This window comes from Eschscholzia californica, unplaced genomic scaffold (assembly GCF_041429995.1).
Source record: "Eschscholzia californica isolate CP2 unplaced genomic scaffold, dmEscCali1.0.p SCAF_5, whole genome shotgun sequence".
NCBI classification, from domain to species: domain Eukaryota; kingdom Viridiplantae; phylum Streptophyta; class Magnoliopsida; order Ranunculales; family Papaveraceae; genus Eschscholzia; species Eschscholzia californica.
Window position 1 is genome coordinate 4,464,747 of NW_028238472.1, and position 67,419 is coordinate 4,532,165.

Consider the following 67,419-nt stretch of genomic DNA (forward strand, 5'->3'; position numbering starts at 1 on the left):
AGAGCAAACGGATAGATGAAGGAGGTATAAATAAAAATAAGAAATTAGGGTTTGTTCATGCAGATTTAGAGAGAGAAAGAGAGAAAGAAGTTTGAATTAGGTTTCAATGTTCGGCAGAAGAGGGAAGTAAAAGAGAGAAGAAAATCATCAAGATCTCTTCTATATCTCTCCATTACTAGTGATTGTATAATACATGAAACGTTCGGACACGGCGATAACGACTAGGAGAGTTGTAAACGCGCCACTCGTAAGTATTAAAAGCGCCTCCTTCCCTCCCAAATTACCCCTCAGATTTGGCCTTGAGGGAGGCGTCTTTATCATTAATAGCGGGCGCTTTTAAAACTTAGATTTAGTTGTTAACTTTCTTTTTTTTGGAACTCGACTACAAACAACATAGAGTTCTAAAGTCCAACAAATTTAATAATTATGGATTTCACTTCCTCTGAAAATTGAACTTAGGATTTCAGATATTTTGGAGTTTATGTCAACACTATCAACCACTTAGACAACGAAGTGTTGACTGTTCTTGACTTTTTCTAACACCTCTGGTACTAAATTTTTTGTAATAACCATTCTTCCTTGATAAAAGATGTGTTTTTTTTTTTTGAATCCAAGGGATACATATCCATTAATAGTGATAAAATCACAATGATACAAGGATGATAATTGTTATTGCTCTCTTTCGGATACGTAATGCTATTTACATACTTGTAAATGCAAATGCCTCCTAAAGGGGGAGAAATTGGACTAGACACAGACACTATTGGGATCCTAAAGATCCGATAAAAGAGACCCTAAAGATCTGACAAAAGGATCCTAAAGATCCGACAAAAATAACTGAAAAAAACTAAAATAACCATCGCCGGTAAACCTTCAATGCCGCCGGAAAATCGCCTTTTTTCACCGACAAGACCGCCACCATCACCGGAACACCGCCGCCACCAAAGAAAACCAGTCGCCTCTTCATCAACATCGACGCCTCCACTTCTCCAACAACACATTCATATTGTCTTCAAATATGGACCAAAATATTCACAAACGAACCACCATAAACACACTAAACCCACCACCACCATTGTTGTTAAACACCACAAACCCCCGTTAACAGACTCTGTAAAAACCTAATTTCTTCCATGATAAAGATCATAATTGAATGAAATTACCTGACCAGGATGAAAGAAAACAATGTTTCTTAACCCAATAACTGATCCAGAGTATCCAAAGTTTTCACAAAATTGAACTAAAGTTCGTTCATGAGGAAATCTCCTGAAATCCTTTCTTGCTGTAATCTTCAAGAGAGGCAACTCAAGAATAAGTTGTTTTGTTAGAATTAGAAGGTAGATCTGATTGAGGAGAAGAGAATGAAGTGTGTTTGAAATTTAGGTTTAGGGTTGAAGAGGAAGAGAAATATAATTAAGGGAGATAGAGGGAGATATAGAGGAAACCCTCGCCAGATCCGGCGAGGGTTATACTTCACATAGACGTAGAGAGAGAATGAGAATCAAAATCAAGCGACGCCACCACCAAAACGGAAATCGCTCCGCCACAGAGAAGAGGGAAGATTTTTGGATGTTGCAGTTAGCAACTTTTGACTAGTAGTTACAAGTCTCCCCTGATAAAAGATGTGTTATGGGCTCACTTATTATACAATGAAGTTGTATATTTGTGGTGGTTGTAATGTCCAAGGTGTAAAAGGAGAGGAGAGGTAGACTGAAACAGAGTAAGAGGGGACTAGAGAAAGAACAAAAACATGGTGGTGTGGAGGACGGCCTGTGGTCAGAATAAAGGTGGTGGATGTCGTCGGAATGAACTTGGTCGTCAAAACAGTTGTGGTGGTGAAGATGACGGTTGTGGTGGTGAAGATGGAGAAGAGGAAGTAGGATCAAGCCATTCAATTTTCAGACAAAATAAAAATTCTTTTTTTTTTTTTTTTTTTTTGAGGGTAAAATAATACCATAACCATTCATTGTTATCAAATAGAAAGTATCATCAAAAGGAACAAAAGCCACAGGGGTGTAATAGCACTAGAGCTGAGTTACAGGGGTTAAAGCTAAAGAAGCTAATTCATGGGCCAGTACATTCGCACTTCTTCTACAGCATAAGAAGTGGACGTTGAAGTTTGACACGTATCCACGTAGCTCGTGCATGTGGGGAATCAAGCGCCACGGGACCGTCGGATCTGCATCTATGAGAAACTCCCACAAAACCCTACAATCCATCTCCAATATAAAGTCATCTAATCCCAATAGTTCAGCCGACTCCAGCCCTAATAAAAATTATTTATTGTTGTTTTTCCCCTCAAATATTCGTACTCTTGCAATTAAATTGATATTCCCTGTCTTTAACAAAAAAAAAAAATTGGTATCCCCTTAAGCGGGGCCCTTGTTTTTTCTTTCTCGTGTTAAGACTTTGTGGTTACTTGATTTTATGGATCGTGTTTTGATATCCATGGTAGTCCATTACAAGCAAGACGACAATCTTATTATCGATTGTTTTATTCTTTTTAGTTGTTATATTGTTTCGTTTATAAACAAATCAAAGTGACTACAAGGAGTGTCCACTTGAGATGGCATGGTCTGTATATAAACCGATTGCAATAATTTATACTATTAATTTGTCACGACAAGACACTGCAACCCAGCCCCTTGTTCTTCACAAACGTCTTGTGTTATTCAACCAAAATAATCCTTACTGCAAGCTATTTTGGTTGTTAAGAGGTAATTTGATATATTTGTTGATGAATATACTTTTTTTTTTAAGGAGGATGGCAATAGACTTGTGACTCAGGTGAATAATAAGTTGGCTGGTACTATAAAAGTTTTTTTTTTTTTGTTGAACTGGTACTATAAAAGTTCGAAAAATGAAGTAAAAGTGATAAGAAGTGAAAGGGATAAAGAGACTTCCCAACCAAAATGCAAAGCTCCCATTAATGGTATAATTAATGTAAGTGAGCAGTGACATCACATCTTTAAAATATTTTTCTTTTCTAAAATATCTTCAGTTGTTTGAGAATGGATTCATCTCGAATAGTGGTCGGACAAAATATCATTTGTCAAACTAAATTCGTTCATCCAACATTCTTGCACTTAGAGTGGGTGAGTGGGGTGAAGCTCGATAATTCAATCTTCTGATCTCTTAGTTGGATTTTCTTTTTCAGATCATCTGGTAAGAGACACGGATTGCGTGCCTATACTGAAGACCTCTCGCAATGAATTTGCTACATGATTGATGTAGTATCGTCATATCAATACAATCGCTCTTTATCTCAGACTTACACCATTTTTTTGAAGAAGCGATGTCACAGAACAAAAAGAACTAGTATTTGTCGTGATTTAAGACTCTGTAAATCGAAATCATGAGAACCACCAATCACGTAAATAAAATTTATCCTACACGTTTACTTTGTTTTTCTTTTCTTTTTTTTGAAAGACACGTCTACTTTGCTGTTGTTGGGAGAGAGTATTTGTTTTCAACTCACCCTCAAACTACACATTGTTATTCGGCGTAAAATAAGGATTAACAACATGATTACGCTATTATGAACGGTAAGTTAAGATCAACCGTCTCTCTCTCTCTCCTCTGTTCCTCAAACTAATCAATGAGATTCAGCTACTCTCTGATCTCAGTATCATCCCTCAAACGAAGGTTATTAATGGCTGCCACTCCACCTTCTCCATCACCCAATTCTCTCTCTAACCTAATGGAATCAAATTCACTCTTTAACAGAGGAGGATCTCAAAGACTTAGAATCTTAGCTCAACAACTTCGTCTCTATAAACCTCCTCCTTCTTCATTCGACGATGATGAAATTGAAGAACAAAGTGGTGGAAAATTCGTTTCTCAAGTGGGTTTTGCTCAATCTTCAACTCCAATTGTTGACCCAGAAAAATTCAAGAGTAAAAGAGCTGCTGTTCTTGTTTGTCTATTTGAAGATGATAGTGGGGATCTTAGGGTTATTCTAACAAAACGTTCTTCAACCCTCTCTACTCACTCAGGTCATTTTTATGAGATTTGGGTCATTCAATTTAAAGTCAATTAGGGTTTATTAACTCCCCTTTTTTTCATTTCTGGGATTTTGGGGGTGAATTGAATGAATTAGGTTTTTTTTTGCAGGTGAAGTATCATTGCCAGGAGGAAAAGCAGATGAAGGAGATGCAAATGATGCAGAGACAGCAACAAGAGAAGCTCAGGAAGAGATAGGGTTGGATCCTTCACTTGTTAATGTTGTCACTGTTCTTGAACCCTTCTTGTCTAAGGTATGAGACTAATTGAATTATGGGTATTTCTATTTATTTAGGTTAACTTCAAAATTTCAATGTTCATTTTTGTATGATGATGCATTTTGAAGAATTTTATATGAACAAGTTTCGAAAAAAAAATGAGTTTTGTGTTTTTAGCATAAAAGGCCCTCTTTTTCTATAGATTTTGAAGAATTTTAAGCTCAATTCAAGGGGGAAATGGGTTTTTGATTTCTTATTTACATCAAATATATAGTTTATTTTGATGCATAATCCATCTTTAGTTGTTTAACAAAAAAAACCATCTTTTGCTATTACAAGCTTTGAGGAAATTTCGGTTGGAGTCGAGAAAAAAATGAAAAAGGAATTAAATTTTTGGTTGGGTTGGGTTGATATAGAATTACTACTAGGTGCAATTTTGTAAGGTTTGTAATCGGTGATGTTATGAATTCATTTTGGAAGCTTGTTTATCTTGATGTTCTTCGGTATAGTTTATAATGGTTGATATTACAACTTTAATTCAAACGATGTTTGTTTGGGTGAGTAAAGTTTGTAAAAGTTTATATCAGAACATTAATTTGATAGCCCAACTTTGCCTTATGCTCTTAACCTTTTCGGTTGTGCCCCAAAGGAAATGAGCATATTTTTAGTTTTATAATGAGATCGAAATTAATGAATCAGCTAAGTCCTTTCGTATAGTTGTGTAACTCCCCGTATTTGCACAGATGTAAAATTTAAGAAGTCGGTCGTGCCCCAAATATGATTGTCTAGTTCCTATAGAACCTACCACTATAATATCCTTAGAGGGGGATAGGGCTAAGCGGAGCGAAAAGGGTTCTCCATGAGATGGAAATGAAAACTGTTAGTCCCACACGAGGTTTATGAATAAGTGATTGTCTGATAATGAGCAAGGAATGGTTGTCTTTCCGCTAAACAGGATCTATGGAGCTCATACTCATTAGATGCTTTAGAGAAAACGGTCGGTTAACATTTTATCATAGTCTAAAAATCCAAGAATAAAGTGTTCAAATCCAATTGCTAGCATGAAGCCATAAAAAAGAAAAGAGACTTCACCCTATCACGGAAGAGTTTCATGGATAACGCGTACACTCCTTAAATCTGCACAAATATAATAATTTTCTCCACACCTTCGATCTTTTAAAGTTGTTGACATATTGATCAAAAATACATTTTTAACGACTGGTTATACTTTTTGATTACAAATCCTCCATTATTTCAGTTGGTTGAAGCGTTCTCTGTTAGTTTATGTTTCTTGTTTTAGTGACTTGTAGAAGTTTTTCCTATGCAGCATCTCCTGAAAGTGGTTCCTGTCATCGCCATTCTACCCGATAAACAAGCATTTACGCCCGTACCCAATACTGCCGAGGTCGAAGCAATATTTGATGCTCCATTGGAGATGTTTCTCAAGGTTATATTCTCCACTTGACTCCCATTTTTCCATTTAGTTCTCGAACAAACTCTACTTTTTTGTTCAGATTTCTGACTAGTTTTTGTAACTTTAGGACGAAAACCGAAAGTCAGAAGAGAGAGAATGGATGGGAGACAAATATTTGATCCATTATTTCGATTACGAAGCAGAGAAGAAGAAATTTGTTATATGGGGTTTAACTGCAGGAATATTGATAAGAGCAGCATCAGTTGTGTACCAGAAATCACCTGCTTTTTTAGAACAGAAGCCTAATTTTAGGGTTCCTAAATTTGTTGAAAAAGGAACCACAATGTCATAAAATTCTTCATCTAAATTTTAACCTATAATTGTTTTCAGACATCTTATAAGTATCAAATATAATGAAAGATTTGCTTATTGGAGTTATAAATCACATTTTCGCAAATTAAGGCAATCCAATGAGATCACTTTCATAGAAATTCGCTCTCCGATTGGGTATTAATATCAATTCATCACAATCGAAAGTTCAAAATTACATGCTTTTGTTTCAACCCAGTAGCTAGTATACCCATCTGAAGATGGTCTCACTCCTTTACTTCCTCAACTAAATACTTCATAAAACTTTTCAGTAACAAGTAAACCAGAGTCCATCGATTCCAAAGGATCTTTTCGTAGACGATGTCTTAAACAATTCGGAATAACAGTAGCAATATCTTCTGGAACAACGTTATCTCTTCCTTTCAAAGCAGCTAAAGCTTTCGCTGCTCTATTCGTCACGATATCTCCTCTCAACCCATCAACATTCAACTCCGCACAAACTTTAGAAATTTTCACTCGAAGTTCACGATCAATTTGAACAGAAGAAAGAGAATTCCTAGCTGAAGTTATCTGTTTCTGAAGCTTTTCTTGTTCTTCGATATAAGAATTCCGAAACTCTTTTGGGTTTTGATCAAACCTTGCTCTTTCTTCAACAATCTTTACTCTAAGTTCTGCATCTCGAACTGTCCCAACTTGTGCATGCATTCCAAACCGATCGAGAAGTTGTGGTCGAAGTTCACCTTCTTCTGGATTTCCTGAACCGATAAGTATAAAACGAGCAGGATGAGAGATCGAAATTCCTTCTCGTTCGACTGTGTTCCAACCGGATGCAGCAGAATCTAATAAAACATCAACTAAGTGATCATCTAAAAGATTTACTTCATCTACATACAAAATTCCTCTATTAGCTTTAGCTAAAAGACCAGGTTCAAATGCTTTTACCCCTTCTGTCAAAGCTTTCTCGATATCAATAGTACCACAAACTCTATCTTCAGTAGCACCAAGAGGAAGATCAACCATGTTGATTTTAGTCGTTAATATCGAAAGTTCTTCGCCTTTTAAGATACTTTCTCTTACTTCAACACCCATTGATTCAGGATCTTCGGGGTCGGAATTAAATGGATCGCCAGATACTACCTTGATTTCGGGAAGTAAATCCACTAGAGACCTAACTGTTGTTGATTTACCAGTTCCTCGATCACCCATTATCATAACACCTCCTATCTTCGGATCAATGACATTGAGGAGAAGACACAGTTTCATCTCTTCTTGTCCTACTATTGCAGTAAATGGGTATACCGGTCTCTGACTTTCCTTGGCAAGCTTTTGAGCCTGAAAGATTCATAGTTTTGTCATCTTATCTGATAATCAATACCATATTTCTCACAATAACGATAAATATTATTTCTTCAAATTTAGCAGTTCTTATCGGTTAAATTGTTAAAGTGATTCTAAAACACAATAGCTCAAGAAGACAATATGTTAATTCAACAACCATTATCAAAACTTTAGCAATTCTAACTTATTAAAATTGTCAAAATCTCCAAAAAAAAAGACCAATTAGTGAATTAAGGGGGTCATTACCCAATTCATAAAAGGTACACTGAAATCATACTTATAGATCCATTTGATCGAATTCAAGTACCGTGTGATTTTAATCAGATCTAAGGTAGCTCGTGGCTTGGAGGAGTGCTTAGAGTCTGGGCTATAGGTGGCGATGCCAGTACTTTGGGGTGTACAACCCTTTTGAGATGGCCTCAGACTTACTGCAACAACAGTAAGCGGAGAGGACCTAGACAATTATACCCCTAGTTACTAGATCACCATTATCCTATGGCGGGACTATTCTCACACGTCCTCGCGTAGTCACGTGTGAGGTTGTTTGAGCCTAAAAAATATATTTTTTCTTTTCGGGTGCGTAGATCATGTATCACTTTCAACCCTAACACGTGTGACCCTAGTTCAGAAACCATGAACATAGAAGACCTAGACACCACATTCTTGATCAACAATTCATCAACAAAACTAAACAAGAAAAAGTAGTGATCAGAACCTTCTCATTAGGACTAATTTCAGTAGCAACATTTGTGGCTGAGAATTGGAACTTAGATTTTCCTCTTTGAACAGAATATCCAACCCCTTTAAATAACAATTTCCTACCATGGATTTGGGCTGTACACAAAATCAATCAACAATGTCAGTATTAACTCCAATAATTTAGAGACAGACTGTAGAAAAAAAACTCAAACAATGAGAAAAATGTACCTGAAATTGAGGAGAGAGAAGAATTTAGAGGAGAATGTTTGTGGGGAGAAGAGATTAGGGGTGAAGAGGAAGAGGGTAAAAGTAGTTGTGCCATGACTGATTCTACTTATTCAAATTGTTTCAGAAACTGAGATTGTATCTCTCAATTCTCAAGTTAAGAAAGTAGTTCAGACAACTTTGTCAAGATAAGATAAAAGACACGGATTGAAATAGATATTCAGAACCTAAATTAAACAAAAGGGGATGTAGCTCAAATGGTAGAGCGCTCGCTTTGCATGCGAGAGGTACAGGGTTCGATCCCCTGCATCTCCATTTTTTTCACCTACATTGAAAGAAGAAGATCCAAATTTTTCATAATTTTTTCCTTTTCAAAGATCAATACATTTTGCATGACTTTTTGCGAGGTTTAGAGCATCTCCAATCCCAGCCTGTCTTAGGCCGAAAAAACCTTTTCACCCAAAATTTTTGACCCCAGCCTCTCTTGAGGCCGTAAATTTGTTCATGTGGGAAATGTGTGTGTGGACTTTTAGTCGGTGTGCGAAAAACGTGTGTGATTTTATGTGATATATAAAACACGTGTTTGAACTATTTTCGAAATAATATTTTTTTTTCCAAAGTTGAATAATTGTTCGGGGACCGACATTTGGTGGGATGTATTTTAATTATTAATATTTAAGTTTTTCTATAATTTTAAAAAGAATTAAAACTAATTACAATTACAAATTTATTATTTACAATAAAATTAATAAAAAAAATAAATGGGAGAAGATCCTAGCCGTTGGATAAAGATCACCCCAACATGACCGTTGGGACTCCCAAATACTACTGCACTGTTAGGTGCGACTCCAGCCTCCGCCCCAGGCGACTGGGCCTGGAGCACCAGCCGGAGGCCATAAATTTGATTTATGGCCTCCGTCCGGCTGGGGCTGGAGTTGCTCTTACACCCTACGACAAAAATTGATTAAAATGATACAACCAACTCAAATTTTGTCACGAAAACAATATGAATACTACACGTGTTTTAACAGTCACAATTCGTGGTTCAATGATTTGTTTTTACACGTCTAAAGATTATGTCAACACTTGGTTGCCCAAGTGGAGTAATAGTGTTGACATATATTCCAAAATCCTAGAGATCACGTGATTATACGAACAAATTTGAGACGTGCTCCAAACTCGAATATTCACAACTATTACAATTTTTTTTTTTTGTTGTTGAAAACTTACACAACTATTACTTGACACACCCAAACATTTGGGTGTAATTAAGAGTATTTTTGGAATGGAAATATTTGAGACGGTAAAGAAAGATACTAGGGTTTCTTGATGCGGAAGTTAACGAGCGTTAGAGCAACTCCAATGTGGGGCTCGGGCTCCCAATTTTGGGAGCCCCTGAATTTTGGGAGCCCCGGGGCTTAGAGCAACTCCAACGTTGGGCTCCCAAGAGGGGCTCCCAAATCCAAAATATGCACATGTGTGGTGTATGTGTGTGAGGGTTGTGTTTTAAATTTTGGCTCTAATATATTAAATTTCAAATTTTTTAAAAAATTGGGGGGGATTTGAATTTCAAATTTTAAAATTTTGGGGGGAATTTGAATTTCAAATTTTAAAATTTTGGGGGGAATTTGAATTTCAAATTTTAAAATTTTGGGGGGAATTTGAATTTCGAATTTTTTTTACTTTTTGTTCACCTATAAATACAATCACTTATCCATTAAGTTTTCTACATCTTGTTTCTCTATTCTCTACATTTTCCTTCTACATTCTTTCCATCTTCTCTCTCCCTTCAATGGATGATAATTTTGAGTTAACAAATATGATCATTCAACAAGAGTTAGAAGATAGGGAAGAAGATGAATTTTTATTTGGATTGTATCTATCAGAGTTACAGGAAAGGGAAAGGGATCAACGACCACGTTCCCGTCATGTTGGTTCTGTTCCGGGTCATCGTACGATAAATCGTAACAGGAAAGATGGTCATGAACGACTGATGCGTGACTATTTTGTTGAGAATCCAATTTATGATGCTGCTACATTCCGAAATCGATATCGCATGAGTCGTGATTTATTTCTTCACATCCTCAATACGTTGGTTGCTCATAATCACTATTTTGCACAAGAGCCAGACGCCTTCGGCAAAATGGGTTTATCGCCACATCAAAAGATAACTGCGGCTATGAGAATGCTTGCTTATGCGACACCAGCAGATGCAATTGACGAATACCTTCGACTTGGAAAGACGACTACAATCGATTCACTACGACAATTTGTATCAACGATCGTCAATGTGTTTGGTCCTCGTTACTTAAGGTCTCCTAATGAATCTGATATTTGTAGGCTTTTAACACTTGGTGAAAAGCAAGGATTTCCTGGAATGCTCGGTAGTATAGATTGTATGCATTGGCGATGGAAAAATTGTCCGACCTCATGGCACGGACAGTATACTGGCCATTGCCATAATCCAACAGTCATACTAGAAGCTGTTGCATCGTCGGATCTTTGGATTTGGCATGCATTTTTTGGGTTGCCTGGATCATTGAATGACATCAATGTGTTGGAGCGTTCTCCGGTGTTCGATGCAATTGCCACAGGTAGGGCTCCAACTGTTAATTTTGAGATTAATGGTAAGCATTATGATACGGGATATTATCTCGCTGATGGGATATATCCACAATGGGGTTGTTTTGTTAAAAGCATACAAAATCCCTTAACTCCAAAAGAACAATATTTTACGAGACGTCAAGAATCGATAAGAAAAGATGTTGAACGAGCCTTTGGTGTATTGCAAGCTCGATTTGCTATCATCCGAGAACCGGCACGTCTTTGGGATGTAGAAACACTAGGTGATATCATGAAGACATGTATTATATTGCATAACATGATAATCGAAGATGAAGGACCTAATGCGACTAATGATTTTGATGGAAGTATTCCAGAAGAAGTGGTTGTTGGGGGAAATGAAGAAATGTTTAATCGTCTTGGTCGAGTGACAAGCAAAGATTTCCATACACGATTAAGGGCAGATCTTGTACAACACGTGTGGAATACTAAAGATCGCAACGACTAAACAGAACTATTTCCGTTATTATGTATTTCGATTATGTGTTTGTAGGGAGTTATTATGTATTTCGATTATGTGTTTGTAGGGAGTTATTATGTATTTCGATTATGTGTTTGTAGGGAGTTATTATGTATTTCGATTATTATGTATTTGGTTTTCAATCAATGAAGTACTAAAATTCATACATAGTCAAAACAACTAAAATTCATACATAATCAAAACAACTAAAATTCATACATAATTTGAACAACTAAAATTCATACATAATCAAAACAACTAAAATTCATACATAATCAAAACAACTAAAATTCATAAATTTTCCTTTTTCCAATTTGAGACCAATATCCTATGAATAGCAAGTTGTTCGGGATTCATTTTTGAAGTATCTTTCTCTGTCAATTTTAACCCCATTTCCATCCGTTGAACCCGGTTGTTATCTAGTTGCACGTCTAATTTTTTTTCTTCCACCTCTAATTCTTTTTGTTTCAAGACCATTTCTTTCTCAATTTTTTTTTCTTCCACCTCTAATTCTTTATGTTTGAAGTCCATTTGTTTCTCTTGAAGGAGGATATTTTCACTCAAAATTTGATCTCTACTATCTCGTTTCTCCATTTTTTCTTTCCAAAATTCAAGCACCGCGGAAATTTCACTACCTTTGGATTTATCTTTAGCCTCCTTGCTTGCTTTTCTTCCTTGTGGTCTTTGTTGGGTTATTGAGGGAGATCCTTCGTCTTGGTCTAAAGAATTTTTTCTTTTGTGTGACGAAGATTGAGATAAGTTTAATGACCATTTGGGATGGTCTTTCAAAATTGTATAACAATGTTCGAACCTAAACTCTTTTTTGTTGCCGTTTTGTTTAAACATTGCCTTTGCGGATTTTATCTACAAAAATAAAATTTTAAAATTTCAAATATGTGTCAAAAATAAATCATAATGTTGTCAAAATGTAAAATAAGAGTAATTACCCGATCATTATCATTTTCTCCGCTTTTTGGGTTCCTTTCCAACAATGACAAATACCCACAAAACTTCGCGCATTGCTTGTTAATTTCGCCCCAACGACATTTAAGACCTTTCGGTACGCGATTTTGATTTGTACGTTCGTTGAAGTGTTCGGCAATTTTGTTCCAAAAATGACCCGCTCTTTGATCATTACCAATAATCGCATCGGTGGCAATATGTAAATAAGCATTAACGAGCAAAATATCATCATCATTAGTATAACGTTTATTAGAAACCGACGACATTGGCGTTTCATTACAATCAAAACTTTCTTCGACCCTTTCTTCGACCCCATCATACGATAAATTAACTTCATCGGTAACATTGAAATCGGAGTTTAACATTTCCATATAACCGAAATTATGCAAATTGGCATTTGGATCCATTGAAAAAAAAAATTGATAGAAAGAGTGAGATGGAGAGGATGGATGACAAAGAAATTGAGAGAGAAATTGAGAGAGAGAATGATAATAGAAATTGAGAGAGAGAATGATATGAAATAGAAGTATGGGGTGGATCCCCTTTAAATAGGGGATCCACCCCATACTACCGTTGGGAGCTCCCAACTAGCCGTTGGGAGCTCCCAACGGTACAAAATCAGGGGCTGGGAGCCCCCAGCCCGGGCTCCCATTTGGGAGCCAGGGAGCTTGGGCTCCCAGCCCCCCCGGGAGCCCAGCCCCGGGGCTCCCGGGTTGGAGAACGTGGGCTGGGGGCTGGGGCTCCCAAATTTGAATTTGGGAGCCCAGCCCCCCCACGTTGGAGATGCTCTTAGAAATAGAAATTTAGCTTTATCTACGAGGGTATTTTAGTAATCACAAGAAAAATTCTCCTTCCAAATTTTCATTATAAAAACTAGACCTTCGCTCTCAAACCCTATTCTTCTAAGTTTTTCGCCTCTCATTTCTTCAGCTCGCTAGGGTTTTACTGAGGCGTTCTCTCTTCTCTCCAAGGTGAAATCCTCTTCTACGTTTATCGATTCTTCTGATATTGATTATGATTTTTACATGCCTTTTGATTCTAATCTTCGAACTTCAAATCACTATGTTTTAGACTTGTTTTGATTATGATATGAGATGAATCTTGCTTGCGTTTTTCGTAGTAGTAGATGATATCCTCTTAGATTTTTCCGTGTTTTTTTCAAATCTGAATATGCTTTAGATCTATAGTTTCTGATTGCGGAAATTCACATCTAGTTTCTAGATCTATTGTTTGTTTATATTGAAGCTAACAATTCGATCTTCGTCTGATCTTAAGTGTTCGTTTCTTCATGAATCTGAGTTATTGTTCAGAGTAAGTTGAATATTTTTTTCACATTCATGTTTATAGATGTTATATATCTGCTTAGATCTGTTCTAGTTCTTTCTAGATAAGAATGATCGTGATTTACTTTTAATTATGCACTATTTCTGTTAGATTGACGCATGTTTTTCTTTTGATTCTATTTAGATCAATTATTAGTTCATCTAGAAATGATAATCAAAATTACAGCTATCAAATTCTACTCTGATCTGTGTTTTTGGTATAAATTACTGTGATGCTTAGTATGATTGTTTCTGTTCGTCGATTATCTTGTAATTGACTTTAATTCGATCATGATTCTGATGTTAGTATTGTATTGTCACAGCTATTCATCATGGGTAAAGAAAAGATTCATATCAGTATTGTTGTCATTGGACATGTCGACTCTGGTAAGTCGACCACCACTGGTCACTTGATCTACAAGTTGGGTGGTATTGACAAGCGTGTTATCGAAAGATTCGAGAAGGAAGCTGCTGAGATGAACAAGAGGTCATTCAAGTATGCATGGGTTCTTGACAAGCTTAAGGCTGAACGTGAGCGTGGTATTACTATTGATATTGCCTTGTGGAAGTTTGAGACCACCAAATACTACTGCACTGTTATTGATGCTCCTGGTCATCGTGATTTCATCAAGAACATGATTACTGGAACCTCTCAGGCTGATTGTGCCGTCCTCATCATTGACTCCACTACTGGAGGTTTTGAAGCTGGTATCTCAAAGGATGGACAGACCCGTGAGCATGCTCTTCTTGCTTTCACCCTTGGTGTCAAGCAGATGATTTGCTGTTGTAACAAGGTAATATCTATGATCGGAAATTCAAAATTATATTATTGTTTACTCTATCTGTTTGTATGGGTTTGTTGATATTGAGATGTTTGCTTGTTTTGTAGATGGATGCCACCACTCCCAAGTACTCAAAGGCAAGGTACGAGGAAATCGTTAAGGAAGTGTCTTCTTACTTGAAGAAGGTTGGATACAACCCAGACAAGATTGCTTTTGTTCCCATCTCTGGGTTCGAAGGTGACAACATGATTGAAAGGTCAACCAACCTCGACTGGTACAAGGGACCAACCCTTCTTGAGGCTCTTGACCAAATCAATGAGCCCAAGAGGCCCTCAGACAAGCCACTCCGTCTACCACTTCAGGATGTCTACAAGATTGGTGGTATTGGAACTGTGCCAGTCGGACGTGTTGAAACTGGAGTCATCAAGCCTGGTATGGTTGTCACTTTTGGACCAACTGGTTTGACCACTGAAGTTAAGTCTGTGGAGATGCACCATGAAGCACTCCAAGAAGCTCTTCCAGGTGACAATGTCGGATTCAATGTTAAGAATGTTGCTGTCAAGGATCTCAAGCGTGGTTTCGTTGCTTCCAACTCAAAGGATGACCCTGCTCGTGAAGCTGCCAACTTCACCTCCCAGGTCATCATCATGAACCACCCAGGTCAAATCGGTAACGGTTATGCACCAGTTCTCGATTGCCACACTTCTCACATTGCTGTTAAGTTTGGTGAGATCCTTACCAAGATTGACAGACGTTCTGGAAAGGAGCTCGAGAAAGAACCCAAGTTCTTGAAGAACGGTGATGCTGGTATGGTTAAGATGCTTCCAACCAAACCCATGGTTGTCGAGACCTTTGCTGAATACCCACCTCTTGGACGTTTTGCTGTTCGTGACATGCGTCAAACTGTTGCTGTTGGTGTTATCAAGAGTGTGGAGAAGAAGGATCCATCTGGTGCTAAGGTGACCAAGTCTGCTGCCAAGAAGAAGTGAATCGTGCTGGTTCGTGATGCTTCGTTCAGAGTTCGTTCGTATTTCTACTACTATAATAAGGATTGGGTACTTTTTAGTCGTGTCGTGAAAAGTTTATGTTTTGTCTGCTGTGGTAGCAGTCCATTGCCGTCTCCGTCATTAAGCAGCCGTTCTCAGAATTGGGTGCTTGATAGGCGGTGGCACTGGCTATTACCAATGGGTTTAGGTTATGTCTTTTAATTTTCGAAGTTGGATTTTGAGGTCTCAAGTTTAATGTGTTTGAACAGTAACCTGCTATTCAGTAGTTTTTAGGTATTTTGTGATACTGAATATGCAGGTGGTATTGTCTTTCAATTTAAAACTTGTTTTTAGTATCTTGCTCTCTTATTCTCTCCTTTGCTCCTTTATCTTTTTAATTTTGTTTCTGTTTAGATGCGGTTATTATGCTCTGATATGATGGCATATAGTTTTGGGAGAATCAGTGAATATTCTTTATCAAATTGGTTGATCTTAATATTACATCAGTAGGTTTTTGACTATGGCTTCCTCCAGAGGATGATGAAATCCCAAAATTTTTACCACCTTTTTGTTTGATTTTGAAATTTGAACTCATATCAAGTTTATTTTTGAATTGGTTTTCTTGTAATGGAGGCGAGACATATTATCCAATGGTCGAAGACATTTTGAATTGGTTTTCTACTTTCCAGTTTATTTATCAAAAAAAAAAAAGTTTATTTAGGAAACAAAAAAGTTCATTGGTTACAAAATTTTGGTGTAGGAAAAACTAAAAAACTTCTTCCTCACAACCCTTTCTTCGACCCAAAAAAAAATCAGACCCTTTCTCATGCCGTCAACCGGTGACCTCAATCTCTACCTTTCTTCCATTCCTCGTGACCTCAACCTCTACCTTTGTCTATATTTCCATTCTTCTCCCTTCGTCTAGAAACTAGACAAAGCAATTTCGTATTAACAATTATTTTTTGTTTCCCTACATCAAAAAAATTCCCACTGTTTTCCGAAACATCAACCTATACTTCTTTGTCTGGTTTAAAATGGCACGACTCATTTGGGTCCAAACGAGTAGGATTTTTCATAGTTCAACACACAAAAAAAAAAAAATTAGCATTTTTCATAGTTCAACAGAAAAAAAAAGTAGCATTTTTCATGCTGGCCCAGTGGGAGACGACTCTCACCTATCATTCTAAACTTACAAACTAATGTGGTATTTCTCTGTCCAGTTCCAAGTTTCGACTCTCAAATACATTTAGGAATCTTGCTTGGTTTATTAAAATATTAAGTCTTTTCACCACTTCCCTTTCACTTGGACCTTCGTCTCCAAACCTCTTTAAGTTGAATACCTAGGTTATATAGAAACTGTCTCCTATGCTTGATGAAATTATTTGTTATATAAGTGCAATTTTTTTAACATTGCATTTTTTTTTGTTGAACTTTCTAACATTACATTGAGTGCATCAATAGCCTGGATACCATCATTGGAATGAGATATGCACCTAATTGTTGTGGACCGAGGTAAAATTTATTTAGTTCCTCTTGATTATGGGAGATAAATTCCAAGAATAACTACTCTTACCAGTAAAATTTATTTAGTCCCTCTTCATTATGGGAGATAAATTCCAAGAATAACTACTCTTACCAGTAAAATTTATTTAGTTCCTCTTGATTATAGGAGATAAATTCCAAGAATAAACTACTCTTACCAGGACGGCAGGACTCGAACTCATAACCCTCGAGTCAGAAGTCAATTCTTTGTTGTATGAATGGTTTGTTTCCCGCTTAAAATATACATTCAATTATTTTCTCTTCATTTTTTTGGGAAATTGACTATGATGTGATAGTCATTACAATGACATTGATACATCAAAGATATGATAAACACGATACTGCCAAATTAAACAAGAACATGCCTAAAACCCAATTAAACTATGGTCTAAAGTCCAATTACATTACTTATACCATAATAATCTCATATTCAATAACTCAAAGACTCCACCTCCTCTGAGATCGACACTGGAACTCCAATGACGTTTTGGAGTATATGTGAACACTTTAAAACCACTTTAAACCACATTTTCTTCGTTATTAGAACATCTTAAAAATAACAATCCATATACTATGTCTCAACATAATTACAACCGAAACTCAACCAATGTGTATAGCTAGACAACATCTAGAGAAAGAAAATTAAACACATTCTGTCTCTAAATCTTGTCCGACTCGAAAAATTCGCGCCGACCCGGCACCATTTTTCCCCCAAGGTTAAAGAAAAAATTTCTCATGTCAATTGTCATGTGTAGTGAGTGTCATTTGAGATTCTCTTTTATTGGTGTTTAAAGAATAGAAAGCATCTCATAGATCTCAATAAATATCCACACTAACCTGATCAAAACATTTCTCATCATCTTCTCCAATCTCTCTCTCTCTCTCTCTCTCTCTCTCTCTCTCTCTCTCTAGAAGCTGAAGAAAATGAGGACTACTACAATGTTGAGATCCGTCGAATCAGCTCTAAGGAGAGCTTCTTCATCTTCATCTCGCCGATCTTTCTCCTCCGACTCAACCTCACTGAGGAAAGTCGCCGTCCTTGGTGCTGCCGGAGGAATTGGTCAGCCACTTGCCCTCCTTATGAAGCTCAACCCTCTTGTCTCTAGTCTCTCTCTCTACGATATTGCTGGTACTCCTGGTGTTGCTGCTGATGTTAGCCATATCAATACCAGATCTGAGGTAATCATTCATCTTCTCCTCTTTCTCTCTCTCTAGGGTTTTTTCTTTCTTTCTTTGATTAGTTAGGGTTTGAGTTTCTGTCTATGGTAATTTGTAGGTTGCTGGGTATATGGGAGAAGATCAATTAGGTAAAGCTTTAGAAGGATGTGATCTTGTTATAATTCCAGCTGGTGTTCCAAGAAAACCTGGTATGACTCGTGATGATCTCTTCAACATTAACGCTGGTATCGTCAAGTCTCTCTGTACTGCCATTGCCAAGTATTGCCCTAATGTATGTATCATTCTTCCCTAAAAATGTCATCTTTTTCCTTAAATTTGATTAGGGTTTTTGAAATACTTTGTTTTCTTACTGTTTTTGTTTCAATTTTGGGGTGATTTTTTAGGCTTTAGTTAACATGATAAGCAACCCTGTGAATTCAACTGTTCCAATTGCTGCTGAGATTTTTAAGAAAGCTGGGACTTATGATGAGAAGAAACTCTTTGGTGTAACTATGCTTGATGTAGTTAGGGCTAAGACTTTCTATGCCGGAAAGGCCAAGGTTCCGGTGGCCGGTATGATTATTTTCTAACTTGGGTTGTCTTTTTTTTTTTTTGCCTTTTTGGATGAATTTCCTAATGGCTTAATTGAATTTTTTTTCTAGATGTTGATATTCCTGTTGTTGGTGGTCATGCGGGAATTACGATTCTTCCTCTCTTTTCTCAGGTACTTTTGTTTCTCCAATTAGATCATCATAATGTTTGATTTGGGACTTATTTCAGATTTTAAGTTTTTTTTTCTTTTTATCATTTTGTTATGGTTATTTAGGCAACCCCAAAGGGCTGCAATTTGTCTGACGAAGAGATCGTAGCTCTTACCAAGAGAACACAAGATGGAGGTACAGAAGTTGTGGAAGCCAAGGCTGGAAAGGGATCCGCTACTTTATCCATGGCGTAAGTCTCTTGTTTCCTATCTAAGTAGTTTTCATTTTAGCGTTGCCTAGTTGTTCTTTTCCAATTTGTTATTGAATGTTCACTTATGAGCGTGAATATTCTCGATCACTGGTGAACAAAAGGATACCCAAGTTCGAATACATGACTTCAGTAGTTATAATATTTTTTTTTATTGAAAAAAGTAGTTATAATGTGTGTATGTTCTTGTCTGAATTTGCACACTCGTATTAGCAAAGTAACCCACCGCCCTAGGTTAATGTGTTTTGAGTATAATATAAGAATGGTTGGTCGTGGAGTGATGGTAGAAGTATGGAACGACGATGTTATTTTTCTCTAGATATTCTTGCTTCAGGTGTTGCACAGTTTCACATGTTGCGGCTGCTTGCTTATAGTAGTCGAAATTGATGTTTGATACTGACTTTCAAATACTTCTCTGGATACAGACATAACTCCAATATTCCCATATTTGTTTTGTTCTTTCTTTCTGCCTATTTTTCGGGTTGGGTAAATGGAGATTTGAATCTGATTCTCGTTTTTTTTCCATAGCTATGCTGGAGCAGTTTTTGCCGATGCTTGCTTGAAGGGTCTTAATGGAGCTCCAGATATTGTCGAATGTGCTTTCGTGCAGTCAAACATCACTGACCTACCATTCTTTGCTTCTAAGGTAATTGAACTCAACTTCATCTATGAAATTTCATACCTGTACTCTGATATTTGATCTTTACTCCTCTTGGATCCTTGCCATGTTAGGTTAACAAGAAGCAAATGAACTCTTCTCTATATGCCAACTTTTTTCATAACATGTGAACTGTTAACCGTGAACGTACTTTTTTCATAAATTGATGTTATCTTAGTCTCAGTGTACAGCGGATTTCACTATGTTACAGTGAATTTTTTGTATGATCTGGTTGACATTTAATAAACAAAGGTGAAAATATGTTAGCTAAACGACTCAGACAAATGTCTACATATGCAGGTAAGGCTCGGAAAGAATGGAGTGGAGGAAGTACTCGGATTGGGCCAACTTAACGACTATGAGAAGCAAGGCTTGGAGAGTCTCAAACCAGAACTCCTATCCTCTATCGAAAAAGGAATCAAGTTTGCTAACCAGTAGGTGAAAGGACAATATAGGTCGTCCTCCTGTGAGTCAGGCTTCAACGTCGAAACGATTGTTAAGAAAATCTAAGTTTTGGTTTCACATTTTTAAACTTATTTCTGTTAGATGCAGACAGATTCTTAGCTTTTAAATTGTGGAATTACACAATAAATTTCTGCCTGCTTGTTGTGAAATGCGTATCGTAATAAATGTTTTTTTTTCTTCACATTCATATTATCATGTGTTTTAAATGCCTTTGCTCTGTTCTTTCTATATGATCCAACTGCCTGTCAAAGTGAGGTAAGTTAGACCTAATGGTGGTTTATTAATTTTCTTTATTTTTCAACGGATGGGCATTTTGAACATGGGCATAAACAAGAAACAGACCCACTGAATAGTATGGGACCAGGTTTACACACAAGCAAAGGAGGTTTAGGCATTAGAAACCTGAAAGCTATAAGTCAAGCTCTTCTGATGAATGGCTCTGGAGATTCGGAGCCGAATTAAACCAGCTTTGAAGGATCGAAACCCAAAAGCCGACTTTGGAGGACCGGAACACAAAAGGCGACTTTGAAGGACTGGAACACAAAAGTACAGTCTCCAGGAACATGGTAGATGCACTAAAACCTCGAAAAATCCTTACAGAAGCTCATTTAGGATGACGGGTACGGATGCTCAATTTGGGACGGGGGGCCATGAACCATTATGAAGTCTGTTCTGCCTAGGGGCCACTTTTTATTTTGGTTCATGAGGTCTTTGTATCTTTTCTCTTTTCTTAATTCAATCAAATTTTTCAAGACAGAAAAGAAGATAGTGGCTTTGAATACCTGCAGTATCTGCTTCTCCGTTCGCCAGTCAAGAACTAAAACAAATAAAGTGGAGTAACCATATTTTTAGAACTGAAATTTGTATAACTTTCATGTAAGGTTCACTATCACTCTACTCATCGAAGAATTTCATACAGAGAATTGTTAGTGAAATATATTGAAGTATGAAACTGTTGTCGGTTTTTTGTGATTTACATATTGAAGCAAAAATACAGTTAGGCTCACGTAGTGACAAATGTTGGTCACTTGCACAGATCTGAGACTCAAGAATGGGTAGCCACACTTGTCGATATTGAAATCCATATCGCTGCAGTCAGACAACTTCGAACTTTATGACATCTACACAGTGAATCAAAAAGAAGATTGTATTCATGTGATTAGTAGTAATTGAGAGAAACAAAGAGGTTCGTAGGTATTTTCCTTCCAAAAAGAAGATTGTATTCATGTGATTAGTAGTAATTGAGAGAAACAAAGAGGTTCGTAGGTACAATATCGTGCCATTAGACAATATGGTTACTAATGTCGAAATATATTTACGAGTTCGATGAATGTGAATAGGATACTTTTTCTAGTGATCAGAAAAATGGAGTGAGATAGATTTGAAGATACCTCGAAAAGAATTGAACCCGAAATGGGATCTGAGAAACTAGACAAATATTGGTTGCTTCTACAATTGATAACATTGACAGCAATTAATCGTCAGTAATCAAATCTCCAAGAGCTTGAATTAGAGACTTAGGGTTGAAAACTATTCCCACTTTGGGGTCATGTATGGAGTCAACAGTTACCTGCACAAATAGGATTACCCAAGTTGTCATTGTAAAGAAAAGACTACACTTAAGCATCTATTTCAGATAACAAAGCACTGAGAGACCTAAGTGATTGAAGAAGAGGTTATATGCCCATTTTTCATGGGGCATACTCTAACATCTTGGCAATTACTTGCAGTCACTTCAACTACTTGAACATGAGATTTTTATGTACATCTTACGTATAGTTGCTCAAAATCGTGGTAAAATAGTCTAGATTAATGGCATTATTGTATAATACGATTAATACGAGACCAAAAATAAAAATGTAGTAAAGATAAAGAACATAATAACTATCATAACATGTGTATGGACATCCCTATACTGGGATTCTTTACGTCCTTGTAGGCTTGTAGCCGATATCTCGTTGTGATGTGGGATACTGTTATTATGTAGGACAATACTATGAAGAAAAGTATACAATACCACGTGAAAGATTTTTTGGGCAGCCAAACATTCAATATCTACAGGAATCTGACCACCCTTTGGTACCAACAAAGCATTGATGTACTGATTTGGCTGCACAAGAGAGACACATCCTTAGGTTGACATCCTTCCCATGTTTTCATATGATAAAATGAACATGGAATTGATAAAATCTAGTTCATCAGTGGAAGATTTATCATATAAAATATCTGCACGTGAATTTGTTTCTTGAGGGCACAAGCCTTGAAAACATCAATGTCAGAAGGAAATAACACAACAAAGCGACAACTGTACCAAGATATGTAGAAAAAAAAATATGCGCACCCATAATCACTTTTCTATGTTTTATTTCATTTCGGAGAGCTACAGCGATAGATACTGTTATGGGGTTGTTGTCTACTTGTTCCACGAAATATGTTCCGAAGTTCAACATAGGTACCTAAAAATGTAATGAAACTACCAATATTCCAAAGTTTTACGTGTCAAAAAAGTTTCTCAAATGCTAGACACTTTTGAACGACAAGACAAACCAGATTGCTAGGAAAAAGAAATATGTGGAGAATGAGTATGGGAAAAACTCAAGCCTCTAAGGTGGCGCTGTTATTTTTAGTATCTGAATCTAATATTCTATTTGCATGAACTCAATCTTAGAAAGTTAAAATAACTTATAAACTCATCGGAATTGTATATCAAGTCAGAGGCTCAAAGCTTCATCTCAAACTCGGCTCAATTAATCAGCTTTAAACTCATTTGAGAAGTCCAACTCGATGAAGATGTGAAGGTATTCAAACGATTTAGATTCAATCCGAGATGGTTCAAACAAGTAAGAATCAGATTAAGATACCAAGGTCTCCAAGAAGTAACATTGTCACTTGCCTGATTCTGCAAACAATTATTACGATCTCCATAAGTTCGATTTAGAGCATTTGTTATTGCAGTAACAAAGCCAGAGGCAGACAACCCACTAGTTTCTCGATCATGCGAACCATTCAACAGAAGCACCTACATTTAGAAAATTCATGTAAACAAACAAATTTGTCAATTAAAGGAAAGCTCGAACATCTTCTACCCAGGTTTAATTGCTTTGACATCATTGGGTAATTCCCTACACATGTGAGCTTACATACAGAAATCTATGCTGACTTCAGTTACCAACAAACATAACATTACACAGATAACACGACGAATTATCACCATGTCAATGGAAAAGAATACCACAACGGCAAAGAAGAATAGAAACCTTAGGGCAGCACCTTGACGAAATTATCTCCCCAATACCAAGCAACACCTAGAAATTTCCAACACAAACAGCGATGAGATACCACAATTTCTGTTTTCTCCCTCCAAAAGTTAAACATCCTAGGAGCAACAATGTTCTCTCCTTCAGGAATAAAACAAAAATATATATTGAAGAGACCACTCTGTGTTAGGCCAGCATCTAGTAGTCCAAAACGGTTGGGTTAATCTTCCCTAGTTTTCCTTTTTTAGTAAAACACATCAAGGTAGCCACACTCGAAGATGTCTCATCTAATATAATAAGTTCATGAAAAGAGGTACTTTAGAAACAATTTTTTCAGAGTGGCATCGTTCCGTTGTTCGCTAAGTAGAGGAACTGTTCAAAGATAAGGTTTCTTGCAGAATTAATTTCACAAGGATGTAACTGTGACAGTAGTCCTCTAGCAGGTTTGGAGACGGTGCAAAAGCTCTTCAGTAGCTCCAAAATGCTTAAAAGAAAAAATTACAATTATACATGGTGGTCATTGCACATTACCAGTGAAGGACAAACGGAAGTAAAGAGGGAGCCCATAGCATAAACAATGCAATCCACTTTGCTTAACTGCTCCAGGACAGTAGGGTTAACTGTCGGGAAGACCTACTCAACGGAAGTAGAAAAAAAAAATCAGCAGTTTCAAGTTATTAGAATCAAAAGCTCATTCCTGCCAATTGGTTTTGAGTTTAATGTCCAGAAAGGGTAGTTTCGTAACCAAGAGTACCCGGAGAATAGTCCGACATAGACAAAAGTATACTCCCATAAATGGTAACAAAATATATAATATCCAGGTCCTTTGGACTCATTGACACCAATTGATTTTGAGTCGGATCTCGGATGTCCACAAACTTAATACAAATGAGGGAATAAAATGCACATAAATACGACAAAATAGCAAATTTCAGAAGAGTATTTGAGACAAAGAAACATAACAAGTCTTCACCTCATGATATAAGTTTCTGCCTTCACTTGACATGTAGAATATCCTCTTTATTCCTGCTGGCAATGCTGGAACTGAGGAGAATTTCTACTCAGAAGAATGCAAGAGCAAAATAAGCAAGTGTGGAACTAAAATGCCTTGGGAATCAAGATAAACTTACACCCACATCTCAATTTAAAGAGCTAGATCATTTGAACTATAAGACTTCTATGAAAAGTTGAGGTGTGTTCCTCAAACGATATAAAACTTGTGTCAGAGGTCTGACAATCTGTTTTGAACAATTTGATCGAATTAGGAAAAGGAATAAAATGCAATATCCTAAAAAAGGCAGACATTGCATGACAGACTAAGTCTAAATGTGTAAAACTATGCTCACTCTAACATAGAAGAAACTAATAAGATCAATAGAAAGATATAAGATTTCTGTATGGACTAACAACATAGAAAGAAAATCACTGAAAATGTGTATCAATCCAAACTAGTATGTAATGGCCAACCAAAACAGAACTAGGAAATCGCAAGAGATGGAACCTCCCTCCCATATAAGGATGTAGAGGCTTCGAGTTTTTTGCTTCAACATTTGTTAAGTGTACAACAAGATAAATCTTTAATCGTTTCTAAAACTCTGTAGTCTGATATTTTAATAGGGACTGATCACAATATATAAATACAAAATGTGTGCCATAAATCTTTCAGTTAATTATTCTCCGGTGGCCAGTCATTATATTTCGAAGAGGTCCCTTTGTTGATGGAATAGTTAAGTTTGGTAGATGAATATTACAATTGAGAAAAACTACCACCTAGAAAACAAGTGAAATGCAAATTCTTTATTCAAAGAGTACCTTATCTATAGGTTGCATTCCTGGAGTAGGATGAGATATTTCATTCTGACCGCGTATTGTAGTTCCATCCTGAACATAAATTATACATGACGAAAAGAAAGTTGAAAGCAATTGCCTATAAGTGCAAGATCAACATAACTGCCAAGCGTGTACCACATTTATTTTAAGAAGCGCATAGAATTCCCTAATGGCATTAGACAAACTACAAAACGAATTAATTGTTTGGGTGCATCTGTGCAAGTACAATTGGGTTTAAATAATTGTCCGGAGTTATAATCAGAGGACTATATCAGCACCGATGTTAAACTGATTGCAAGTTAATGTGAACTATCTTAAGGTGAGAAGAATATATTGCTTATTCCAGTAAGACTTCCAAAAGAAGGATAGTTCCTGCTAAAGGTTTTTCCGATTACTCAATAAAATTCATGTTGTCAATTGAAACCTCACACCAAATAGGGTCAGGGTCTCAGGGACAACACACAGTGACTAATACCCCTTTCTCATACAGATCGAAAATTAACAAGGACGACCATACCCATAGTTCACACCCCAATGTTAGCCTGTCGTTTGTGGATATCACAGGGAGAACAAGACTCTGTGGGGGAATATCTGAAACACGTGAAAATAAAAATATTGCAGCATCTAAAGACTGGAAGAATATTCGAGCACCTGCAAAGAAAAAATTTCCAATGCTGGAAGCATAACCAAACTAGTCAGTTCCATAACGGATAGTCCCGAGGTGAACTGACATGAAAATCAAGTATATAGTCAAAATTCTTTTACCAAAATTATTTGCGCATCCAAGAACCTAGAAGCTTACAATAGTTGAATGTCAATGAGAAGAAAACTGATATAATGAAGCGGTAAAAGAGTTCATAAAAATATCAATTCTAATGATATGATGTAGCTCTACTAGATTCATATTGAAATTAGACATGGGAAACCATGGCAGTGAAGTTTTAGTTGATTCAGATGGACCTAGAGCTGATGTTAAGAAAGTAATTTTAAAACAACAGCAACTGATTCCCAAAGCCTCACAAAACAGACCCACTTTATCACTCCCAAACGTTAGAAATCATCAACATCACAAGAACCTAAACAACCTATTATAATTCAAATTACAAGGACATGAGCTCATTCCTGAATCTGTATTTCCTAATCCCTAGATGATTTTAAGAACCTATTACTGTGAAGAAATACCAACCTGAATAAAATCATAATAAGATGTTACAAGAAATTATCTGACTAATGGTTAAATTATCTTGTAGCCTTGGTATACGACACAAAATGATTGTCTCGGTATTATCCACCCTGGGATAAAAGAATACCTTCCATTGCTGAAAGAAAATGGTTTGGAGTCACTTGCTCGACGGAGGATCTGCATAATGTAACAACTACTAACTATCATAAAGATACCACTGGAACCTAAATAAGGGCATAATATCAAATTAGAACAGATACGAAGACATGTTAACTATAAGAACTTAAAACAGAGTAGTTAGTCAAAGTGGCATTTTAAGATAAGCTAGGAATCCATAAACACTTAATTCATAAATATCCTTAAAATATGCAATCCATATAATATATTCAAGTAAAATAAAAACATATAGGTTCTATAAGATGAAAACAAACTGGAGTTACTCGCTCTATTTGATCGGGGTATTTTTGGTTCACGCGCCATTAGAAAACAAGGAAAAACATGTTCACTACCTAAGAATAAAGGAAATCAGATTCACCAATAAGGTAATAAAACTGAAATATCAAGAGTCGTATTTTCAGATTACCTGATTTTGGAAATAAACCAGAAATGCTCTGATTGTTTCACGATATGGTATTGATACACCTTCCCACAAAGAGTGCTCACCTTCAACAATATCATACCTGTCAAAATCCAACTCATCAATTTAACTCCACGCACCCACCATCATAGGACCTAGCAAATCATAACAAAAAGCTTAAAAATAAGAAGGTAACTCACATAAATTTTAAAACCACTAGAGGAAATCAGTACTTAAATTAATAGCTTTTAATTGTTTGCATACTACATGACTGACAAGATCTACTTGTACTTTCAATACACTAACCACATATTAGTAAATAGTACGAGGAGAAAGTGGGCAAACTCGACTTCTTTTGTAAGAGTCATTGACTTCAATAGAGATACCATTTATATTATATTTTACTTGCCTTTTGCTAGAAGAACCCTTCAGAAGAAATTTAATTTTATGGCCTGACCTAAAGAATTATTTCTTTCGTTTCTCTTTTAGTAGTCAAATAGAGATGTTACTAGATAGTGAATCCTCTTTGCAGAATTCACCAATCCTTAGCCTATAAAGCAAAGTCCATATCAGAATACAGAACCACATTGAGTTCAAGTTTTGCATGCTGAAGTGCAACAAATGTAATATAGCACTCCGCATGTGAAGTATCCTGACTCCACAGGTTTGCATGAAATTTAAGAGGGAAAGAAGTTAACACGGCATAAATTGAATGAAATATATATGAGTGAATATTTCTTTATACATCTTCCCCCTGAATAACTTTAATAAGAGTGTGAACAAACCAATCATGGGTAAAGTTCGGAGTTCCTGGTAAAAGAGTGAGACTGTGAACAACTACGTTGAAAACATGCCGTAAGCGGGAAAGATAAAGAAGCATACATAAGGTAAAGCAATTACAATAACGGGAAAGTGCATCATGTTGAAACTAATGAATCAAAATCCTATTTAGGTTTAAACTATTCAACATTTCCTTCCAAAAGAAACTATTCCTTGTTTTAGGTAATTATGATCAGTTGTAAACAGATATCCTTCTGGTAAAGAAATTCCAATCTTCCACAATTCAAGATGTAAGATATAACCAAATAAAAGGAACGTAGTTGATATTTAGCATGGCTAGGGTCATATTACCGGAAACTGGTCCCTTCTTGCCTACTGCACAATAGATTTCTTGGGTCGTATTTTGGCTTTTGGGGTACTTCAGCGACCAAGAACCCCATATTTTGGAGTTCCAGAACTTCCAGCCTAATTTACCCAATCTTTTGCAAAAATATGTAACAATTAACTACTTCACTACATACCTAGAAGATTTTTTTTAGTAAACTAGTTTGAATGGTCAAGATTTTAAGTTTATGGAGATGAATTAACTTAAGTGTAAGTTTATCTATGGTATAAACATATGGCATAATGAACGTGGAAGCCTACAGAAAAATGTTATGGTGGTACCATACAACGACGAATGTTCCAAATAACATCCACAACGAGGACTAAGTACCCAAGAATTAGTGAAAAATACAAAATGGTGGAGTTGTCGTAGAACTGCAATAGTTTGACCAATCCTTTATTAGAGCACCTAGAGGTCCTGACATTTTTTATACTACTAGTTCACCCAGTGGCACATTTACGAAAAAGTAGTCAACCAGACCAAGCAAAATAAACTACATGCACTTAAGCTAAATTAGTTAATACCATTCTGATTTTGCTTGTGTTCCATCAAGGGATAACCGGTGGCCAAGCAGTGTCCGAACAGCAAGACCTTCAGAAGTGCTCGCTTCTGACAATCTCAAACATCTTGATCTAATATCACCAACAGCTGGGCCACCTATAATATGTATGTTAAATCCTTTTGTTTTTTATCTCAACAAGAATTTATAATCTCTCAGGTCCTTTCTCTTTCTTCCTTCCACTTTCCCAACAACACGTCGGAATAACTAATTTAACTTACCAAGTACACGAACAATTTCGGCTGTACTTCCTCCATCATCAGAAACTGGGAGAACATGAGCAACACGAATTGTTAAATTTTTCATCTCCTCAACGACCCCGTTAAATGCAGTTCCTCCTGACAACATGAGAAAACTTATTAAACGCTTTCAACAATGTCATGTAACCATCAACATCAGCCACGAACAAACTTCAACTGGGACTGGCGTAAATCAAATGTATAATAAACAGGTAGAGAAAACACAAGAGTTAAACTATACTAAAAGTCCGGAACAAAAGATTTTGCAACTGAAGTTTGAGCAAGAAAAAAAATTCAGGAACAGGTGCCAGATTCGTGAAAGAACGAGCAACATTTCCAGTGCACTACTTCATTAATATCAAAAAACGGGATAACTTGTCTACAAGAACCTAACATAAAGCTTGTTCACGTTGTGTGGAACTACACTCAATAGAATTTTGATAGCAAACATAAAATGGTGTATAATTTTCTCCACCACTAAGCCACTGAAAGCACAATGCGTCCAGAGAAAGTTGATCCAAATTAGCACTAGGATCATTGCTAACTTAAGCACTAGAAGTAGTCAAGGCTGATCGATCATTTTTGCTTATCAAGTCTAATTAAGTGAAGATATCATCCAATAACCACATATCCTAACATCTCGTATGAAAAACCCTAGTTTGAGATTCAGTTTCACTAATTGATAGTATAAAGAAGGAGAATAACTAATCACAATCTATGATTGCGAACACAACAAAATTCTAATTGCAGAAATTATAATAGTTAGTTAGAATTCAAATTACAATCTATATGATTTCAAATAACAAATGAAAGAATTATCAGAAAAAAAACGATTGAGACAAATCAAAACCTGAGAAAACGAGCAAAGAAGGATCCTGAAGATGAGGATGATGTTTTGTTAGGGTTGAGGAGGATTCTTGAGTTGGTTCCATGGCCATTAATGAAATGGAACGAAGTGGTGATGATCTGAAAGAAGTTGAAGAAAACCTAAAAGGGATCTGATTCGAAGGAAGAATTGAGAAGAAGAGCGGGAAAGACATATGAATAACCGCGGGACCCGAATTTATAGAACCCATTTTTTCCTTCTTTCTTTCGTCTCTGATTATTCTATCTATGGGTCAACTGCCATATCTAGTTTTAAGACTAGCAAAGTTATGTGCGGTCTAGATTTTTCTTATACAGCTAATGTGAAAGAATTTGCGGTTTTGAATAAAATATAAAAATTAAAACAAGGCCACTGTTGATGATCGACGATAACTGTCATCGTCAATGTCCGTTACGTATTTTGTTTTTCCAGGTTTCTCTCTCACACTCTAAAACTTTGAGCTCTTTGTTCTCTAATTCGACAACAAAAATCAAACAAGAGAAAAACTACTAACCAAGGATTTAGGTTGGGGAACAAGGAATGCATTAAAAAATAAAACACAAGCCACGGTTGATCTATTTTATTTCCCCCAAGTTATATCTCCCTTTATTCGCAAGGATCGACAACAAACTGTCATCGTTGGTGTCTGTTAACTATTTTTTTTTTCTTTTCCAGATCTCCCTCTGTCTTCTCTGTCACACTCTAAAACTTTGACCTCTTAATTCTATAATTCAACAACAAAAATCAAACAAGAAAAAAGCGATTACCCAAGGATCTAGGGTGGGAACAAAGAATGGATTAAAAAAAAATAAAGCCTCACCACCACAGTCAATCTATTTTGTTTCCCCGAAGCTATATCTCTTCTTACTGGCAAGGATCGACGACAAACTGTCATTGTCGATGTCCATTAATAAATATTTTTTTTCTAGATCTCTCTCTATCTTCTGTCTCACACTCTAACACTTTGACCTCTCTCTTCTCCAATTCGGCAGCAAAAAACAAATAAGAGGAAAGCTATCACCCAAGGATCTAGGTTGGGAACAAGGAATGCATTAAAATCGTATTAGAAGTTGTATTCGATTCTTTTTTCTCAGGGAAACCATTAGGGAAACCATTAACACATAGTGATGGGTGGGTTTCTGATTCTTCTTCGGGTGGAATCAATTTGTACCAATCAAAAAATAATAGAACAAAGTAAAGATCTTCATTTCAGAATTGTGTGTTCCATTTAACCAAAATATGTTTTGTTTGGGAAACGTATTTTTAGAGTTGACTTTGAGTTTTACTCAATACATTGACGAAATAATCTGTATTTTGATTTTAAATCGTATAGATGTTAAAAAATTGTTGATGAAAACATGTGGTCAAGGAATATGTTACATTAACTTTTGAGGCAATTTTTAAGTAAAAGGTTTTACAAGTGCCAACAACCCTTGGTTGGAGTGTTAAGAGGTCTAGTCTTCCACCCTAGAGGTCAAGGGTTCGAGGCACGCTGACAATTTAAAAAAAAAAAGATTTTACAAGTAGTTTATGTGGGCTTTAGGTCATTTAATTCGCCGGGCTTTAAGTCAATAGTAATTCGACAGTTATTGTGCTTGTCACATCGTATCGATGCCTTTGTAATGACCATGGTAGTCAAAATTAAAAAAAAAAACAAAAATAACAACATGCACCAGCCGGGAATCGAACCCGGGTCTGTACCGTGGCAGGGTACTATTCTACCACTAGACCACTGGTGCGGCGATGATGGAATTCTCTGATACAGCTAACTAAACTTAAGACTAGATTATGATATAGATAGGTGTTGGTCTCCACTGTTGAAACGAAAACCACCCAAAACTCCAAAATTTCTTGTTCTTGGTAACCCATAAACGTCTGAAATTTCACTTTCATGTGTTTGATTTTTGATTGACTAACAGCAATTCAACCAGAATGCAATATTTGTAAGTTCTTTCACTAGCTTGAAACCCTTTATTCTTTTCTTCCACCATTAATTGATTTTTTTTTTCCTTCATACTTGCAATTTCATTTCATTTCTAGATGTGGGTTGAATTTGGATTTTATATTTATCCAGTGGTAATGAATTTCTCATACTGTCATTATTCTTAAAGAAGGAAAAACAATGAGAAAACTTTAGCATTTAAACAACAAAACAGAACTAAAAAATCTCCAGAAGTTTGTCAAGGGAGTTTTTTTTTTATTAAACTTCTTATGTTTTGCTATTTGGGACATTTTTTTCTTCTTATTTTACCTCACCTAGTAATAGAAAGTTTAGTAAGATTTCTAGCCATTTTCCTTGTTTTTAAAGGACATGGGTTTTGATTTTCTTCATAATATAGGTTAAGAATTCGGTATCCAAATTGTGATGATGTGTTAGTAAATTCAGAATTGCCAGTTTCGCTGCAAAATCTTTCACGAAAAATACCCAAATTCTCTAAGTGAATGGGTTCTGTGTTTTTTGATGATAACACATTAACAATGTGCTTAATAGTGTACACAATTTTTTTTTTCTTTTAAAAGTAATTACAGGCCAGTTGTGGCTTTTCTTTGTTTTTATATTGAAATTGAGTATCTTCTTTAAGGGTTCTATTTGCTCCATGTATCTTATGGTTTTAGTTTTAGTCTTTAGACTTCCGCAAGCGCTACATTATACCAGTTAATGGGGTTTTTGATATGGTTTGGATGATGGATCTAATTCTCTAGATGGACACCAACTTCTATAACAATGTCTTTTTTTTTTTGGGTTTTATTGGTTTTATTGTGTTTACTGTCACATTTAGGCAATTAATCTTGGTCGTTACCTTTGTACCATATGCAGATAAATTTGTACTCAAGGTTATTCAACCGGAAACGGTCTGAAGCAGGATCTCACCTATATATAGATTGATTGGATTCATTGGAACTTGTTGTTTCAGCTCCATGTAATGGTGAACCGTTCTTCTAGTTCGGTGAACCTCATATCTAATCCTTATCTAGTTATACACTGTTACTAACTCCAACTTTAATACCATGAACCCTTAAGTACTAGTTTCGGATAATGCTATACTTGGGTGCAAGGAGTAGATTGTGGAGCACCCCTGCTGATGTTCTTCGTTTATTGATTGAAACTGTAAATGTTGAAACAAATTTGGTGGTTCAAGAACACATGTTAGCATGCTTTTCTTTTGTCCACGTACTACATGTAGACCGATGCTTCATAATTATTTTCTAATTGTAACTCAATTGATAGGGATTTTTTCTGGTCAATTTTAACCCGTTGCCCATTTTTTTTTTTCAGGATATAGTAAGCAATAAACTGGGAGGACTACGCACTTTCTTATAAAGGCGTGGCAGCGATAGGCAATGCTCGTTATTCCAGTTAGAAGGTTTCTAATCTTGGGTTTCAATACGGCATGCTTGAGATTTGGGATTTGGCGTGTTACAAAATGTAAGTTATTGAAATCTCTAAACTATATATAAGCTGAATTGCGGTGAAAATTTTAGAGGCTGGTGTTCTTGGGTTCTCTCATAGAAGAGATCCACGGATACTTCTACTCTTGGGCAGAGTAGACTAGTGTGCTAAAACGTCTCCTATGTGGAGTCTACATTGTCCTAGGAAGCCTTAATAGGATCACTATAAAGTTTTTTTTTTCTTTGGGTTTGCAGTGCCGTAAACTGCACCTTGCTGCCCCTTTTGCTTTGGAAGTGTACCCAGCTTCAGTACAACTTTTTTTTTTATCTGTCAAATTGTTCAAAAAATCCCTACTAAACTTTTGCACTATCATCTCTCCCACAAATAGTTAAATCGGGTTTAGGGTTTTGGGTTTGTCTTGGGGAATTCCTCGAAACGTAATAGAATGCTTAGAATAGTGAGAAGTTCTCAATATTCCAGAGACAGGATGCGAGACTCGGAAGAATACTTCGGTTGCAATCATGTGTTGCATATGGAAGAAAGGTGACATCAGGATTTTCAAGGAAAGACCATCGTCTGAGGAAGAGATATCCGATTCCATTAAAGGATTGTATACCATTGAAGTAGAATGCATACGTGAGCTAGAATGAAAACGTACATAGATTTCTTATGTAACTGGGAGGCCTTAGTGCATAAGTCGTGACATGTTACATTTCGTTCTAGGCGAATGCAAGCTGTTGCTTAGGTCTTGTATTTGAGGGCAGTCTTTGGACCTAGTCCTGGTAAACTTTTTGTTATTTATTCAAAGTTTCCAAAAAAAAAAAAAAAGATTAGTTGAAATGAAAGAGTTCTTTCCTTTTTTTTCTGATAAATATTCCGGCCCTGAACGAAAATGTAGTACTGCTAATATGCTCATGTAAATAAACGTGAAGTCCATAACATATATATATCTATTTATTATTTATATACTGTAATAAAGCACGTTAATTGCATTGATTCCTAAGTAAGTTCATATGCATGTCCTCGTGGTTCATTATTTCTTATATAAAGTTGGATACTTAGGTAATACTAACATATATTCAATGTTCTTTCAGGAGATTATCGGTTTTAAATTTGCCTCTTAATATGGTTCCCCAAACCATTCTGAGGCCAATATTCACTTATACGGTCGATCAACCATCTATGCAATTCAATTCATGTCTATCTTTTATGAAAGACGTACGTAATTCATATACCATACCTAGTTCCATCTTGAGAGTTCACTCCACCGGAACATTGCAATTTAGCACGGATGCCCGAGATCCATCTCAGGATGGGGAACATCTAAGGCAGCAAGCAAGTAAAGTCGTACTTCGAGATAAGAGTTCCTGCAAGGCATTTCAATTCGGCACAGATTATGAATCTTTAGATCCCTTTGATTACGAGGACGAGAGAGAAAGTGAAAGACGGAGGAAAATAGGGGTAGCGAACAAAGGGAAAACACCATGGAACAAAGGGAAGAAACACAGTGCAGGTAAAGATCATCTAGAATTTATTTACTGGACGCGAAGTCTGTTCTTATATTTAACTATTTATTTACCATCTTTCATTTGCAGAGACCCGTGAGAAGATCAGGAGGAGAACTATAGAGGCTCTGAGTGATCCCAAGGTGAAGTCATGTGAGCATCCGTAAATTTTGTACAATGTCATGGTATCTGTTTAAAACCTTAGATAAGAAAACTTCTTAGAAGTACACTCATATATTTGATCTTTGCTCGATTAATGTTATGAAATATGTCCTTTTCTGAATTTGTTCCATTTTCAGGTCAGACAGAAGATGGCTGAATGTCACCGCGCTCATAGGTGCCCTTCCTCTATAATAGCGAAATAAATTTCTGGATGATTTATCTACTTTCTTCTTCACTTAAGCGTTAGGTGGTGCTTGTTTTTTTCCAACTGTTTGCATCTCACTCACCTGAGTCTGACTTGTTTTGGTTAGATGCAAGTTTGTCACTTTAGCTTGTTTTAGACAATGGGCTCTTATTTGGGACTTCTTTTATGTCAGACTCAAATGAACCCAAAATCAGCCTGAGTCAGCCATTCAGACGAGTTACTTGCATGAGTAAGATGTAAACAAACATTCTGAAATCAAACTCGAGTCAATTAATATCTCGAGTCACATTTCATATACGAAATTGAAAAATCAAACACCATCTTAGTGAGATCAAATTGTTGAAAGTCTTCCTCGTCACATGTTCTTACTAAATAAGGTGTTACTCACTGAACCTATGCCTCAAATGTTCTAATCCTGTAGTTCTCAGAGAGTCAGAGTTGAATATGAATAACGAGATTTAAATTTTAACTAAACCCATTTCTTGCAGTGAGGAGAACAAGGCGAAAATAAGCTTTGCCCAGAAAAGGGTTTGGAGAAAGCGCTTGAAATTGGTAAGGTTGAGGGAGAACTTTTACATGCAATGGATGGAAAGCATTGCTGAGGCAGCTAGGCGAGGTGGGTGTGACCAACAAGAACTAGACTGGGATAGTCATGAAAAGATCAAAGGAGAGATGCTTTCTCGACGACTTCAGTTGGCTGAAGACAAGATAAGGGCAAAAGAAATTGCAAAATTAAGGAAAGCTAGAATAGCAAAAGAAAAAGAAGAAAAGATTGCAAGGATTGCCCAAAGGAGAAAAGAGAAGGAAGAGAAAGTAAAAGCTCGAGGCGAAGTGAAGAGGAAAACACGGAGAAAGTCAACCGAAGAGAAAGAACGATTGGCTATTTCAAAGGGTTTAAAACTCAAGGAAAACTTAACAAGGGTAAGTTAACTATAAAATCTCGCATAACTTGTTACATTGATCGCCCACATGATTGTTGTACGTAACCAACTCGTAGGTTTTAAATAGCAATTGTCTCAAATAGGATAAACATGCAATGTGTCGGGGTCTAGCTTTTCGACGAGTCCTATCACCGAGAGTAGAATGCCCTTGACCATTTGTAATATAGGTGAACAAAACACCACATAGGTAACTCATACATGACTGTCTCATGTCACTATTACTGAATGCTAGGGTATTATGGCATATACGCTTGATTATGATATTGTTTTAATTTAGTGATGTTCGTTCTATGTTGCTCATAGATTCGCAGAAAGAAGCTCTTAGATAGTCAAGTTGCTGCACATGGGGCGTTGACAACTTGCACTCAACCAGCTATTGAGAAACTAGATTTAGAGATTATAGAAAGAGAAAAACAACGAAAAGAAATCTCACTTGCAGATCAAATTCGAGCTGTCAAGAAGCTCAGAGAGGAATTCAGTAGCAAGGAACCTCGGACGACTCTATCCTCGAATTTCCTTATTGAAGAAATAACAGGACAGTCTTGCTCTACCCGCAGCATCAATACAAAGGTAAGCTTGCTTACAAACTCCATTGAAGGTGCTGTTTTTTTCTTATTGACTCAATCTGACTCGTCTTAATGGACTTAAAACCAGCCCAAATCAGTTGTTCAGATGAGTCAGATATCACGAGTCCGACAAAAACAAGCATTCTGAAATCCAACTTGACTCAATTCAGATCTCGAGTCAGATTCAGATCTGATTTAGTAAAAAAAAAAAGAAACACTACCAGTATCTTGTCCTTGGATTGGCTTGTTCAAGTTTTGATGCTAGTAATTCTTTTATGAGGTTAGATTTCGAAACCCGATGCATGCTGGTTGGAATCCGAGGAAAGTCAGGACGAAATGCAGAAACCTTCAGGTGAGTCGGCTTATTCATCTGGGATCAGCGTAAGGCAGCAATAACAACATTTTTGTACATGCAAATTCAAAGAGAACATGAAAAAACACTTTTTTTTTTTTCGAGTTTCTTTTGTATTTTCCGTTGACAACATGAGTAGAAAATTTAGTTCTTTTATTTCAGTTTTAATCTCATAATATAGATTCAAGGTTTCACTAAATGAATGCATTTGGGTAAGAAAAACTAACTGCAATTTGTGGTTACCCATTGAAGCCACGTAGACATGTAGTTAACCTGGTACCCGTGACTGTGCTCTCATATCTCTTGCTCTCTCTATATATCTCTCCGATAAATGGACACTTGAGAGCTTGATCTAAATTGACCTGAGACAGATTTCAGAATGTTTGTTTTTTTCCGAGTTGTGATATCTGACTCGTTTGGGTATGATTTTGGATCAATTTGAGTCAGACGATTCAGTCGAGTCAGACGTGTCAGCTTAGTCGAATTCAGACAATAAAAACATGGGTTAATCAGTTCTAACCAACGAAGAACCCCTGTTTCATGACTTTGGGTTGACGACGCCCAAAGAATATCACAACCTTAGGAGCAAATAGCCTCAAGAATGTAAATAAGTAGCATATAATTTTTGAAACTTTAAGATCATAAACCTTCTTCTCTTCAAAAAAAAAAAGAACAGATCACAAGCCTTGTTTCTCTTTCTAAACGGTAGGATGAGATCGATTTCTGAGTGAAAAACTGATGTGTTGACCTCTACCACCACTACTAAATACGTTTGAAATCGGTGTGCAGATCAACTCTATGGTCCAATTGTAGCGACTATAGTTATCCAAGGGAACGAGGGGCACTAATAAAATGAAATGGTCCAATTGTAGCTACTATAGTTAAAGGGGTGTGGGGCGATCGGGCGCTTAGGCCACAAACACAGGTCGGCAAAAAAATTGCCAAAAATTCTACTACCCATATTAAAGTATATAGTCCACCATCTCTTGGTGAAGTAGTTGGACGCTTAGGCCACAAAAAGAGGCCGGCAATAAAATTGCAGAAAATCCTACTACCCATATTTAAGTATATAGTCTTACTCATCAAAAAAAAAAGTTTATAGTCCCCCTCTTGGTGAAGTAGTTGGAACTCATTTCGAAACCCACAAGTTACAATTTCTCATTAGAGGTAGAAATCCATTATAATAAAACTTGTGTTATTAAAAATATAAATAATGAGTAATGTTTGTAAGAAGAGGCTACTATACTTGAGATCTAATTGAAATCCGGGTTTTCATATTCGAGTCATCTCTTTTTGTACCTCTTTCTTCCTCTCTCTTTTGATGAACTTTTTCACTCTGGATGGACGGTTGATTCCTATTTAGACATGAAGTAAGTCTACTTTTGTATCCACTTCATATGTTTTTCAACAATACCATCTGTAGGATGATTCGTATGACCATTGGTGTCTATGATTGTATATACAATAATTTTACGAAAATAATGAACATGTTACATCTTTAAGATAATAATGAACATGTTATATCTTTATGACGTATCAAAGTTAAACGACATATGATTGTCTATTGTACTCATACAATGGTGTTGATTGAAGAAAACAAAAATCAACCATGTAACTTAGTCTCGTCCACCACTTTTTGGTTTAGTGGTAGGACATCCTTCTTAAGTCCATGACGTCTTGGAATCGAGTCTCGATGGAAACAGTTTATCACCAAAATTTATCTCGTGTAATTTAGACACTAAATAAAATAGATGTCGGGTTTTAGGCTCTTTGTTGTCGAACTTTAAACCTTTTTGTTGGTTTAACTTAGACAGTTATCGTACTTATCACATCTTAATGATATATCAATGTCTCATAACGAGATTGTAGTCGATTTCTCAACAAAAAAAATAGCGTAGATTGTCCACACGTGGAAGAAGGTAAGAGCTGAAAAACGACCGTTGCGATATTAGGAGAGAATTCACAACCTCACCCGTTGCTATTACTCAAATTTTAGTTTCGTCGACATTTACAATTCCTTAAACCCTAGATTTCCCATCTCTCTCATCTACTCTGGATTGACGACGACGACGATATGGTTCACCTGAAATTCTTCACTCCGTCAACAGCAACAGTTTTTCGTTACTGATCCGACACCGCTCTGTAAGGATTCTCTAATCTCTCTTTCTCACTTACTCTCTCTTCTCTCTTACTCTCTCTTCTCTCTCTCAAAAACACACTCACTCCCTCTCTCTCTCTCAACCCAATGATTTAGGAATTATCATGTTAGGGATACAGTTTATGAGTTATGAATTAGTTATTTAGTATTTGAAGTTAGGGTTTCGATGTTATTTTATCAGAGACCATCGAATTGGTTGTTCACAGACTGTATTCCAGGAGTTCTGCTGACCACATAACTAGGGTTTCGGTTAGAGAAAGGATTACTAGTTCATGTTTTAGAGTATAAACATTTTTCTTGTTTAATCTGTTTCTCTTATTAGAATCATAATTTACAAAATTTTGCAAGATAGTGATCAAGTTTCCCCCCTTCTTTCTCATCATTCAGATTAAATAAAAAATCAAAATTTTTTTCTGTTTTGAAAATACAAAAAACAAACTCGAGTTAATGTGAACTGGGAACTGCATTTTCCTTTACTACTACTACTACTCTACCAATTACCAGAGAAATGAAATTTAATGTAGAAATTGTACTTCCATTACCAACTTGGGCTATGTTTATCTTTCAAAATAATAGTCTGCCCGACTCGCTGGCAGATGTGTCCGACCACGTTAGCCGACTGTTACTATGTTGTATTTCCATGGTTTATAATGAGTTTTTTTTTTTGCACCCTCATTTGCCCCCTAACTTTTCCGCAGTCCTCCTTATTTTATAATTCGCATAACTGTGCCAATTAGTTATAAAAATAAGAGAATAACTTGTTTGATCTCATTTCCCTTTTCTGCAGAGAAAAAACGAACCATTCCTCTTCCATTGTTTCTCCAGGAAACAGAAGCACTTCAAAAGCATAATAAAGCCGTTCCCTCCATTTTCCTTTGTTTTCTCTAACCGAAAACTTCAGAAGCCTGCATTGTGTGTTTTGAATCTCACGAGGTGAGAGGTAAGCATACTAAATAGTTTTGTGTTACATGTTCTTTTAACTACTTATTACTGATATAAAGTACGGTTATGATTTAGACACATCAGAACCATGTTATGATATGAACGTTATTACGAGGTCACGACCGTTGATTCTAATGAAATGATACAATGTGTGGGATACTTGATCCATTTCATCCAGTAATGGTTAAATATATTAGGGTACTTTTATACTGATTCATATTTAGTCTCCTTTATATTAATGCATATTTAGGGTATGTGTGTTTCTAATTTGTATTTACGGTACTTTTTAGGTTGATATATTGTATTTTCTTTTTTACAGAAATGCAATCAGGTAATGTGGAACTCAATGTTTTGGAGACGATGGCTGAGGATGACAAACAAGAAGATGTTGACTCAAACCTACAAGTACCTAGAGTTGGGTTGGAGTTTGGTACCGTCGACGAATTGTATGAATATTGTCTTGCTTATGCTAGAAGAACGGGATACCCAGTTAGGAAGAAATCACAGAAAAAAAGATACGGAGTTTTAACATATGTTTCAGTATGTTGTGCAAGAGGTGGCAAAAATAAGCCGAAAGAAAGCAAACCTGTTCTGCCACAACTTAGTAGTAAGAGTGGTTGCAATGCCAAAGTTAGTGCGAAGCTCAACGGGAGTGGGAAATGGGAAATTACTATTGTCAATCTTGAGCACAATCATATCCTTAGTCCTGGAAGAGTCCGTCATTATAGATGTAATCGAAAGATTAATGCACGTGTGGCCAGACAACTTGATACTTGTGGACATGAGAACACCCCGTCCGAAGAAAGAGGTTGTAGAGGAATGAGGGTGCTACGTCTTTCCGAAGGAGACAAAGCGGCGATTCAACAATACTTTTTGACTATGCAAATCAAAACCAATGGTTTTGTCTATAGCATGGATTTCGACGATGAATGTCGCTTACGTAATATTTTCTGGGCAGATAGAAGGTGTAGAGAGGCCTACAAAGAATTTGGAGATGTTGTGACATTTGACACCACTTACCTAACAAAAAATTACGATCTGCCTTTTGTCCCATTTGTTGGCATTAACCATCATGGACAGTCTATTCTCTTTGGTTGTGGTTTATTGTTTAATGAAGACATGGAGGCGTTCATTTGGTTGTTTAGGACATGGCTTTCTTGTATGGATGATAGGTATCCAACTGGCATTATAACGGACCAAGACACAACTATGCAAAAAGCTATTGAGGTCGTATTTCCTAATACAAAACACCGATGGTGTCTTTGGAATGTAATGAAAAAGGTAACTGAAAAACTTCGTAAGCACAATCAATTCGACTTGATAAGTTCTACTCTTCAAGGTATTGTTTATGACACGCTTAGTCCGGAAGAGTTTGAGTATAAGTGGGGACATATGATAAATGAATATAGCTTAGAGGAGGATAACTGGTTGGATAATCTATACAAAGAGAGAAAACGATGGGCACCAGCTTTTGTGAAAACATACTTTTCGGCCGGAATGTCTAGTACTCAACGTGGTGAAGGTAACAAAGCTTTTTTGGATGGATATGTCAACTCAAGAACGACATTGAAGGGTTTTGTTGAACAATACTGTGTTGCTTTAAGGGATAAAGTTGAAAAAGAGGCAAAAGAAGATTTTAGGTCATATAATTTGGACATGGAATGTGTGAGTCCATTCGAAATAGAAAAGCAAATGAGGAACATATACACACTTTATAAATTTAGGGAATTTCAAAAGGAACTTATTGGAAAGATGGTTTGTGACTATGTAGATGTTAGGGAGCTTGGTCCCGTGTTCGAATACAACATTTCAGAGTGCAAGGAATTTGGTGATGTTGTTTGTAGGGTGTTATTTGATCCGATTGAGTGTGAAGTTAAATGCAGTTGTTTTCTGTTTGAATTTAAGGGGATTTTGTGCCGACATGCATTAATGGCATTGTGTAGAAATAAAGTTAAGGTCATACCGGATAAATACATCCTCAGGAGATGGAGGAAGGATGTCAGAAGATCTCATACGAAGATTGGTGTGAACACTAATACAACACCTGAGCAAAAACGATATGATGACTTGTATCTTACATTCACAGAACTAGCTGATCTAGCTGTTGAGGATGAGAAATGCACAGCTCATTTACAAGATTGGATGGAAAAGTATAAGTTAAACGTCGATTCTCAGGATAAAATGGGTAGTTGTTTAAGGACAAGCAAGTCGAAGGGCGAGATGTGCTAGTACCTCGAGTTTTCAATTGATGGATGAATGGATGGAGTCATGGCCCATGGGAAACATTAGTATTGGATGGTTTGTATGGCTTCTGGACTTAGTTTGTAACTATCTTTTCAATTTTTCTTTTTGAATGGTTCTTAAGACCGACATATTACTTCTGCTTGTTTCACGAAATGCCCTGAATCTATTTTGAATGGCCTGAAATCATAATGGCTTACTTTGAATGGTTTATCTGATTTTGGACAGCAGATATGGCATCGTCGTCCCTGGATCCTTATAACCAAAATAGTTGAAAAAACAACTTCGTTAGAGGGTTTGTTTGTTCGCCAAAAAATATTTGGATGTGAAAATCATTCTTTCTTATAGGAAATATAACGTTTATTCTATTATTTGGCACACCACAAAACACACATTTCTAAATCACACGGTTCACTGTATAGGGTTGAAGTTCCTATCTCAATTCTCAGCGCACTTCTTCTCTGTAACAATCCACCAGATTCAAGTAATGTGCTTCATAGTTTCTATGCTATACTTCGTTTGCATGACTTGTATTCATAAAAAATGTTATATATGCTCTTAGGATTATTACGATATATGCATGAGAATCAAACTCATAAGATTATGTTAGTACATATAGCAATACCCTAACCATTATGATTCAACAGTTCGCTTCACTAATAATTACTTTCTGTATCATTTCATGAACTTAATGTTTACATTTCTTTCTCTATGTTTCTAAAAGATCTGAAGAGAAGGTTTTGTTTATCTGTTTCAGAGTAGAAAAAATCTCTGATTTACAGGTTTCATTGCAATTACCAACTTTAAAGTTCAGGGTAAGGTAAGACCGATTCATCTGTACAGGTTCCATTGCAATTACAAACTCGAGAGTTCAGGGTTAGGTAAGACCGATTCATCTGTACATTGACTAACTAGTAAGTAAGAACAGATTACTGAGCCAAAGCCTGAAAACCAGGTTCAGTTATAATGGCTACAATCAACCTTTACCCATAAAATTTTCCCTTTACTTTAACTTAGTCTTTTGGCTTTTGGTTCATTCTACATATCTGTTTGCCTCATATGATAGTTCTTTCAATTTCTAAAAGATGTCTATTTTACACTCTGAATACATTGATCATGTCTAGGTGGTCATGTCACTTGCTGCCACTTTATTGAGGGGTTTGAATCAAGTCAGAGATAAATAACATCAAATAATGCTTTCAGTAAAGGTCGAATTTTTGAATCATTATTTACTTTCATGTTTGTTTAACCTTTTGTGAAACATTTTGTGAATTACGGAAAAATAGTGCTAGCTTCTATTTTGTGAAACGTTTTGTTAATTACGCTAAAATAGATGTTACTTATGTGGGGGAAAGCTTTTATAAACAGGTTTATAAATTATAGATGCAATAACATAATGTAATGCTCTTTAGTATTTGTACGTGATGCCTTGTATACATAGTAAGCAATTCATGAATTATGTTAATATCACATTCAAATTCATTTAAAAATTTTTGGTTAAACAATTCCCATCTAGTGTTCATCTGGATTCTGGATGGACAGTGAACAGTTTTCAACTGTCTCGGACTCTCAGTTAGAAACATTCCATTGAGGTTGATTTATCGAAGTTCGGCAATTGATTGAAATGTGAATCCTGATATGGTTTTCCACAACACTGACGTTGTATCATGCTTATGTTACACGGGAAAAATGCCTAGTGGGTGTTTTCTATTGTCTCAGACTCTCAGTTTCAGTGCCCATTCTACAAGGTAAGACAGTAAAACATTTGGGAGGTAGGATGAGGCTTTAAGTATGTTTAATATATAGTTTGTTATATATTTTCTGCATTATTTTCTTAGCTGAACATTTAGGTCTGCGATTGTAGTTGACATTGATTTAAACCCATCCCAAATTTTCTTACGGGATGGACACTGAAACTGTACTCGAGATTTCTGTCATATATCTGCTTTAGACTGAAGGAGCTTGTATAGTGTCGGAATGCGTAAACATGAACAGAGACTTATACGGCATAAGCACTTAACCATCTGAATCAGATAGATAAGAGGCTGTTTTGTTGTTCAACTAGTTAGGTCCAGAGCATTAACATGATGACATTGTCTGTTCTATCTTACCCTGATTCTTATGAAGTCGAATTTTCTATTGCTAGTTACTTATCATCTATTACTTGATTTATAAATCACACATTTAATGGTTAAATGCTATAGTATTTGGAGATTAGGGTTTAGACGCATATCACTCTTTGCCGAATGCAAGTGTTTATGGTCTTGTGATTTTCTTTATTTCACAAAAGAAGTTTCAGACAACTGCGACAACTGATAGATTTCCTTACTGGAGCTATCTTTTCTGAAGCTCATCTCTGTCCAGGTGCCACAGGTAGGCCTAATCAGGGTCTAAATGATCTTGATCCTTCAGTCTAAGTATCTCTTACTGCATTCAACTTGGGCAGGAAAATAGGTTGGAGTTTATGATCTTGATCCTTTAGTCTATATATTATGTCGTTCACTTAAGGGTGGAGAAAAAGCTTGATATTGGTCGGACATGGCTGCCCGAATTTGAAAAGGCCTGTGTAGGACTGCACCCGAAGACAGAGATGGCTTGTTCCAGGGCTTGGGTGGGAAACCCTATTAGGCACTTTTTCCATGCCTGAGCCCATCATCTTCACCCGATGGGTGTCTCTACATACTTGCCTGTTTGGGTGCCCATTGTACTCCTCGTGGGAGCCCCAAAGAGTCGCTCACCTTCATTCACGCGGAGAGACTTCCGGCTGATATAGAATCAATAACTCTTAACCCTACTCCTATATAGTATTCTAGTGTTTCTCTCTTTAAAGTTCTCTGTTTCCCCTCTGTTCGTTCTCGTTTTCCCACTCCATTTCTAGGGCAGTTGAGTTGTTGGAGAGAGTTTTTCACTCTCAACACTCAATTTCTCGATCTAATGAAATGATCTATTTAACCATTCAAATGATGAAAATGATAAGTTACAGTGCCCAAACACATAGAAAACAATGATTCTTGTTAGATTCTAGGTTTAACATTCAGATTTCCACCCCTACATCTACTTGCTTCCAAGAAAAGTCTCTACATATTTCAGTGGGGATGATCAATATTTTTTAATTTCTATACAGATTTAAGCTTTTTCCCTTAGTAAGTTATCAGTTGATATGGTTAGAGGGCTGCAACATGTATAGGTCAAGAGGTCCCAGAGTGGACACAGGGGGAACTGTGAGACTGTATTGGTCGACTACATCGTCAATAGCAACTGTGGACATTGTTAAAATTTTTCTCTGTGATCAAATATACAAATAACTATTTTACAACTGACAAATGAATGTGAACGAAAAGTTCACACTTTTTTTATGTACAGTTCGTTTTTTGTTTTCTTCATGTTGCTCTCGGTTTTTCTTTGGCAGCATGAGTACCGACAAGCAAAAAATAAAAATGGGGGAATCTGTTCGATTTGGTTCATATGGAATAGGTTGTCGTCTTTACCAACGGAAACTTCGAGTTACATATTACTCTCTGTTGGATGCACACTGACACCCAAACTTCTAAGTCAGAACATCTTTCGGATTTAATTCAAATAGTGGCCGTTATGATTTTACCGACTGAAAACTAAGAGCTATCCTTATAAAATATTGAACTTAGTTATTCATCGGTAGGATAGGCATCGCCATTCAAGTCAAAATCTATCATGAGGTTATGGACACTAATACTAGGAAGTGCCAAGAAAGAAATGCTTTTTATATACGAACCTCGGGCTTGCTCATAAGGTACCTAAGCTAAGTAATTGCGTGATATTATTCAACCAAAAAAAAAGTAATTGTGTGATACTGTGAGAGTCCATGTCTCTCCGATTCAATTAGTATCATAATTCCTAAAACTTTGTAACTATACTTAAGATTACTATTTAATAACTTATTATTTATGTAGATATTTGCTTCTTTTTTATTGTAAGTATCAACCGTATCTCTATTTCTTGCTTCACGAATCTTTCTAATTTAGTTTAAAAAGACGCCAGGAATCGTCTCTTGACAGAAAGATTTGTTGACCAAAATGTAAGTATATGAAAAGTGAGACTGAGAGCAAAACCGGATCCTGGTGGTGAGTGCAAATAACCGCGAACATAACCGGCAAAAGTGGTAAATGTATATAACATTCCGCTTAACTATATGTGCCGATCAAACGTTATATATATGGCTAAATGTTCCTGCAAGTGTTTTTGCTTGCCTTGGGCAGACCATCTGATTTAGTGGTAGCGGGTCATGTAACACATCTCATGCTTCACTTATTCCATTTTTGTGAACGTGTTTGGGTGTTTTGGTTGAGTATCATAATCTTAGACGAACTCCCCACCCCGAGATGGATGTTGGAGAAGATAAAATTAGGCCATCAGGTTTTATTCAAGAGAAGTTAATTGTAAGGTCATGTTCGACAGGCGAGAGAAGTTAATCGTAAGGTCATGTTCGACAGGCGAAAGAAATAGATTGGGATCCCGATTAAGTTCATTCCCGAATGGTATTTGGGAATGTTTAAACTTCACTAGGATATAGCATCCAAAGATAAAATTATGATTTAAATTTACTCCATTCCCTTATTCCTTAAAATCTGTCGAGCATAAATAAATGTCAAAATGGAAAAGTCATAATCTAAAAGAAAAATAGATTCAACTTAAAAGAAGAAACAAAAGAGATCTTCTTTAAGGATTATCTTATCTTAATAAGATCTTTCAAATGTGTCACTCCTTGTTGACTTCTAACTTGACCCCTTCATACCATCTTACAGATCACATATCAACCATAGGATTTTTTCCATCCTATCTTATTAAATAATTGGCTTAAATTGAACAAAATTTTATGTAAAAATTAATAAATAACAAATCTTAAAGATTCTTAATAGGTACTCGATATCTAACGTATGTTTTTATTTTTTAAAAGTTATGATTCTGAATCTTTATATGATAGAATCATAACGCATCTTAAAAACTTGAACAAAACTTGTTAAAAATCAGAATAGAAATTATGAAAGGTTTCTGGTTCTGACAAGTGACAGACTCAAATTGAAATAAGTCGATGAGACCTTTGTTTCATTTGTCACTGTATCGTAGGGGTGGGAATGTTGCTCGCGAACTCGAATCGCCCATGGGTACCCGAGCCCATGACTGACCACGGACACTCGCTACCCGTTGCGGGTAGATTCCGTCCGACCCGATGAAATTTGATGGGCGCGAGGGGGTTTAAACCCCTGCACGACCTCCCGCCCACACCCGAATTTGATAGGGCAAGCTCGATGGGTGTCCATATTTCTTCGATAAGACGGAGAGAACATATGCCGCTAGATGAGGGATCTCTAGGATCTATTACTAAGACCAAATACAAGCATATATATATATAAACATATCAGTATTTGATCAATATAAAATATAACATTAACAATCTACTGAAATATGAAAGAAGAAATGAATTGATTTCCCAAGCAAACAAATAAAAAAAATGATTCAAGTAGGATGCAGAACTATGCCCGATACTCGAGCCGCCCGTTGCCCGACAACCCGACTCCTTTAGCGGGTGTGGGCGAGTTTTGGTCAGAGAAAAATTAAAAATTACCTGCCCGATCCACTCGACTACCCTAATAGTCAAAGAGAAGATCTACCCGACCTGCCCACGGCGGAAGTGTTTTAACCCGTGGGCGCCCATACCCGTCCGATTCCCACCCCTACTGTTTCGTAAGAAGCTTTTCAAATGTTTAAAAATTTCTTGAAAGTTTATTAAAAATGTAACGGACGTTTACTCAGTCTTGTCCATTTAACATGACCAAAACCATTCACTTTAGAATTTAGGGTTTAGGAGAATATTGACAAATAATATGTTAGAAAATTTGGAAATTTCAGAGTTAATTAAAGGACAGAGGAATAATCTCTCTATATTTATACCAAACAAAACATGAAAAGGCTGAAGGACTAAACTGATCTTCTCAAAGTGTATGTATTAGGCAAATGAAACCTTTTTAATGTTCTAAACACTACTACCACCACCATACCAGGGTTTAGGGTTTAAGGTTTACGGTTTCATCTTTACACTTATGGCTGCCTTAGAGGGCATTCTTACCCACCTTACTCTCGTCACGATTTCATACCGATTGATTTCGGACAAATTACAAAATTAAATGTAACCGTTGTACTGTACGAAGAATGTCGTTCGATTTATTACAAATAGGGAATGAATGAGTCTCTTCTCCTATTGTCCTTCAAGTTTTTCCACTTTTAGGTATACATGAGTGATAGTTAATAACTAATTTTCAAAATCATACATAATTGAAAACTCAGACAACCCCAAATCCTTCAAGTTTTTCCACTTTTAGGTATACATGAACATGAGTGATAGTAAATAACTAATTTTCAAAATCATACATAATTGAAAACTTAGACAACCCCAAATACAGACAAATTAAGTAAAATCTAACTTAAAAGTTAATGCAACACCGTTAAAAATACGCGGAAATTAACTTAGATGAACACTAACTAAATTTACATAAAAAAAAATATACGCAAATATTTTCTCCGCGAAGATGTTAGTTATTAACTGAAATTCAAACTCGTATTCAACTAACTGTATAAATTTGAAAATGCGCGGTAAAATACTACACGTGAAATTAACACATGCACTAAGGAGTAAATCACAACATGAAACACCTCGTCGATTAAAAATGCATGCTCGAAAAACGAAATCAGAAACACCTGAAATATAATTTGTATTGAAGTACGTCGTAAAACGCTTGATGGATTCATTTGTCCTCTCAAATTTCATCTTCCTTTTCGGATTAATGGAGTCTTTGAACCAGTCTTTATGTTTGAAACTACTTTCCTCCACACACCAAATTTTCATAGAAATATCAATGAGCATGGAAAATCAAATTGAAAACTTAATACCACAAAGAAATTTGGATAACAAATATTAAGAGGAAATGGTGCATCAAATTCACACCAACAAAATTCAAAGATGATCCACCAGTCAAAACTTTGGGAACCCAATCTGGGTGATGCATGAAACAGAGGAATGAGAGAGAAGGTATATGTACAAATAACAAAAAATATAGTCTGCTAAGAAAAAGGATCACAAATTGGCCGGAATTCGTCGGAATTCGACATAGACGATCGGAGTTTTCTCATCTACTGCTTCTAGCATAGGAAAATCCTATCGTTCAGCTGATTTCAGTCACCTTTTTCGATCGACTATCACCGTTAGGATAAAAAATGCCTAATTTGAACATCATAAGAACGAGAGAGAAGCTATGTACTACAAAAAAAAAAATTTAATTTGTGACCAAATAAGTGAGTCGAAATCCAAAATGTACTACTAGAATTTTCCGACGATTTCTCTCTTTTTATTAGATGAGGAAATTCGACGAGTGAACTATCTGATTTTAAGACAACTAATACGATATTATGTAGTATAATAGAGAGAGAAAAAGAACAGGATAGGTAATAATAGTGTGTTATTGTACTAGTGAGAGGGTTTTGTCTCATTGTTTTTCATCAAATCCAAAAATCCACAAAACATTTTCTATCAAAATTTAATCTTTTATTCTCTCGAGCAAAAATTTGACCCTAATTTAATTTTTTTCTTTAACAAACATTTTGAGATTTTAGTGGGGAGGATTTGGGTATTTTTCTGAGGGCGATGAAGCCAAAGAACACTCTCTACTTTTATGTGGGTCTTTTCTCGTTTCTTTATACTTCTTCTTCTCTGCCCTAGTTGTTTCTTTCTTCCTAAGCTCCTAAACCAATTGAAACTCCAAAAAAAAAAACCCTAACCCTATCTTCTTCAAATACTCAAATTTCTCACTGTTATGAACAAAACCCATCATTTCCAAGGTGAGTGTTTTGATCTTCGTTTCATTTTCTTCTTAATTTCATTAATGTTGTTGTGAAACTCATTTATTAAAAGTTTCAACCTTTTTTTTTGGGGTTGGATTTCTCTTTAATGAATCTGATTTTGTTATAAATTTGGGATTTTGGGTGATGAAAGATTTCAGCTTTGGTTAAATTGGTACATTTTGGTGGAAATTGAATGCATGCATTTGTGAATCGAAGGTTAGATTTCTGGATCCTGTTTCTCTTGGGTATATTATCTTCTTCCTTGTTTTATTTTCGTTCTCAGTTCTTATCTCTCTCATTTTCTCTGTAATTCAGGAATGTGGATGCTGAAACTGGGTTTCAAAGGTTTGATCTTTTCCCTAATTTCTTCTTATCCTTTTGATTTTGTTGATGGGTTTGCTTTTCTGTGGATTTTAATGGAGGAAAGGTATCAGCTTTACTAGATTTTGGTAATTGAACGCCTAAATCAGTGTTTTATCTCTGGATCCTCTTTTTTGTTGAAGATCATTTATCTATATCTCCTCCTCACTCTCATCCTGTTCAAAATGAAATGATGAACATGTAAAATGTTACCCTAGGTTTATCTTTCTTCTAGTTTTCCTTTTGTGTTGATTTCTCTCATGATTTTGTTTTGCTAAATTGATCATGAAAAATATTTGAGCTTTGACAGATTTCTGCATATTTAAAGAATTGCATGTATTTTATGAATTGCTCTTCTGATTTCTGGTCATGTGGATCCTGTTTCTATCTGTTTTTTTTTTTAATTTGAAGATCATCCTAGTTGAGTTTTTGCCCTCTTTCATTCATATCTCTTACCAGTTCAGTAATGTTTTTGCCATTTTGAAACCCAACGTTCAAAGGTTTTATTATTTTACTTTTTTGTTTTGATTAATTTGGAAGATTTGAGAAACCGAACGTGTATTTTTGCAAAATTTGGGTCCTGTATCCTGCCCTTTTTGTCGTATTGAATTTCGAGAAACTGGGTTTCCTTGTAAACTTCGGATTTTGAAACATAATTAGTGAAACTCCAGGTTGGTTTGCATGCTATTGTTGAAATGCTATATGAATCATTACGTAGAAATTTTGACAATAGAATCTGTAGGTTCCGAGTTTCCCATTTGCAGATTTCATTTTGTAGCAGACTTTGTTCCTTTTTGTCGTTTTTACCAAATCTAGTTTGCTGCAAACTGAATTTTCTCATTACGAGATTTCGTACGTGGTTTTAACATATTCGTTTTTGTCGTATTTCTGTTTGTAGGATATTAAGAATGCCATGTAACTGATTGGGATTGAAAGGAGCTCGTAAAGATGTTGTTTTGCAAGCAGATTGAGGATTTGTGCGAAGATGACTTTGAAGGGTCAAAAGAAGAACGTCAGATTTTCATGGATGTTTTCTATGGAGGAATTGCAGGAGAAGATACTCAGAGATGCCCGGTTAATAAAACTACCAATTCCGAACCAGATGGCTTTAAAGCGACAAATGCTTTGGTCTGTTCAAATAGTGAAAATTCTGGGGTGACAACTCAGTTCTCCCCGAAGGACTCATATACAGAGGATTCTCGTATTCCAAATGATGATTCCGGTAATGAGAAAGAAAACCCCGAGGATATGAAAAATGTTAATGTAGGACTCGGGTGTACTCAAGAAAGCTATGGTGCTTGTGTCGAAAGGGATGAGGTCGAAACTTCTGTTAAGGGAATGAAGTTGTCAAATAATGAACTTTCCGTTCTGAGTCCAAATAATAGTGTGCCTCTTGGAGCAAAGCCTTCTACTCAAATGGTAATATTTAATGAAGTTGATCCAATCAGAATGTACCCGTTGGTTGAATCATCTAGTGAAGGTGTCGTATGTAGTACTTACCTGCACGTGCGACTTGGAGAAGTGAACAACAAACAGGATAGCCCATCGATCAAAGACAGCAGAGTTGATCTTGATGAGAGAGAAACCTCGAAGCGTAAACTTCCAAGTTCGTTTGAAAGAGAAAGAAATGAAGTTATAGAAAGTAAAGCTATTACATATCAGACTTCTCTGGCTAGTGATTCTCCGGAGCTCTTGATTGAAAGTGCATCTGTTGCTCATGCATCTATTCCTAATTTAGCCATGGTAGAAAAATCTCAAGAATCCTTCGTTGCAAACTCAGATTTAAATAATATGACTGGGAAAAATAAATCTTTCAGTGATATGTATCCTCGCCTCCGTGGCCATATCAATAATGTACTTATGGGTAAGGGTTGGGGGCTTGAAAAGAGAAAAAAGAGCAACAGCCCTCTTTTGAACACTGTTTATAAGTCACCTGCCGGAAAAATTATCACAGCATTTCATAAAGCTTGGAGGTTATGTGGTGAGAGTCTGTTTGTTGGTAAATATAAAGCTGTGCGGGAGGAAAATGGGAAGGAGTGGCGTAATGTTGAAGAGCTCTGGTCTGATTTATCCGATACACTTTTGGGTATTGAGAATGGCTTGCTGCAGGAAATGGAAACTTCTTTTGCTTTGGCTCATCACTGGAGTCTTATAGATCCTTTCGTGACTGTTTTCTTCATTGATAAACAAATTGGTGCTCTAAGAAAGGGAATACCTGCCAAAGCATCAAGAACTGTGGTGGTTGAAATGAATCAGGAAACTGATGTATTATCATCGGGACTTGTTGATGGGGTTGGATACCAGCTTGAGGGACCACAAGGGGATCAAATTAACTACTTAACTGATGGTGTACAGCTGCCCAAGGGCAATGGTCATCTACAGAACGAACAAAATAGCAAAGGAAGTTTCTCCCTTGTCAATGAACAAAGAAAAGGAGGGTTGTCGAAAGCTATGAAAGATGTGTCTACTTCTTTGGTAGAGGGAAAAGGTAAAGAAATCAAATCAAATACTACAGACCAAACAAGAAGCGTTCAGCATAGTTTGCTAACTGGTAGTGAATCTGGTTTCCCATTTAGGCAAGTGGATACTTGTTTTCATGATGTTCCTGTTGTTTCAAATAATGCAGATGTAGTAGTGAAGAGGGCCCGGGATTTGCTCCCTCAGCAAGATAGCAGGTCAAGGAGTATGAAAGCTTCCAAAGGTGGTAGTGATGATTATGCAAAATCTGATGGAGAGAGAGTGGAGAAGATGTTGGATAAACTGCAAGGCTCAGCGGACGACCAGCTAAATAGTTCAAACGAGAATCTTGTTCCAGCCGGGGACTTGTACAAATTATCGGGACACTGGGATTATTCCTGCTGGCGTTTTACTTCCTTCTCTGACAAAGCAGAGACAACTAATAAGAGTAATGAAAACACTTCTAACCAAAAAGGTAAGAGTGAAAGTTTTCCCGTGCAATGGCAAAAGGGGTCTAACAATGAATTATTAAAAGCTCACTGCTCAACTGGAGGATCATATAGGCATGACGGAGAGGTGACACTTCTAGGAAGTTGTTCTGGTCTGAAGAGCATAGAGGAGAACTACTCCACATGTGAGCCTAAGAACATACATATAACATTAACAGAGGAAAATGTTATTACGGCAAAATCAAACTTTTCTAATAGTGGAGACTTCTTGATAAAAGATTTAGCGACCCAAGGTTCCACAACAGTTGAAGCGGATCAACTACATTATTTGAATCAAAAGAAAACTCAAGATAAACTTATAGACGAAACTAGTCAGTATACTGAACAGGTCGATGTAAGTCATTTTGACTTGAATGTGGGGATGAGCAGCGTGGACACTCCAAAAGAAGTAGGTAATGGGACTTCATTTGTACAAGAAACTGCGTCAAGGAACTTTGAACAATCTGATCTTGAAGATGAGGATAGCAGAGGGTCTCAAGCTTCAAGCTTTGAGATGGAGCAAACATATGGGCCAGCAAAGCCTAGCCTAAAAAAGAGGGGTAGGCCCAGAAAGTGTAAGAATTTATCAGAGATCAGAGCGACTAAACCTTATGACAAAAGAAGGCAGTTGGTACTGTCAACACCTCAGTCAAAGGATGGTCAGACAGCATTCGAAATTAATGGTAGGAATGAAGGAAATCATGGGAGCTCTTTGACTATTAGTTCTTCCCAGCACCAGAAAGGTTCTAAATTAAGAAAACGTAAGCTTCAGTGTAGTGGTTTTGAAGCCCGTGATACAAAGAATCCTGATGGAGCAAGTTCTGTCGACAACACTGATGAATCTCCTGTATATGTGAAGAATGGCTTTATGGACTCTCCTACTGGCACAAAAACCAGTAGATCAAAAAAATCAGGATTTCAGAAATCAAAGGGTCCGAAGAGATTGCGGGGAGCTCAGATTGATGATGATGATGATCTTTTGATTGCATCAATGATAGTAAATAAAAATCTGAGCTCTAATAGCAAGCAGTGTGCCCTAAAACCAAGTGAGGCGAAAGCTCTAACAAAGCTCAAGAATAAGAAGGGTAGTTGCAAGTTGCTTTTACGAAGTCCAGGGAAAGGTGGAAAGCACTATACTGAAAAGAAGTGGTCCTCTTCAGGAGGAAGGACAGTGTTGTGCTGGTTAATTAATGCTGGTGTTATATGTGTTAGTGATGTGGTTCAGTACCGGAGTCAGAAGGAAGGTGATGCAATTAAAGAGGGGTGGGTTACTAAGGATGGTATTATCTGTAAGTGCTGCAGCAAAGTGCTTTCTGTGTCTGAACTCAAGGTGCATGCTGGATTCAAGCTTCACAGGCCGTATTTAAATCTTTTCTTGGAGTCTGGTAATCCATTGACAGTGTGTCAGCTTCAAGCTTGGTCAGCAGAATACAAGGCCAAAAAAGGTGGAAAACGAGTGGTGGAAGTTGACGATGTAGATCAGAATGATGATACATGTGGACTTTGTGGCGATGGTGGTGAGCTGATTTGCTGCGATAACTGCCCTTCTACTTTTCATCAGGCGTGCTTGTCTGCAAAGGTTCGTCTTTTGCTGAATACAGATTCTCTTGGGCCATCCAAATTTGAAAACTTAAATCCCAACCATTGAATATGAACTTGGGAGATTAATCTCAGCCATTGGGAGGAGGGAAAAAGTTACCCTCCTCCCTCATTAAATAGATATATAATCATATTGTTTATCCTCTCAATGTCTCTCTTGACCTTCCTATCCTAGTTTAGTTGTAGCCTTCGTTGGTGATGTCTTGATCATATTACCTAATGCAATCGTAGTTTTATGATTCTGTCAACTGTCTTAATGTACAAGTACTAGTGAAGCCGCTTCTCTGGTATAGTTCACTAGTTATGTGCTTTCTGAGACCACATGATAAACATGAGTTTAAGGTTTATGGTACATGAAAAGTTGAATTTGGTTGTAAGTTAGAGGAGTCAACATTACCTCCAGTGTTGTACCAAATTCTTGAACATATGTTGGCCACTTGGGAGGCGGATCATCAAATATATCCAGATATCCAAATATCATATACAAGTCCCTATGTTCACAAGTGGTAATCATTTTATGTCCTTCAATTTTAGGTATAGGTTTTCATAATTTTTCTTTATAATAACTTCGAAATTTTGATCACTATATCAAACAATAGTTGTTTCACCAAATTGTCCGGGCTTATATCTATGCATATATACTTAGAACAATGAGGTCTCCTTGTTGATTTCATTACTATAGAGAGGTAAATCAACGTATGCAGTATGCACCATTGGCGTGTATAAACCTCGTGGCTGAGCCCCCATGCCTCAGCATGATGGTATCCACCTTGATTGGAAAGTCTTAAGTTATGCAAGGTTTCTATTTACTTCAGATATCGTTTGTTTCAGAAAAGTATCACTAGGAACACTTGATTAACAAGATTTCTAATTAGGATTAAGAGTTCAATTTCCTTTAGATTAGGATTTGTATTTCTAAATCTTTGTAATACCTCTTCTCCTTTTTTAAGAAAAGAAAAAATTTATATTCATGAACGAAAATCTACAGATATAATGGCCACGAAAGCCATACCACGAAAGGACTCATCTCAAAGTTGTATTAGGCACCTCCCAACTCGATGAGAATTCCGTCAAAGAGAGGCTTCATCTAATTCTTCCTCTAAGCCCAGAAAGTAATTGATGTTGGCGTTGACACCATCCCAAAACTAACCGCCTTCTTTCAAAATTGCCTTATGTCTAGCCTTCCAAGTTCCAAAAATCCCAAATCATTGTACGAGGTATTCCAAAAACAAATACGTTATGATATCCCAAATTATCTCTGTAATTGTTACCCCGTCTGGAACCGTCCATGCTATCCTGTTTGATATCACAATAGAATTCCATACCTTCCAAGCAAACCCACAATAAAGAAATAAACGTTAGCAGTTCCCTTATCATCTCTGCATAAAAAGTTCAGTTCAGCAAGATTCTCTTCTACGTAGATTGCTAATTGTTGGATTTGCCAAACAAAAGAAACTCTACCTTTAATGGAATTTCTACCTTCCGAATCCATCTAGTTGGGAGCTCAGTACAATCTCATCTCCTTATAGAGCTTCATTACATGATTTCATCAAAAAACTCGCTTTCTTACAAATCCAAGTCCTATCTCGTTGTTGGTGACCGGCCCGTTCCAAGATCTGCAATGAACTCATCTCCTTCCCTTTCATTAAGATTTCACAGTAGCTTTTAGTTACGGTATTTTAAGACGGGACTTGTAATTTTTGAGTTCTTTTATGCCTAAAAGCGTCCAAATTTGTATCTTGTGTAGCGAAAATTATGATAAATGGTGAAACCATACAAGGAAAATTCTTTTTATTCTTATAGAGTGTTATCGATGAGGAGCTCCTATTCGAAATTAAGTAGTTTGGAGTTGATTAGTTGAATATGTTATTCTAATAAATGAACTGATAGTTTAGCGAAAATTATGGTGGGAGATATTTATCTTAATAAATGGTGAAACCATACAGGGAAAAATCTTTTTATTCTTATATTCCTATCTTTTACTTTCAGGAACTTCCCGAAGGCAGTTGGTATTGTGCGAGTTGCACTTGTAAGGTTTGTGGGGAAGTGGCCAGTGAAAATGGAGCTGCAAGTTCATCAGCTGTGCTAAAATGCTCGCAATGTGATCATAAATGTAAGTTTTTTCCATTTAATGTCTACGATCTCTTTATCTGGTAAGGATATGAACTCTGTGATTCTGTCTGAGCGATGGCTCCTCGAGATGCCTCCGAGTGATGACTTGAGATTATATCATATACATTAAAATCATAGAAGAAGTGAACTAGGCTCATATGGGAAATATTATTCCGTATGCCTACAAAATCAGAAAAGCATATACGGTGGTCGAAGGATAAATGAAGTAGGGAATTCTAGTAACCACGATTGATTAATATTAGTATCTATTCATGGTATTTGATTTTTAAAGAATCTTCAGATTCACAATATACTTTTTTCCGGGAGAGATAGTTTACAGACATTGGGGCTGAGGACTAATGTATTGATTTCAACTGCTTAATGTTATGAATTGAGTTCATCGTGCGCAATAATTGTTCTTCATAAATGATCACGTGTTTTGCTTAGTAGTTCTGATTGATTTTATGTCTGTAAATATGGGAATACGATAAAACAAATGGTAACTGAAAGTAATTTATTTCGAAAAATCTTATGGTGACCGTGATTGTTGTTTTTGGCAGATCACAGTACATGCATAAAAGAAAGTGATGCCAGTAAAGCGGTTCGTGATAACTGGTTTTGTGGGGAAAACTGTCAGGAGGTTTGTTCATAATATGATTCTTAGTTTTGCTTGTTATTATCCGGATATGGTTAGACTTTGCCATCTGTAGTTTTGCCGGTTTTTTGTGGAATCTTTTGTCTGAGGGGCACAGTATTTTTCTTTGTATGCTCTAAGCATTTTTATCTTGGAGATGAGGTGTGAAGAAAGTGACGATTAACAACCTTTTGGAAGTGATTACCAGTCGTAACTTACCTAGCTATCATTCTGTAATCCTATTTCCTATTTGTTCTACGACAAATAACTTATTGTCTGCTTACAGATTTTCAAAGGTTTCCGTTCTCGTGTGGGAATGTCGAATCTTATGGCTGATGGATATTCCTGGACCCTTCTTCGATGCATGCAAGGTGACCAAAAAGCTCGATCTGCGCAAAAATTTGCTCTAATGGCAGAATGTAACTCAAAATTAGCCGTTGCTCTTACTATCATGGAGGAATGCTTTCTTTCTATGGTGGACCCTAGGACAGGAGTAGACATGATCCCACAAGTGTTATACAACTGGCAGTAAGAATTTCCACAAGTTATTAGTATTTCTGTATTGGCTATACGATATTTTGTTTGTTCTCTTACTGGACTCACCATTTTCTCTATCGTCCCACTGATTCGGTTCATTCCTCCAGAATCAGCATAACATACAAACAGTATGAATTGTCGCGTTTCTGAATTCTAATAATGCATATCTTAAACTAGAAATTTTGTATATTTACTGTGTGACTTGTAGTAAAACAATTTCAGTGTTTCTTCCATACTAGCATAATATTTACATAATTTCTGTACTTCGATAAGACGATAATTATTTCCACTAAATAGCACTGTTTCCAATCAAAATTAATATTATGGTGTTGATTATAGTGTTACTTCGCCATAAATGTTTGAATCCCTTCACTACAATTAGTTTTTCGTCCCTCTTTTGGTTGCCCAATTTGGTTCTTGCATTTCCCCGAATAGCTGGGAATTAAGTTTGTCGGAGGGTTTCAATATCATCATCACTTTCGACCTTGCAGGGTAATTTTGACCTAAAAAATTAGTTTGGGTATAGAATGTCATACTTTATTTTTATAGGTTAGATATCTTTCTTTGTTTCTTTTTCTTATTGTTAGCTTCTTTACTACCAAATTGAAATTTAACCATTTTCTACTTCATATTTAGCTCGGAGTTCAGACGTCTAGACTATGAAGGCTTTTACACCGTTGTCTTGGAGAAGGGGGATGAAATTATATCAGTAGCTTCCATAAGGTACTATTTATTAAATAACTTATGCTGCTATAATTCATTAAGAACAACGTTAGTGAACTACTGATCTTTGGAACACAATAGCGCATGATTCCAATTAAATTCCTTTTATTTCTCATATTTTATTTCAAGTATGTAAAAAGAAATCTTGTTTCGTTTCATAGGGTTCATGGAGTCACACTTGCAGAAATGCCTCTTATTGCGACGTGCAGTGACCACCGTCGCCAAGGAATGTGTAGGCGGCTCTTAACTGCAGTTGAAGAGGTAGTTTCATTGCATATTCTGATGCCTAATTGATTCTGTCTAACTGTATTTAAGGCCATTTTTATTAGCGTTCATCACTGAATGTGCCTCTTTTTCGAAATATTTGTTCCCCAGGAGCTTTACTCTCATAGCAATATAAATATGGGTATAATTTGATTAGATTAGTGATATTGTAACGGTTAACTTCCTATATTGTACTTCGTGTAGTTCTTTTAGGTGATTTAATCTGTTCGGGCATTGCTTGATTTCTTGTTTGAATTGTTTGTTTGTAGTTATTAAAATCCTTGAAGGTCGAAAGGTTGATAGTGGCTGCAATTCCTAGTTTGGTGGAAACATGGACAGCTGGTTTTGGTTTTGAAGTGATGGAAGATGATGAGAAAGAGCAATTGACTAATATTAGCCTTATGATTTTTCCTGGAACCACCTTCCTGAAGAAGAGCTTGTATGAGAAAGAAGTGACCGGCATGGGAAAATCAGGTAAGCACCTCAGAAATTTTTTCGTTGTTAGAGTAACAATAGTTTCTATTCTTGCCTTTAAAAGACCAACAAAAACTAGCTTTTCCTAAATCATTTGTACGAGTGCTATCTAATACGAGTAGGTGATTCCGGAATTTGCCTGTGGAGGGCACACCATACCCAGACAACCACACCCACCCACCCTAGTATAGAAAATACCCGACAATGCGTATTGAGTATTTTAGTTCGCACAGGAGTATCTGAAAATACCCGACAGTTTGCTTAGCGAGTATTATGGTATATGGATGTTAAATATGCATTTAAGATCCACGAGTATCCGTATTGAGTATCATCCTTACGTAGTTTTAAGACACATCTACTTTGCTCTAGATGGTATAATGGTATATATGGATCTTAAATATGCTTCGCCATTAGCTGGTTACAGGTCTAGATGGTAGTAGTGATGTGATCTAGATTGTTTTCAAGACATGTTGATAGAACTAGTCCTTGAGCATAAAACCAAACATCTATATCAGAATAGTTCATAGTTGGCGAAACAAGTTGAAATTGAGTCTAGAAACCAAGCATTGTTCTAACTGAAAATGTCTCTATTTCTTTGTATTTTTCATGTGATAATCAGGAGGACCAAGTAATTCGGCAGCAAGATTGAGTTCGATAGAAGAAAGTCCCTGCAATAAACAGAACACAAATCTTGATTCTGCACAGAAATCCGAAAGCAATGTAGGAGTTGGATCAAAAGCTTAAACTATTTCGGTCCCGGACATGACGAAAATGCAGTTGGAAAAACAGGGAAGTAGAAGTTCTAATAAACCTGTTGTAGATGAAAAAGAAAACAAATCTGAGTAGGGAATTTTGTCGCCCGAGGTTTTTTAAAAACCTCGGACGTGTAAGTTGAGAGAGTTGGTTGGTCGGTCATTTGACAGAGTAGTAGTGAAAAAAACTCAATAAAAATATAATGTATATAAAATATGGTACTAGTTGTTTGTGAAGGAAAAGAGTTATTTAGACTTGTAAAAAGGGTGGTAGACAATGTTATGTTTTGGATTAAGGAAAGAAAAAGATTAAAGATGGTATTTTCGGTTTTGTGATTATTTTTTTCTCTATAGGTAAGAGGAAAAAATAAATGTTTTGAAAAAGGCATTGTAACAGTTCTCTTTTTTTATGACTGTTACAGCATTTTTGTGTTTTAAGTTGCATTTTCTACTTGCATAAAAAAAAAAGTTGCATTTTCTCATGCCTATTTCAAATGAGTTATTTGAGGGAGATTTTCATGCATTCTCTATGGCCTTTTGTGTTTTACTTCTCCCTTCATAACAAAAACAAAATCATCTCCCTTCTACTTCCTTGTCTTTTGTATCTCTAGAAACCACTAGTGGGTTTATTGTTCCAAATTTTAATTCTTTTTTCTTGTTGAATCTTTCGAAATTTTAATTTTTTTTTTTTTCTTGTTGAATCTTTTTTCTTGTTGAATCTTTCGAAATTCTAAGATTCATATGATGAAGATAAAAAACGAAGCAAAATCGTTTTGGTTTGTGGATGGTGATGTCTCTTATTCTTCAAACAAAATATTTACACTTTTCTCTTTAATCATATGATCTAATTTCTCTACCATGAGAAAAGAAGAAGGATCTTCAAGCCTCAAATCAAGGAATAATCCCTAATATTTTTACTCTTGAATTTGCTCCTGAATTTGATCAAGTGGCTCACAAGTCACTTGATTAGTTTCGCATGAGTTAAACGCATAGAGGTGAACTTTTGGGTCTCTTTTGATGCAGCTCACATACGGATAATGGATGTTAGAGTAAGTCCAACCAGGGATTGTCCTAGGGCCTTAAAACCACTTTTTCATTCAAATTTAAGGGTACCAGTTCAACTCCCGAAATTCAACTCCAACCACAGACTCTCTTGGGCTCTTAAATTTGAATTTATCTCTTTTCTACTATTCCAACCACTATATCAAATTCTTTATCAACTTTTTCTCTCTATAAATACAACTCTCTTTCTCTACAAACTCAAATCAATTTCATTTTCTTCTTTCTCTACAAACTTATCAAACCTTCTTCCTATACCCTTTATTTTTTTTACAATGCAGAACTGTTTTTTTTATTCAACATGATGGTTGACGAAGATGCATCGGCTGCAGAAAGAGATGATGATCTCTTAATGTTACAACAAATGAAAAAAGATGCTAAACGAAAACGTACTCGTCATGTTGGTTCTGTTTCAGGTCATCGAACGATAGATCGTAATAGACAACTCGGCCATGAAACCATTATGAGAGACTATTTCAATGGAACTCGAACTTATGATGATACAATGTTTCGCGCACGCTACAGGATGAATCGTGATTTATTTTTACGTATTCTCAATGTTGTTGGGGAATACAACCCCAAATTTACCGAAAGAATGGATGGATTGGGTCAAAGTGGATTGTCACCTCATCAAAAAATAACATCTGTAATGAGGATGCTTGCATATGGAAGTTCGACCGATTCACAAGACGAATATTGTCGAATCGGTAAGTCTATTGTCACTGAATCCTTACGAGAATTTGTAATAGGAGTCATCCATGTCTTCGGACCTAGATACTTGAGGGATCCGAGTGAATCCAACATATCTAGACTCCTAGCACTTGATGAATCACAAGATTTTCTGGAATATTAGGGAATATTGATTGTATGTATTGGGAATTGAGTAAATGTCTTGTGGCATGACATGGAACCTACACTGGCCATGTCAAAGCCCCAACTATCATCCTAGAAGCAGTTGTATAGTCATATCTCCATATATGGCATGCATTTTTTGGGATGCCTGGATCATGCAATGTCATTAATGTTCTTGAGCGTTCACCGGATTTTGATAAATTGTTAATGGGTGAGAGTCCCCCGGTTAATTATGTAGTTAATGGCACACAATATGATACGGATTATTATCTTGTTGATGGGATATACGCTTCACGGAGTACATTAATCAAAACTTTTTCTAATACATGTGACCCGAAAGAAGCATACTTTGCCAAAAGACAAGAGTCGGTACGAAAAGATGTTGAACAAACTTTGGTGTACTGCAAGCTCGATGGGGAGTTATCCGAGGTTCATCTCGTTGGTGGGATATAAACGCAATGAGTGATATCATGAAGGCGTGTATCATCATCCATAACATGATTATTGAAGACGAAGGACCAAATGCTGCAAACGTTGTCGATGGATGTGAAATTGGTCCGGTACATCGTGGAGAAACTTTATCGGGCGAATTGCTTGACCGTATGGGTCGAGTTAGAAGCCATGACATCCACATCCGGTTGAAGGCTGATTTTGTTGAACACGTGTGGAATACGAGATCTAACGACAACGAATATATTATTTTAAGTTGTTAAATTAATGTGTTGGATTATCAATGTTAATGCATTTTAAGTTTTTAAATTAATGGGTTATTTTTATTTATTTTATTTTGTTTAAAAAAACCGTTGGATCATATCCACCATTGGATGTGATCCAACATATGACCGTTGGCGACCTCCCCAACGGTCATATGAAAGGTGTTTAGCTGGCCCTTAATAAGGGTCGGTTGTGGTTGGACTGGTGGGGAGGGGCCCTTAATTTGAATTAAGGGCCTCAACCCCCGCCGGTTGGACATGCTCTTATATATGTCTACTCAACTCTCTGGGACTCTAAAAAGTCATAGGCTAACAATGTTGTTAACAAGGAGTCACTTACTGTAGGATTCGACTTAGTCACTTTTCTTATGAAAGGATTTTATATTAATAAAATTTTGACGGGAAACAAATTAAAAACCCAAGAAGCACTTTCTTAGGACTTCTGTTAAACCAAATTTCTAGCGAAGAGGAACCCCTTTGTCGAAGAATTTAAAGAGAGAGAAAAGAGAAGACGAGAGAGAATAAGAGAAGAAGAAGGAAGAAAAAAAAGTTAAAGTCTCCGACTGAACTCTGCTGGCAACTGTTGTTGAAGAAGAGAAGAAAATGAGAAAGAAAGAATTTTTTTCTTAATTTGGAGGGTCACCGAGAATAGATTGTAGGCCTGCGACAACCTAACAACCACTATTGTGCCATTAGGTCAAATATTGGCTGAAACATTGCCTCATATAGATAAACTGCTTTTAACTATTTTAGGGATTGCCTTTAGAAAGTTTGCTTTAACAACTTTGATCATTGTCTATAAAATCTCCCATTCGGAAAACTCTCTCTTCGATCCCCCAAACCACCCAAATTCAATTAGATCGGATTGATCTTGTCTGTTGGAATAGAAAATGTTTACCCTACTAGTAGGGGTGGGAATCGGTCATTGTCACTTCATCGGATCAGTCGATTCAGACATAAAATGTTGGTGACCAACTATTTAATCGGGCGGTCGCTTTCAAGAATTGTTTGTCAATTAACTGTTCAAGCCGTTTATTTTATCGGGCTAGTCGGACGCCGGACAGTCTCGGTCCGGACTTTCTAATAAAAATGGTGGCCAATACGTGGACAACCGTTTTTCTTATATGGACAACTATCTTATGTGGACAACCAAAATAATTAATTTTTTTATATGGACACCAGTTTCTAAGGGGACAACTCTCTATTATTTTTACTCAAGTCCTCTTAGAATTAGTTGTATTATTTTAACACCTCCCTCTTTCCTCATAAACCCTAAGTAAGTTTGGTCTTCTTCTACTACTTCATCTTCATCATCAACCCAAACTTCTAGAGAGAGAATTGTTTTGGAGAAGATTATGACATCAAACAAAGGGAAGGGAATTGTTGAAGGATATTCCTAACTAGAAAGATCAGATCTAAAAACCCTAAAACCCGTTAAACTTTTAAAACCTAGAAATCAAAAATTTCAAAACCCTATATTTTTTTACAAACAAGTAGAGTTGCTCGTGCTTCGTGGAAAATCGATAAAACACGAGAGATCTTAATTTCTGAGTTTTTGTAAAAAAAAAAATCTGACTTGCCAATTTCGTAGATTTCCTACGAAAATTTGGCAAGTCAGAAGGAAACTTGCCACGAAAATCTAGCATATTTTCGTAGATTTCCCACGAAATTCTGGGAATTTCTTCTTCACTTCGATTTTTTGCCTTGAAAATCGTTTTGTATTCTTTCAAAACCCATCAATGTAGGGTTTGATTAAAAACCCATCTAGGATTTGATAAAAAAACAAAGGGAAGTAGTAGAAACTATAGTTCACTAAAAAACAAAGAGAAGTAGTAGAAACTATAGTTTACTAAAAAAATAAGGGAAGTGGAGATCGATGAGTTTTATCTTCTTCATTCATCTAGGGCTTGATAAAAAACAAAAGGAAGTGGTGGAAACTATAGTTTACTTTTAGTAGCAGTACAAGAATAAGAATAAGACTAAGAAGAAGGAAGAAGGAAGAAGAAGAAGATGATGAAGAAGACAACTTAGGTTTTCAATTTTGAACTATTATTTTGTTAATGGTCCACAAGTTAGTAACTGTTAGTATTTAAGACTTTATGGAGTTGTCCCCTTATTAAATCAAAGTCAACTAAGTCAAGCATAATTGACTCGCACCGGGCCCGAAAATAGTTGTTCATATAAAAAAAACAGTTGTCCACGTATTGGCCACCATAAAAATTACATAAACTTATAACTTTTTTTTTATCACCACAAACAAAATTACAAATGAAAATGTTAAAGAAAGAAAAACAAGAAATTATAAAAGAAATTGGTCATCATTTGGCAAGATATAACTAAGACGTGGGTAAATCACTGGATCTAACTTCATATTTTCGATAACATACATTATCTAACACTACAAGCCCCAAGACAAAGTACATCCTTGAATAATATGTTGCTGATTCAAAGTTAGCTCCATGACCATCATATGTCCACAAAATTCGACTGTCTATTACCTCTAAAAACGAAGACGGGTTATTCGGTCACTCGTACCGGTCGGTTAGTGGGCGGTCTTTCGATACAAAATTTTGATTGTGATGATCCGCCAATTATTTCGGATCAACCAGACACTGACTGTTATGACCATCGGGTGCCCATAGACACTTTTTGTTTCGGTCGAACGGATCGGGTAGCGGTCTTTCCGGGTTTTTTCCCAACACTACTAGTAACATGGAGACAAAAATGTTAAGCTATAAAAAGTAGGGGTATTTTAGGGAATTAACCCTATAAAATTTTTGGGTATAAAATGATTGCGATTATCCACCTTTGGTCTAATCTCATTTCTCTGATTCTCATTTGGTGGAACTCTGTGTGTTACTCACAGCAAGCAGCTCAGTTTCACTAATGGCGGCGGCTACTTCTTTCTCAGCATCCTTGTCTTCTCCTCCTTCTTGTTCATCTAAAACCCTTAAACCTGTTCATACATCTCTAGGTTTCAATCTAGGGTTTCTCTCTTCATCTTCTAAAACCCTAAAACCTCTTCTTGCTCGTGTCTCTACCAATAACGACAATGTCTCCGTCAGTGGATCGTCTCTTGCATCTCGAATGATGGTCTCAGTTCCTGCTATTAAACCCTTGACTACCCTTGATTTTGAAACCTCTGTGTTTAAGAAGGAGAAGGTCACACTTGCAGGAAATGACGAGGTCAATTCTCTCTCTCTCTCTTGATCTGTTTGTTAATTAGGGTTATAATATGAACGTGTTGTGATTTGACTGATTTGTTAATTAGGTAAATGTGAAAAAGTTTTGATTTTTATTTGTTGGTTTTGTGATTTGATACAGTATATTGTTAAAGGAGGAAGGGATTTATTCCATTTGTTACCTGAAGCATTCAAGGGGATTAAGCAGATCGGAGTTATTGGTTGGGGTTCTCAGGTAATAATTCTCATTCTTTCTTCTTTAATGGTGTTTGATTCAAGCATTTGAAATAGCTAGAGTTTCTATATGAATTTTTCGATGAAGATTTGGGTCGTATTTGGATGATCATTATTTCGTAGTTGGATAATCAAAATTTATCTACCATTGAATGTCAAATTATATGTTAATTACATTAATGTTTCTTAGACCATTTGCTTATCCAGAGTTCTAACATGAGAAATCAATTAAAAAATGTTTTTGAAGAAGAAGATAATGTTTCATCATTTCATTATATTAGGGTTTTGATTGTGACTTTATATATGTTATTTATTTTCTCTATCGTAATTAATCGTCACCCACATGAACAAATTATAGTACACCTTAATAATCCTCTTTTTGTTCAATCTTTCTTTCGCACTTATTTATTTTTATCAATTTTTTCTGTTTAGGGACCTGCTCAAGCTCAGAACCTGAGGGATTCACTTGTAGAGGCTAAGTCTGACATTGTTGTCAAGGTGGGTTTCGCATAAGAAGTTACTCCCCGAATACTATAAAAATTCTATTGTGCCATTCTGTCATCTAAATTGATGATATTGCTAACTCACTTTAGATATATTGCTGTGGTTTATCTATTTGTACAGATTGGGTTGAGGAAGGGCTCTCGTTCTTTTGCCGAGGCACGTGCTGCTGGATTTACCGAGGAGAATGGAACTTTGGGTGAAATTTATGAAACTGTTGCAGGAAGTGATCTTGTATTGCTATTGATTTCTGATGCAGCACAGGTAATTCAAAATTTGAGCTGCTTATGTTGTTATATCAGTTGGTTCCTGATA

At 36.4% G+C, this 67,419-nt stretch overlaps 12 protein-coding genes and 2 non-coding genes across 26 annotated transcripts in view; 9 read left to right on the forward strand and 5 right to left on the reverse strand.

The window, feature by feature from the left end:
* Positions 1–222, reverse strand: part of LOC147536443 (uncharacterized) — a 5,900-nt gene extending 5,678 nt beyond the window's left edge. The window contains exon 1 of one of the 3 annotated variants that reach the window (XM_086643563.1): positions 1–222. This exon is cut by the window's left edge and continues 763 nt beyond it. The gene's annotated coding sequence lies outside the window, so the exon portion shown is untranslated. The other 2 variants (XM_086643565.1, XM_086643564.1) reach the window with 2 other exon arrangements.
* Positions 223–2,873: 2,651 nt separating this feature from the next.
* On the forward strand, positions 2,874–6,076 carry LOC147536444 (nudix hydrolase 15, mitochondrial-like). Its single transcript, XM_086641286.1, has 4 exons — positions 2,874–3,995; positions 4,114–4,256; positions 5,548–5,667; positions 5,762–6,076. Exons 1-4 carry the CDS (start codon positions 3,599–3,601, stop codon positions 5,984–5,986), a joined length of 885 nt encoding a protein of 294 aa, XP_086497412.1. The 5' UTR covers positions 2,874–3,598; the 3' UTR covers positions 5,987–6,076.
* Positions 6,077–6,114: 38 nt separating this feature from the next.
* LOC147536445 (magnesium-chelatase subunit ChlI, chloroplastic-like) lies at positions 6,115–8,552 on the reverse strand. Its single transcript, XM_086641285.1, has 3 exons — positions 8,230–8,552; positions 8,018–8,136; positions 6,115–7,296 (listed from the first exon to the last, which is right to left on the reverse strand). The coding sequence occupies exons 1-3, from the start codon at positions 8,321–8,323 to the stop codon at positions 6,247–6,249; spliced, it is 1,263 nt and encodes a 420-aa protein (XP_086497411.1). The 5' UTR covers positions 8,324–8,552; the 3' UTR covers positions 6,115–6,246.
* Positions 8,469–8,541, forward strand: TRNAA-UGC (transfer RNA alanine (anticodon UGC)). Its single transcript has one exon. It is a non-coding gene; the product is annotated as a tRNA-Ala (tRNA).
* Positions 8,553–11,460: 2,908 nt separating the features above from the next.
* Positions 11,461–12,832, reverse strand: LOC147536447 (uncharacterized). The gene is made up of 2 exons (XM_086641289.1): positions 12,256–12,832; positions 11,461–12,172 (listed from the first exon to the last, which is right to left on the reverse strand). Exons 1-2 carry the CDS (start codon positions 12,676–12,678, stop codon positions 11,600–11,602), a joined length of 996 nt encoding a protein of 331 aa, XP_086497415.1. The 5' UTR covers positions 12,679–12,832; the 3' UTR covers positions 11,461–11,599.
* Positions 12,833–13,199: 367 nt separating this feature from the next.
* Positions 13,200–15,717, forward strand: LOC147536448 (elongation factor 1-alpha). Its single transcript, XM_086641288.1, has 3 exons — positions 13,200–13,242; positions 13,917–14,387; positions 14,483–15,717. Exons 2-3 carry the CDS (start codon positions 13,926–13,928, stop codon positions 15,362–15,364), a joined length of 1,344 nt encoding a protein of 447 aa, XP_086497414.1. The 5' UTR covers positions 13,200–13,242; positions 13,917–13,925; the 3' UTR covers positions 15,365–15,717.
* A 1,713-nt stretch (positions 15,718–17,430) lies between these two features.
* Positions 17,431–20,334, forward strand: LOC147536449 (malate dehydrogenase, mitochondrial-like). The gene is made up of 7 exons (XM_086641296.1): positions 17,431–18,082; positions 18,180–18,353; positions 18,466–18,634; positions 18,724–18,785; positions 18,888–19,012; positions 19,559–19,676; positions 19,989–20,334. Exons 1-7 carry the CDS (start codon positions 17,828–17,830, stop codon positions 20,124–20,126), a joined length of 1,041 nt encoding a protein of 346 aa, XP_086497422.1. The 5' UTR covers positions 17,431–17,827; the 3' UTR covers positions 20,127–20,334.
* A 664-nt stretch (positions 20,335–20,998) lies between these two features.
* On the reverse strand, positions 20,999–30,174 carry MEE18 (maternal effect embryo arrest 18). 5 transcript variants are annotated; one of them, XM_086641293.1, is made up of 14 exons: positions 29,814–30,174; positions 28,946–29,062; positions 28,690–28,822; positions 27,007–27,103; positions 26,551–26,600; positions 25,758–25,914; positions 25,223–25,291; positions 24,384–24,467; positions 23,942–24,043; positions 23,411–23,458; positions 23,047–23,172; positions 22,171–22,263; positions 21,545–21,723; positions 20,999–21,217 (listed from the first exon to the last, which is right to left on the reverse strand). In XM_086641293.1, the coding sequence occupies exons 1-13, from the start codon at positions 30,037–30,039 to the stop codon at positions 21,628–21,630; spliced, it is 1,398 nt and encodes a 465-aa protein (XP_086497419.1). In that variant the 5' UTR covers positions 30,040–30,174; the 3' UTR covers positions 20,999–21,217; positions 21,545–21,627. The 5 variants fall into 5 exon arrangements, with proteins under 5 accessions (XP_086497419.1, XP_086497418.1, XP_086497420.1 ...); XM_086641292.1 differs by having other exon boundaries at positions 20,999–21,274; XM_086641294.1 differs by having other exon boundaries at positions 28,690–28,813; positions 29,814–30,091.
* A 1,322-nt stretch (positions 30,175–31,496) lies between these two features.
* Positions 31,497–31,567, reverse strand: TRNAG-GCC (transfer RNA glycine (anticodon GCC)). Its single transcript has one exon. It is a non-coding gene; the product is annotated as a tRNA-Gly (tRNA).
* Positions 31,520–37,149, forward strand: LOC147536452 (uncharacterized). 2 transcript variants are annotated; one of them, XM_086641298.1, is made up of 9 exons: positions 31,624–31,771; positions 32,647–32,776; positions 33,106–33,255; positions 34,314–34,732; positions 34,815–34,867; positions 35,024–35,061; positions 35,580–36,012; positions 36,336–36,602; positions 36,884–37,149. In XM_086641298.1, exons 3-9 carry the CDS (start codon positions 33,221–33,223, stop codon positions 36,992–36,994), a joined length of 1,356 nt encoding a protein of 451 aa, XP_086497424.1. In that variant the 5' UTR covers positions 31,624–31,771; positions 32,647–32,776; positions 33,106–33,220; the 3' UTR covers positions 36,995–37,149. The 2 variants fall into 2 exon arrangements, with proteins under 2 accessions (XP_086497423.1, XP_086497424.1); XM_086641297.1 differs by lacking the exon at positions 32,647–32,776 and having other exon boundaries at positions 31,520–31,771.
* Positions 37,150–38,690: 1,541 nt separating this feature from the next.
* LOC147536453 (protein FAR-RED IMPAIRED RESPONSE 1-like) lies at positions 38,691–43,761 on the forward strand. 5 transcript variants are annotated; one of them, XR_015225453.1, is made up of 5 exons: positions 38,820–39,092; positions 39,896–40,048; positions 40,370–42,348; positions 43,049–43,172; positions 43,416–43,761. XR_015225453.1 is itself a non-coding variant. In XM_086641300.1 (3 exons), the coding sequence occupies exon 3, from the start codon at positions 40,372–40,374 to the stop codon at positions 42,277–42,279; it is 1,908 nt and encodes a 635-aa protein (XP_086497426.1). In that variant the 5' UTR covers positions 38,691–39,092; positions 39,896–40,048; positions 40,370–40,371; the 3' UTR covers positions 42,280–42,480. The 5 variants fall into 5 exon arrangements, 2 of the variants coding, with proteins under 2 accessions (XP_086497426.1, XP_086497427.1); XR_015225454.1 differs by having other exon boundaries at positions 43,049–43,111; XR_015225455.1 differs by having other exon boundaries at positions 38,866–39,092; positions 39,896–40,041.
* Positions 43,762–49,268: 5,507 nt separating this feature from the next.
* Positions 49,269–60,884, forward strand: ROS4 (Acyl-CoA N-acyltransferase with RING/FYVE/PHD-type zinc finger protein). 2 transcript variants are annotated; one of them, XM_086638995.1, is made up of 12 exons: positions 49,269–50,160; positions 50,315–50,379; positions 50,479–50,508; positions 51,422–53,011; positions 53,150–55,047; positions 57,057–57,180; positions 57,740–57,819; positions 58,100–58,341; positions 58,987–59,073; positions 59,235–59,334; positions 59,607–59,811; positions 60,431–60,884. In XM_086638995.1, the coding sequence occupies exons 4-12, from the start codon at positions 51,472–51,474 to the stop codon at positions 60,553–60,555; spliced, it is 4,401 nt and encodes a 1,466-aa protein (XP_086495121.1). In that variant the 5' UTR covers positions 49,269–50,160; positions 50,315–50,379; positions 50,479–50,508; positions 51,422–51,471; the 3' UTR covers positions 60,556–60,884. The 2 variants fall into 2 exon arrangements, with proteins under 2 accessions (XP_086495121.1, XP_086495120.1); XM_086638994.1 differs by having other exon boundaries at positions 51,422–55,047.
* A 1,042-nt stretch (positions 60,885–61,926) lies between these two features.
* Positions 61,927–62,475, forward strand: LOC147536455 (uncharacterized). The gene has a single exon (XM_086640356.1). The coding sequence runs from the start codon at positions 61,927–61,929 to the stop codon at positions 62,473–62,475; it is 549 nt and encodes a 182-aa protein (XP_086496482.1).
* A 3,426-nt stretch (positions 62,476–65,901) lies between these two features.
* The window catches only part of LOC147536456 (ketol-acid reductoisomerase), a 3,788-nt gene continuing 2,270 nt past the window's right edge, over positions 65,902–67,419 (forward strand). Inside the window, exons 1-4 of the mRNA XM_086641302.1 lie at positions 65,902–66,373; positions 66,512–66,604; positions 67,036–67,101; positions 67,228–67,368. Coding sequence (XP_086497428.1) covers positions 66,074–66,373; positions 66,512–66,604; positions 67,036–67,101; positions 67,228–67,368 — 600 coding nt within the window. The 5' untranslated portion in view covers positions 65,902–66,073. The remainder of the gene's footprint in view (positions 66,374–66,511; positions 66,605–67,035; positions 67,102–67,227; positions 67,369–67,419) is intronic.

Excerpts from the sequence above, each read along its gene's own strand:
- LOC147536453 (XM_086641300.1), top strand. The coding sequence starts at position 40,372 with ATGCAATCAGGTAATGTGGAACTCAATGTTTTGGAGACGATGGCTGAG.
- LOC147536445 (XM_086641285.1), bottom strand. The coding sequence starts at position 8,323 with ATGGCACAACTACTTTTACCCTCTTCCTCTTCACCCCTAATCTCTTCT. Across the intron at positions 8,137-8,229 it reads TTCTCTCTCCTCAATTTCAG|CCCAAATCCATGGTAGGAAA; the intron begins GTACATTTTTCT and ends TTTTGTGTACAG. Across the intron at positions 7,297-8,017 it reads AAATTAGTCCTAATGAGAAG|GCTCAAAAGCTTGCCAAGGA; the intron begins GTTCTGATCACT and ends TGAATCTTTCAG.
- LOC147536455 (XM_086640356.1), top strand. The coding sequence starts at position 61,927 with ATGGTTGACGAAGATGCATCGGCTGCAGAAAGAGATGATGATCTCTTA.
- MEE18 (XM_086641290.1), bottom strand. The coding sequence starts at position 30,039 with ATGGGTTCTATAAATTCGGGTCCCGCGGTTATTCATATGTCTTTCCCG. Across the intron at positions 25,292-25,757 it reads CATTGGGGTGTGAACTATGG|GATGGAACTACAATACGCGG; the intron begins GTATGGTCGTCC and ends ATTTATGTTCAG. Across the intron at positions 24,468-25,222 it reads GAATGCAACCTATAGATAAG|AAATTCTCCTCAGTTCCAGC; the intron begins GTACTCTTTGAA and ends TCTTCTGAGTAG.
- LOC147536452 (XM_086641297.1), top strand. The coding sequence starts at position 33,221 with ATGCTTGAGATTTGGGATTTGGCGTGTTACAAAAT. Across the intron at positions 34,868-35,023 it reads AGGCTCTGAGTGATCCCAAG|GTCAGACAGAAGATGGCTGA; the intron begins GTGAAGTCATGT and ends TTCCATTTTCAG. Across the intron at positions 36,603-36,883 it reads CCCGCAGCATCAATACAAAG|ATTTCGAAACCCGATGCATG; the intron begins GTAAGCTTGCTT and ends TTATGAGGTTAG.
- LOC147536449 (XM_086641296.1), top strand. The coding sequence starts at position 17,828 with ATGAGGACTACTACAATGTTGAGATCCGTCGAATCAGCTCTAAGGAGA. Across the intron at positions 18,083-18,179 it reads ATATCAATACCAGATCTGAG|GTTGCTGGGTATATGGGAGA; the intron begins GTAATCATTCAT and ends GGTAATTTGTAG. Across the intron at positions 19,013-19,558 it reads TCCGCTACTTTATCCATGGC|CTATGCTGGAGCAGTTTTTG; the intron begins GTAAGTCTCTTG and ends TTTTTTCCATAG.
- LOC147536444 (XM_086641286.1), top strand. The coding sequence starts at position 3,599 with ATGAGATTCAGCTACTCTCTGATCTCAGTATCATCCCTCAAACGAAGG. Across the intron at positions 3,996-4,113 it reads AACCCTCTCTACTCACTCAG|GTGAAGTATCATTGCCAGGA; the intron begins GTCATTTTTATG and ends TTTTTTTTGCAG. Across the intron at positions 5,668-5,761 it reads CATTGGAGATGTTTCTCAAG|GACGAAAACCGAAAGTCAGA; the intron begins GTTATATTCTCC and ends TTGTAACTTTAG.
- LOC147536447 (XM_086641289.1), bottom strand. The coding sequence starts at position 12,678 with ATGGATCCAAATGCCAATTTGCATAATTTCGGTTATATGGAAATGTTA. Across the intron at positions 12,173-12,255 it reads GAGAAAATGATAATGATCGG|ATAAAATCCGCAAAGGCAAT; the intron begins GTAATTACTCTT and ends TTATTTTTGTAG.
- LOC147536448 (XM_086641288.1), top strand. The coding sequence starts at position 13,926 with ATGGGTAAAGAAAAGATTCATATCAGTATTGTTGTCATTGGACATGTC. Across the intron at positions 14,388-14,482 it reads TGATTTGCTGTTGTAACAAG|ATGGATGCCACCACTCCCAA; the intron begins GTAATATCTATG and ends CTTGTTTTGTAG.
- ROS4 (XM_086638994.1), top strand. The coding sequence starts at position 51,472 with ATGTTGTTTTGCAAGCAGATTGAGGATTTGTGCGAAGATGACTTTGAA. Across the intron at positions 59,335-59,606 it reads TCTTAACTGCAGTTGAAGAG|TTATTAAAATCCTTGAAGGT; the intron begins GTAGTTTCATTG and ends GTTTGTTTGTAG. Across the intron at positions 59,812-60,430 it reads GACCGGCATGGGAAAATCAG|GAGGACCAAGTAATTCGGCA; the intron begins GTAAGCACCTCA and ends TGTGATAATCAG.